Below are 72,089 nucleotides of genomic sequence, written 5' to 3'. Positions count from 1 at the left end.
TAATTAAAATTGTATGTGATAATAAATTACAAAAAAATCCAATGTTATTCCAGTTTCATCCCTTGTAGAACACTAACATGCAGGCATCAGTGTTTTATTATAATATATGCGTAACTATATTTCGGCGATAATGCAAATGTTTCCGGCAGAATAATTTGGCAATACCCACGGAACCAAAAAGGGCAATGGTTTGGAAAAATGCAACTGATGTACCGCTGTAATAGCCAAGACATTTTACGATTGTTATCCAAATGTTTGAGGATATATATATATATATATATATATATATATATATATATATATATATTATACGTATATATTTCCAATAGGGTTTAATTACTTACGGAATAGGGTTAACCGGGTGTACGAATATTAATTAATGTACTTACCCCATATCTTCTTGAATTATAAACACTATCACTATTATTCAAGGGTAATTGCTCCACACGTTCCAAATTATATATATATATATATATATATATATATATATATAATGTTTGTGGCGATTAAGTATGCTTTGGGCGTCAATAGCAGATAATAAAACAATATGCCATGACTTTTTTATCTTTTTGTATACAATATTTCTATTCGCTTGGAATTTTCATAACGGCGAAATTGATGGTAGTCACTAAAACTCATCCATAGTCCTGACCACCGGTCCACCGTTGGTCTACCTATCCAGTAAGCCCAGACAAATCTTTCTGTAAGAAAACATAAAATTAAAATAAATCGAGCTTTGGACCAACTACAAGGAGTTTGTTTCAAGCACTGAAAGGAGGAAGAATTGTGGCAATCGAGTTTACCCTGTCGTCAGAACATAAAAAACGATATAGTGAAGACACATATATTTTTGTAAGCGACCTGATTTTTAGTATATTTTTATACATTTGTAACAAGATTTGTTATAAATTAATATACTTCCACATATATATAATTTGATTGATGAGACATGTACATATATTTATACCTGAATCAAATTGATTAAAAATTTGCTTTGTAACAACAAAGTTGGCAGTTAGATGATGACAACATAATATTATGAAACATTAGACAGTTTTAAATTGGTAATATACGTATAATTACTAATTGAACTATACTATAATAATGTAATTGTACTATACTATATATATGTAATACTATAGAAATTCGAACCGCTGATCTATACTGGCTGCAAGTCACTTCTATCTATCGACAATAAACTTCTAATTTACAAGGTAGTAATAAAACCAATATGGACTTATGGCATAGAATTGTGGGGTCGTGCGAGCAAATCCAACATAGTGCTAATGCAACGTGCTCAGTCGAAAATATTAAGGCAGATACTGATGCTCCGTGGTTCGTGGTTTGATCTTACACGACGATCTTCATATTGAATTTATAAACAGAGTTATACAAATCTACAGTGTCAAACATTTTCATAAACTATGTAGAACATCATGCAAACTCTATAGTCACTCAGCTTCTTGAGAGACCAATTTCAAGAAGACTGAAGAAGAACCTGCCAAAGATAATATGGAGGGCCCTTAGAACTACCACAACTTTATATGAACAGATTAGTACAATCACTTATTGAACTATCAATATAATATTTATCAGATTAATTTATATGTGTGTTTGAAAGTGTGTGTGTGTGTATGTGTGCGAGTGAATGACATAAGCCAAATAGCTCATAGAATTGTCCTGTATTCTGATTGCAATTGGAAAATAATTTAAAAAAAAAAGTATGATGTGGAATGACATTAGAAAGGTTCTCACACAAAAAATTCTGAATTGGAATTACAGTTTCATTTTTTCCACAACTTCATAAAGACGAAATTTAATTTATTTAATTTTACACACAATAATGAAGTTCCAAATTAATATGAAAATACATTTACACATATAGTTGTTGTTCATGTAAATGTATGTATGCAAATCGTCCATGTGATTCCATTCTATTCGGCATAGCGCCGAAATACAAGTGCGGGCTCTCAAATACAAGTGTGTGCCGCTTCCGTGTGCGTTTAACCCCTTTTGATCATATTTGGCCGTGTTAAAGGGTATTTAAACATGACACTGAGCGCAGTATTTGCGAGATCGCATATGTGAGCTTCAAAGCGAAAACGGACAACTAACTACGCGTAGCTTATTTTCAGAATGAACACTGACATTTTGTTATAATAATGACCGTGAGCGAACTGACTGCATACAGTGGATTCTATGTGGATTTGTAGTCTATCCTATTAGCATAGTTGAAAAAATAATATTCATAATGGTGAGACTTTTTGATAAAAGAGCATCCATTAATCACATGAGCGGGGTTTTTAAGGATGCTTGGACCCCCCTCTCCCTTGGTGATGTTTAAAATTACCCTCCCTTCCCTACAAAACATCACGTGTATTTTAGTTACGTGATAAAACTGCAAAATTTTTAGATTTTTTTTAAATGTTTGAATTAAAAAAAAACAGTTAATAAATAAATGCACGTGATATCTTAGTATACCTCTCCCTCCCCCACGTGATATTTTTTGATTTTTGTCAAACTTCCTCCCCTAAGGAACATTTTTTGAGTAAATTTTATATAAACGTAATACTAAATGCATAACGTTAAATATTCTATCAACACTTTTTTCAACGGTTTTAGTTTTTTTAATTGCAATTGACTAAAACATGTAGAGTTTCCAATAGTAGGGCAAAGGATTCCAATTTGACTTTCAAGAACATCACTGTCTAAACCAAATGAACTACATCACAACAAATAACACGTTTCAAACAAACAACTATTGAAGTATGATCAATAAAATTCCCAATTAAATCTTAATTATAGAAACATGTTTATCTATTTTTTCTAAAATTCGTTCCTGTCTCTTTCACCCCACAAGCTGGATGAAAGCGGACAACCATTGGGCAATTAGATACAATGTCTTATTTTAAATTTTAAAGGGATTTTACGAAATAATAGCTAAATTTTTTAACTAATGTGAATTGAATATTTTATGAAATTTACATTTTTTACAAAGATTTTACCATATAACACCTTGAACTGGTATTACATGAATGTATAACTATTAATTTAATTTATCTCTGGTAAAATTGCTTTTTTAACTTAATCGGGCATTTTATTTACTATTTTCTGCAAAAACCGTTGAATACAACTTAAAAATAACAAATGCATCTTATAAAACAAATAAATAACATAAACTTGAAAATTATATTTAGGTATCATAAACTAAATAAGAGAGCTCAAAACTAAAAAAACTACCGACAAACCAAATACTTTTGATATGATAGTCCATTCATGGTCATTTATCTTCTAATAGCTCATTATACATCTTTTGTCTTCTACTTTAAAATAGTAACGTTCAAAAATTCTATATTTTAATTGTTTTTTAGATAATGGTCGTGACCTTTAAGCCCCGCTCTACCCTGTATATATATTAGGACATTTTTTAATTTTCTTGCTCCCAAGGGCTCAAATGGTTCCAAATTGATAAAAAACAATTCTCTGCAAGTTTTAGCTCTTAATATTAAATTTTAGATAGTGGGCAATTCAATCAAACTTCGTATGGAAATAGTATGGAAAAAATTTTGAAAATTTAAAAAAAAAATGTTTTAGGTATAACTTAGCGACAAATGAATGAGTTTCATTCATTCATTTAATCGCTAAATTACATCTAAAAAACATTTTTAAAATTTTTGAAAATTTTTTCATGCTATTTCCATACAAAACTCTGATTGAATTTAGCACTATCTAAAAGACAATATTAAGATCTAAAACTTTCAGAGAATTATTTTTTATCAGCTTGGAACCATTTGAGCCCTTGGGAGCAAGGAAATTCGAAAATGGTCATATTAAGGACCACCTTATAATATATACATACTTTATAACCTTCAATAGTAACTTCTAAGGTGCATTTTATGAAAGAAAACTATTTTATTATTATAATACTATTCTAATTATTCTAGTTTCCAGATTTGCATCGCTCAGCTTTCATTTCTCTATACTAGCTATAAGCACTTAATAGATTTTTTAATTAGCACTGTTTATAATAAGCATAATAGTAATTATAGAACATTCAATTTATATCCTGTCATAAATATAATTAAATTATTGTTACTTTCTATTTCAACTAGTCTTAATATTGTTATGACAATTAGTATGAAATTGGAAAATTAATAAAATTTATTGTCTGTAAATGTTCGTTATATTGTTAGTCAGGTTTATTATTAGTTTCATTGAACATTTTATTCAAATCGCAAGAATATTCCACAAACTTCAGTTTTACCTCCGGAGACATTCAAAGATACAATTCTAAGAAAATGGCGCCAAGTGCTTAATGTAATAGTCTTGGAAAAATTTAGCTTCATGTACTACCGTAGTATTTGCGCATTGTTGTATAGAAGATTGAATTTCCATCTTAATTCCTTTTGACCGGGCTAAGAATTTCACTTAATTATTTTTTCGTCGGGTTTTCTTTGCCCATTAGACTCTAGCGACTGGATTACACTTAAAAGCAGTTTCATCCATCTCGAAGGATTCTCAAACGTAGATAATGGAAATAAATATATTATATATTTATATAAAATTATCCTATCATGTTGTTTGTCGCAAACTTCTCCGAAATGGTGTAACCTATTTTCATTAATTTTTATAATCACTTTCAGGATGTGTTACCCACCCCTAAGATTTTCGTTCCATTTTTTTGTTTATTATTTTCATAATTCGTAATCAAAAAACACATACAAGGATAAATTTTAACCCTTCTACAACAAGCCCCTATTTCGTAATAGTCATTTTTGTAATCTAATAGTTAATATCTAGTCATTGAATGTTTTTCACTAAATTTCTTAAACTTATATTTTAAGCTTAAGCTTTTATTAAAAGCTTGAAATTAACATCAAACACATATTTTCAATTAGGGGTTGCCCACCATTTTTTAGAGTTTTTAATCTAAAACCCCTATTTTGTAATAGTAATTTTAAGAATCGAATAATTTTTCAGCCAAATTTGTTTGATTTTCTTGAGGGAAAGGCTTAAATTTTTGAGCTTAGGTAAAAGCTTCGGAAAAGTTATTGCATAATCGTTATGAAAAAATATAATACACTAAGCCATTCTAAATTAACGATATTTTACCAAATAATTATGTCTTTTTTGTGTAATGGTGTATGTAACTAGTTCTGTAACGTTGTCAAGACGATCAATATCAATATTAATGGCCTTTCCTAGGATTTTTAACTTGAAATAACATTTTAATACACAGAAGTGCGAACTTTATAGACTGCCATGACTTAAAAGTCACATATTTCATTTAGTATAATAAAAGTGTTTAAACAGATCTTTAAAGACTTTTAGAGCCATCAACTCTCCTGATAAAAAATGGAAATAACTTAATCATTATTTATAAGAAATTATTTAATAAGTAAATAGTTATTAAATTATATAATTATCTATAAAATATTGTGAATTTTATATCGAATGGAAAACCAACTACTAAGTTGTTTTTTCCAACATGTCCTTGTAGTATACAATGTCCCTTTTCGGCCGACTATTGTAAATTCATCAAATTTATTGAATGTCCTTTACTGGACAGTTGTAAATAAAAGATATAATAATAAAAAAACAGATCTTTCTCTTTTTTTTCAAAGATATAAAAAAACGATTTTTAGGTACTAAAAATACACGTAATTAATACACTTTGTACTCATTATAAGATACATATCAACAGAATGAATGAAATCAACAGAAAACAATAAATTTGATTAAATTCAACCTCTACCATGCAAATGTTAATAAAATATAACACAATTTAAATGAATATATTTTTAGTTAGTCAAACGTGTTTGATGTCAGTACTTTCCCTAAATCACTTGGAACATAATTCCCTCAAAAATGCCATAGTTTGTAATCGAGAAATCCTTTCATGACTCTTACTCTGATTTAGCACATCCCAGTTAGCTCCATAACATTCGTTCAAAATGCTTTTCCGTGGAAAACTAATTTTCGAGTAATAGTTTTAAAGAAATTGAGAAACTTCTTCAGCATTGCGCGGTGAACAATCTCCGTCCATGGTTCACCTACGCCTCAGTCTTGAAACCGCGCTGGTATTTGTTCCATATGTATTATATCCGAGCCTGGTACATGGAGAATCTGCGAGCAATCTTAAGTCCGTCTACTCCAATGTTCGGAGTCTCTTCATAGTCTTTTTACGCTATTAAACCTTCGTGCTAATTCACTTTTCCCCACTGCGCGATAATTAGGTTTAATCGCGTAAAACGTGACTTGGAATCTTATAAGCGTTTATACATAGCCGGCTGTTTTCTTTCCTACGATTTGCGATAAAATAACATGCTCGCAATTCGAATCTACAATAATGCAATACTGTACAGCAGTTATTTGTTATTCGAACATTTGTATGAGCTTTTTGTACGGAGCTTTTTGTTCTCTCTGATCCGAAGAGATGTTTTGAATAGAACAAATGCCGACAATACAAACTGGTACGGCGTTGAATTTATAATAAACTCACCTGGGCGCATTAAAACAAACAAGCGTTTTGATAGAATTTATAATTATAACTTTGATGGGTTATTTCTGGAATTTAAATCTAGTCATAGAGTATAATTCAATAGGGAATTTATATGATAACGAAAATCGTCGAATAATTTAACATATCATAACAGATATGTCAACAATTAATTTTGATCTAATAAATCTTTAGAATAATATATATTAATATATATTAATATTAATAATAAATATTAATTATAGAGTTATCATAAATATTAATATTAATATTATTACAAGAAGAATTTTCGATGAACTCTTTGTATAGGAGCTATAGGGACTTCAAGTAGTAACGGAATTTTTCAATAGGATCTTGAACAATATTAAAATATTTTTTTATCTCAATTGGTCATGTGAATCATTCTGCATGATATTGACATAGCTACTGTCCCGCAGGCTGACGCTAATATACAGAACTGTGCAGGTCCGTCATTTTTGACTCCCATGAAATTTCGGTTTGAGTTATTATTATCAAATAATTTTAAATTTTATATATGTATCTTAATTTGCTTCAAATTAATCCTTGATCCTGTGTAACCTGTAACAATTTTTGTGCTTGCTGAATTGTTTAAACAGTTATTTTAATTAATATTAAAAAATCCCATCTGGGGTTAGTTGAAACAAAATTTTGGGGCAAATTGTGAATTGTGTTACAGGAGACACATCATTTTTTGTATGAATATTAGTTCATGTGGATTTATAAGAATAGTAGTGACAGGTCACACACCATATTTATTATGTGTCTTAATTATAGTTTACATTGATTTATGAAAAGACTTACTTAGAAGCAAATCAATTTTCTTAAAAATATGTAAAGAATAAATTATCAGACTTCTTATTTTTGTCTTTTATTGTTGCAACTTGCCTCGGTAGGTGTTACAACTAGTCCCAAGCACGGAGTAAGTTGTAACACCACACTTTTTATAGAAGAAGATTGATTCTGAAAAAAAAGAACAATAGTTATGGAATTATTTTTATTTGATTTGATAGAGCAATAGTTAAAGTTCTATCTAGCGTTATTTCGTAGAAATATAATTGATGATTAAATCTCAAGATATATTAATTAAAAAAAAAACTGTTACAACAAGCTTTAAGAGCTCCTCTACTCGTTATAAGATACTTATCAATAAGGGCAGATGTACGAACTGGAGAAGCAATTAGATTACAATTCAACCCTTACGATGCAAATATTAATAAATTTTAACAGAATCCAAATGCATATATTTTTCATGCATGAAAACTTTTAATGTTCAAGTTCATTATATCTTAAAAATAGGTGAAAAATTCTCAGAGTTACTATTGTCGTTTTTATCGTTATTACTTGTACCGGTAGATGTTACAACTAGCCCCAGGGATAAGTGATTAGTTATGAAATAATGAATATTTATGGAATTATTTTTACTTATTTAGCATCTATCTAGCTTTATTTTGTTGAGATAAATTAATGATTAAATCTCAAGATATATTAATTTAAAAAAAAACTGTTACAACAAGCTTTAAGAGCTCCTCTACTCATTATAAGATACTTATCAGCAAGAGCAGATGAACAAACTGGCGAAGCAATTAGATTACAATTCAACCCTTACGTTGCAAATATTAATAAATTACAACCAAATTCAAATATATTTCTCATGCATGAAAACTCTTAATGTTCAAGTTCATTATATCTATAATTTCCGCCTGCTGTAAGCTTAACGAAGCAGCCAAAAATATTGAAATGCGTGAAAAGCAGCAATGTGCAGCGTTAATTTCCTATCCCGGAGGGGAATATATTTATTTCAGAGAACGAATATATCACAAAACGTGCATAATATTGTAGTCTGTTTTGTACTGCATAATGTATGCGCCAGGAATATATAATATGCGAGCTGCAGAATTGATTATTTACGTGTCGGAAACATATCGATGCAAGAGTTATGAGACCAAACTATATAGATGAGCGTTTGTTGTATAGATAGGGAATATCGGGTGAAATAGATATAATTTACACCTACCTTTAATTTGTTTTTTCATAGAATTTTCATGGTAGAACAAGAAATAGAGCATATCAGCATATCAATAGAAGAATCATCTACATCCTTCATTATTAGGGTATTTCATTTATTATCCAAACAATTTGAACAAGAAATTTATTATATATATATATATATATATATATATATATAATATATAATTATATATATATATATATATATATATATAATTTCAAAAATATTTTGATTATCTCATATCTTATTTATTTAATTTATTGAAATATTATTTTATGTATCTATATAACAATAATTTTAAATATTGAATATTTTTTTTATAAATTTGACTAAAATAAATATTAAGTTTTTCGCAATATTATTTATATGTGTTATCTTTGAAAGATCTTATTTTTTTTCTAACTCTATCTGTCTCTAGTAATACATTTTATTTCTAAACACTTATTTATTGTCTCTAATAACTCTCTCTATTACATTATTCATAGTATACACGTATCTCGCTATAATCTCTCTAACTGCTCTCCTGCTACTAAATAAATTATTAGTCTTTTGTTATTATCATCCACTCATAGCTAATCTTATATAGATCCATACTACCACTCATACCAACCAACATTTATACAAAACAGCGTCGCCATCTAGGCACAGCTAACAGTTTTGATACTAATATTTCAATAAACGATTTTAATTTGAAAGGAATATAATAATGGATTAAATGTTCAATAAATCTTTTATTTTTATTTAAAAACACCTTAAAATATCACTTCAATTATGGGAATATTTTCTTGATTTGGGATCAGTTTTAAATTCTTAATTTTTGTCGATTGTAGTAAAATATAACAAAAAATTATTAAGAAAATAAGGCCGTTGAAATTGTTTTTAGAGGATAATTAACTACTCATGAATGTGCATCGAACTGAATGTATGCAATTAATATGTGCTTAATTAAATTATTGAAATTGCCACGCATGACGACAGCACAATAACACACACACCGACACACACACACACATATATATATATATATATATATATATATATATATATTTGTGTTTGTTATCTTACCTTTGCAGACATTATGTGTCTATTATTATTATTATCCCCGGTTTCCCATATGTGTGCCTATAGCTTTGGTGTGTTTACGGGCGCGTAGAATTTTAAATTAAGCCGTTCCACCAACTACGCGAGAAAATGTGCGAAACGTTAAAATAAAACAATTTGAACCTATGACATTTGTAAGTGGCTCTAAAATAAATTGTATGTGATGTTTACCAACTGTTCAGTGGTATTTGTTTCGTCGTCATGTTTCAAACTTTCTCGTGGTTTCCTTTTTAATATTAGAATAATTATTAAGACAATTTTACCTCATTGTAAAAGAACTTTTGGAAGTGAATAATCAAGGATCAGTTACAACAGATGCTCAGCTTTTTTCAAGACATATAAGAATTTTTTACATGAATGTTTGAAGATTTATAATTTTTAATAATAAGCCAAGTTAATAGATTGAAAATTTAAGCAATTTTTAACCCTTTTGCTACAAATGCCGTTCATGTACGACATTCATTCGACTGCCTGAGTATAAGAATGTCGTTCATGGGCGACATATTCTGTGTCGGTCATTGATTCAAGATTTATCACTATGAGAAACAATTAGTTTGTTTAACTCGTTTGTTTGTGTGAGTTAAAAAATTGGTTGTAATATTTGGTTTATTAGATTTTTAGCGTGAATTTTATTTTTTCAACACATTTTTATTGATAGTGATAGAAATTTCATAAAATAAATTGTTGTGGTCCTGGAATTGATCTCGTATTCAAATGATCTTTTAAACTTTCTACCCAGCTCTTGATCTAAAATTACACATTCATTCTGACTTATTTTTACTATTTTAAACAAAACTTTTCTTGACTATAGAAAGATTGTATCATATTGGACAATACCTATTATTAAAAAATAAATAAATAAACGAGACAAATTGCAAGATGATAGCATTTGGAAAAAATATTTCACGTGCAGATGGTAGGCTTTCTGTCCAGCTCTTTAATCTCTCAAATTACACATTTATTCTAATTTATTGTCACTATTTTATATAATTTTTTTTTTGTCTTTAGAAATATTGCTTCAAATAAATTTTTTTGCCTCTTGGATTTGCTAAAAATGCTTTGCATTGTAGTCGCCTCTGCAATGAATTTGGACTGAAGTGTTTTGATCTAAATCTCAAAATGTACACTCAAGCAAATATAGTTAATATCTGGGTTGGCCATTCAAGAAAGTTGCTTATATAACTGACAAATGTTATCAGTTAGGTAGAAAATAAAAATGAATTAAATGTTCAATGAATATATTTTTTATTTAAACATGTCTTAAAATATGATTATTTGAGGGAATATTTTGTTGATTTGAGAATTTCTCATTTTTTATCGATTATGGTAGTGCTTAATGATGTTTCTGATTATTATGGCAGTTCTGTCGATAGTTGTTACACCTGGATTAGTGTTGTAAAAATGAAATTTGTATAATTTGAAGTTAGTAATAATTGTCTGTATAGTTACTGCATCAAATTACATAAAGCCTATTATTAAATTAAAAAACAAAAAACAACTAAACGTGACAAATTGCAACTTTGGAAAAAATGTCTCATGTGCAAATGGTCTTCTACACCATCTCTCTAGCTCTTGCTCTCAAATTACATATTTATTCTGATTTATTTTCATTATTTCATATCAAACACCTCTTGTCCATAACATCATATCATTCATACCACTCCAGCATTAATGAAAAGGCATTACGAAAGCTGCTTCTCTAATTTCATACAGCATATTCTCTTTTCATATGAAACCCGATATAGCAAAATATTACCTTAGTTTTTTACCTCGTTTTAACTATCAGTGATAGTCATACAACCTGCATCAGGTACGTACAAGGCTACTAGCATGTATTAATTTACGACGGGCTGTCATTACAAGACAACCTCCCTGTCGGTTATGTGTCGACAGGCGCACTCGACGCCTCGGCAAAGTCGAACGTAATTTATTTTCGTTTAAGTGTCGACTAATGTCGACGGGAAATTACACTTTTGCACCAGCGAATTCGCGCGCGAATATAATGGATCGAGATCCCATGACACTAAATGGTTTGGGATGTCTACGTCCAATTTGTTTATATTAGCTCAAGTAGACAAGTTACACTCAAAGATGAGATACTGAGGTAATATGATAGATGATAATTGTAGAATTATATTTTGGAATATGGAAACAAATCCATATAATCACATGTAAGACAATAGTCATCTTTTTTAGTTTGGATTCATATTGTGATTCTATAGTAATTGTATCATTATATTGATCGTGTTCCTGAGTTCTATTCTATAACAAGTGGTAATACTTTATATCGTTTATAATTATCTTAATTTGTGACTAGTCTGGTGCATGGCATTGTGCCTTAAGGCAAATTGCTAAAACTTCCTGTACCGTAATTAAAAATCTTGGTACAGATCCCAAAAAAATTTACACAAAATGTGTACACATTATTAAAATCTTGATAAAATATCTGGTAATTTGATGTACATATGTCCAATAAACATTTTTGACCGCCAAATGACTTTTTCTAACTTATTTTCATTGAGAGTCCATAACCGCTGGACCTGCCTTCCCAAAAATTTAATCAGTTCTTCATCTTATCAATACAAGTAAAATGTTTTTTGAATTATTAAAATCGGACGCTGCGTTCTCTTAAAAACTCAGTTACCGTTTTTGGCACTTTTTGCCCCGTATCTTTGGAACGGCTAGACCTGCCTTCGCCAAAAACTAATCAGCACGTCTCTTTATCAATACGAATCGAATGTTTTTTGAATTATTCAAATAGGTTGATCGGTGTTCCCGAGATAGTCGACGAAAATTTGTATCCGCACACACACACACATACATCAATTTTTTCTAAGGTATGTCAAAATATTCAGAAACCTTTGAAACGTAAAGATAAATAAAAGTTTTCATTTTCGATTTAAAGGTACGAAAAGTTTAGTTAGACTTAAAGTTTCGGAAGTTAAAAAGACATGACTACATATAATTTACTCAGTGATCACAAGTTATTTTTTATGTTAAACTAAAAACTAGATTTACTTGAATGACATTTTGACCACAACTAAAAATTCTACTTAATGGAATATTACTTATTTATTTTAGTGGAAATACTATATTTTCTTTCAGAAAAAGAATTGGCAATCCCGGATATATTTTATTGCGATTTTATATTGATTATATTGAGCTATCTCCTTGATATATTTTTCTACAAACTGTACATATACAGGGTGTTCCAGAATTCATTGTCAAATCGAAAGGGGGTGTAGTATTGACTGTTACTGTCCAGAAATTACGTTGTTTTGAAATTATGAGCTTTTAAGTGCAACCTAGAGCTTTAAGCTCTAGGGGCGTTCATTAATCACGTGAGGTTTTTTGGGGTTTAAAAAAATCACGAAAAATCACGTGGGGAAGAGAGGTATATATTAAGATATAACGTATATTTATTTTTTAACTGATTTTTCTAAAAAAAATCAAACATTTTCAAAAAAATTAAAATAACATACAATGTTATCACGTAACTAAAAATAAACGTGATGTTTGGTCGGAGAGGGGGGGTGTAGTTTTGAATATCACCAAGGGGGAGGGGAGGTCGGAAAATACTTAAAAACTCGCTCACGTGATTAATGGACGCCCCCTGTGTGAAGTTGTGGCTATTTTTTGGTCATTGTGGTTAATTTTTATTACTTTTTTTCATTTAAACTATAGAACCGTAACCGTGAATACCATATTTATGACTGCAGTCAAAAATAATGACACACTTGCCTCGAGTTTTCAAGAATTATGACATTTTTTTTAACTCTTGAACTATTAATCCAAAAATTTTAAATTCGGTCAATTTTGTGACGCATTTCTTTAAAAAAAAATGTACTAAAGTGTATTGTCAAGTTTCACCAAAAGTTGATTCATTTACTCTGAATTGTAAAATGGTAAAATACTGGATTGAATTGAATATTATAATAAAAAACGAGTAAAAAAGAAAATAGACGCATAATTCAAATGAATTTGTTTCGTATAAGTTCTTGGTAGATTCCCAATTTCACTGTGAAGTGATGTGAAAATGCTTTCTACGGCTCACTGTGAAATTAATAATGAAGATGATTATATGAATAAGCAGAGAAGGTAAAGAAGGCAACTGTTACCGAAATAAAAAAGTAAATAAAATTAATAAAATAGTGAATAATCTTGACCTAGTTTAGATTGTGCTTATTGAAATAGAATAAATGCCAAATAGAAGAATACCATTTTTATTATAATAAATTGTTTACCATCGGTCATGTATCTTCTTAATAATGATCTATTCATTAGCCGCAATGCAAGTAAGAGAATTTATTCTTCAGAAATGATATTTGAAAAATATCTTTTTTATTATTTTAACACAGTTTATCTATGTACTGTGTCGTAGCATCTCCGACTTCAATTCTACTCGTAGAACAATATCGAATATTTGGATAGTTGTCTCATCCTCACAAACAAACTGATATTTGTGAACTGCTCGGCGAGCAGATACGTGACGATGATTATTTGCGAAACAGGTGACGGCGATAAGTGCTTTTAGCAACTTTCAACACTGTACGTGTAATATTGGAAATCGATTCAGAAACTAGTTTTTTGTTAAACGACTCAAACTTTTTAGAGTAATTAAGTTTTATGCGCTTTTGAAGCAGTAGTTCTTACTATACGAGGTAACAGAAATCATAGATCGATATTGATTTATTCGAATTATTCTTAAAATTTGAATTAATTCAGCTTCAACTGTTTATGATGAAACTTTTGCGTAATTGATTGAGCCAACAGTGCGGATCCCCACATTATTAGTTGTACTCATTATTTATTATCATGATTAAATCTACAATATCGATATAACGCAAACATTGCGATCATAAAACTAAACAAGCTTTATTCCAAAATAGCAATGAATAATTTATATTTCACGATCATCTCCACATGTAAAAGCGACAGGTACTAAATTAATATATTAATACTCACATCCTATGTTAAACCATTGTTTCGGATGATCAATCAGTGATATCCGTAATTTGACTGATTGTGTTTTGTTTGATTTCAGTATTGGCGGTGCTATGCGACGCCCAGGCGCCCGTCGAAATATACCCACAAAATCCAGTGGTCCTGGAGGGTCAAAATCTCACCATGCTCTGCCGTGTGGGGGTGGATGTACACTACTGCAGGTAAAAATGATAAAAAAATATATAATTTGATTTATGTGTTTATCAATCTACTGAAAAGTGCTTTAATATTTTGTTCAAGACTAAACTTCACTTCGTATAGTAAATTCTATTTTTTTTTCTATTTCAACTTTTTTCTCTTTTTTCGTGTGACCTTGGCTTCTAAGATTTCATTGTATTTTGAGTGCTATTTTGAGAAAAAAAATTGTTCAATCTATTTATCATTGAACTTATATACATTATTTTTTATAATTTTTTTTTATATTGCATAGTTTTATTGTCAATCAAAATAATATACATTTAAGACAATTTGCTGCGTGTTAATGAATTTAAGAGATTATCTCCTATGAGATATCACTCTTATTTTTTATTGTTTGGCATTTTATTTAAGATCATATGGCCATTTTTTTTTTTCAATCTTCGTGTGGGATCAATTCTTTTAAATATTTGTTAGGGTGACCTGGTAGTTTTTCGTGGTATTTTTTGCTCCTTTCTTTCATCATATTATTAATAGTTTTTATTTTTAGGTCTTTATGTAGAGTGTCATTTGTAACATACCAGGGTGCGTTCACAATGCATCTTAAAATTGTTGTTTGCGCTACTTGTATTTTCATTATATTTGAAATGCTTGCGTACGCCCATAGCTCAATTCCGTATGTCCAGATTGGGATTATTATTGTTTTATAAAAAAGGAGTTTGTTTTCACAGCACATATTTGAACTCCTGCCAATAGCCAACAGCTCTTTTATATAAATATTTTTATTTTTTATTAACGTCGAATTACAATCAGATCAAGTAATTTTATAAGTCAAAGCTATATTATGAGATCAAATTGTCGTGGTAGAAACTCCACTAAGAACTTTAGTGCGAGATGCTTTTACATCTTTATATAAGACTTTTTTTATTGTTTTTGTTTTAAGTATGGAATACATTTCCAAATTAAGAATTCTAAGCTTTTTGAGTAGTAACATATAAATCTCAGTCAAAATTTCTTCCCAATTGTCTTCCCAAAATTGCAATCATAGCAACAGAATAATAAACAATGTATAATTAATTTTGATCATAAACTATTGCAAAATGATATCATAAAATATTGTCAGTATCCTGATATATAATATTAACCACATAAACCACGATCAATGTATTCGATGATAAATCCAATCCAATAAAATTGGAATCAAAGAGTATTTGGCAGCGAAATATATATGACGGCTAAAGCAGAATGACCACATAATTTGTGGTGAATACCTGCCATACACCGTATGAAGTGCATTCTAGAGTTCAATTAAATAGTTAATAGAAAACACTAAATGTATGTGAATCGGTCATGAGTAATAAAATTACTCACATTATTTAGTGGATAAATCTGCTGGTAAAAGATATATTTAACATTTGCATTTTTGTAATCTATTTGACCTAAAAAACAAAATAGTTCGATTTTTATACCTGGTTGTTGCAGAGAAAAGTGGTAGTAGATGGAAATATCGATAGTAAACTATCTATCGTTAAAATTTTGTTTGAACATTAATTAATTAAAGCAATTTAATTGTAATTTTCGATAACTTTATAATCTCAACTTACAATTCGTGCCTTTCTGTTAAGATTGTATACGGTAGAGCGGGGTTCAAAAGCGGGCAAAAGGGTCCACCACGATTATTTATTTATTATTATTATTATCTGTTATTATTATTTTAAAAACAAGGAAATTATAGAATTTATTAACGATTCTATTTTAAAATAGAAGGCAAAAGATGTAAACTAGCCAAAATCTTATTTCCCACGATAATGGTCGTAAGAATCACCTCCTGTAACCATTCATCAATATTCATAACAAATATATTTTTTTGTTGGTAGTTTTTCTTTTATTTTGAGCTCTTTTATTTAGTTTATAATATCTGAATTTAATTTTAAGTATACGTTATTTAATTGTTTTATACTATAAATATGTTATTTTTAAGTAAAATTCAACAGTTTTTCAAGAAAGCTCTATAAAAGCTCACATTTGGGTGGGGTATAATGGTCGAACTGAACCTTGGCAAAGGTGTAAACAATAAAAAATCGTTAATAAAAAAGTAAATTGAGTTTAAAAAAAAACAATTTTACAGGAAATAAATTAAATAAATAGTTATTCCAATTCTTGCGGTAAATAGTTTGGACAAAATATTAAATCAAAACAAGGTTATATACAATCTTTATAAAAAAATGTACCCGTGAAATTTATATTTTGCATTATTTTGTAACATCTTTTCAAAATTAAAAATAAGATGTTGGATCTATTCGACCAGTTGGCTTTCCTATTTTACTCCGCATATGTGTTGAAAATGTACAGATGATAAATGTTAGAAAAATAGTAAAAAAACACATTTCTATAATTAGTATATGGGATTTTACTGAACATAGTTTGATAGTTCTTTGGTTGATACATGTTATTTGTTGTGATATAGTTCATCTAGTTTAGACAGTATAATTATTTGAAGTCAATTTGGGATCTATATGCTCCATTTTACTCTATATGACCGAATCATCAATTCAATTATTTTAATGCCTTTCGTTTTATTTCTACATAAAAAAATTTATAGTCATTTGCAACTATTGAGTTGTTTATCCAACATGTCATTATAATATACAATGTCCCTATTACGGCTGACAAATGTAAATAAACAAATTTGCTAAATGTCTTTAACTGGACAGTTGTAAATATAGTAGTAAATAAAAAATATTGCAAAAAATGGGAAAAATAAAAATATCGATGAAAATGTAATTAATGTTATGAATCTTATTATATAGACGAAAGTATTACAAGATTTTGAAGCTTTAGTTTAACCACTTTATATATTATATCTACGTTTTGGGCTCCGAGCACATCTTTTAAATCTATCCTACTATAGTTCCGCATTTTGTTCTCTACTAATATTATTGCAACGTGAGAAATTATATCACGCGTCCAAAATTCAATTATTCCGGGGATATGGATATATGTGATACTCACCTGAAAATCACGCTGAAACAATGTCACAGCCGTTATTGCATACTCTACGCTTGCCTTGCACTCACATGTGTTTTAAATTGAATGAACCAGTATTAAAATCAAAATTAAAAGCTTGCAATTAAAGCTTGATAAACAGAAACTTGATTGCACGATGGAATGAAATATGGGTTTTAATTTAATTATTGCAATATTTATATTTATTATTTAAATATTTGTTATGAATTCAGTTTATTACTTGATTTTTATTAATATTTGAATGCAACTAATCTGTATAATTTTTTAGTGAATACATAATACCTTTACCAATTTCCAATTACCAATTTATATAATTTGTAAAAATATTTTTAGAAAAATATTTGCAGATTACTGATAGTGAGAAAAGAAACGGGATTTAAAAAAAATAAATAAGTACTGATTTCTGTAACTTATCGTGCATAGGTTCCTACATATACATTAGAGTGGTCCTTAATATGGACAATTTCGAATTTCCTTGCTACCAAGGGCTCAAATGGTTCTAAATTGATAAAAAACAATTCTCTGAAAGTTCTTAATATTGTCTGTCAGATAGTAATTCAATCTACGTTTTGTATGGAAATAGCATGAAAACAATTTCAAAATTTTTTTAGAGGGTCGAATTCTCAATAAAAAATGGCACGAATTTTCACTTCTAGTTCATTTGTTGCAAAGTTATACCTAAAAAATTTTTTTTTTAATTTTCAAAATTTTCTCCATGCTATATTCATACAAAACTTTGATTGAATTGTGCTCTATCTAAAAGACAATATTAAAAGCTAAAACTTTCAGAAAATTGTTTTTATCAATTTGGAACCATTTGAGCCATTTGGAGCAAGGAAATTCAAAAATGTCCATAGTAAGGACCACCCTAATGTACATATATCGTATATATGTATCTAAACATTCGTATAGAGCAACTGTATTTAACATTTATTTACCAGTAATTGAATTTATATCTAGCAGATTAATAAATTTATTCAGATTAATTATTTGTTTTTCACAATTTGCGTTGCATTATATTGTGATGGTAGTAAAATGTAACAAATATGGTAATACAATACTTTTACTATTATTTGATGAAGATATTTTTGGAATAAAACTTTTATCGCTTTATACATAATAATAAGAATCAGGATTGCTATTTGGATATGCGCCTAAAGCGAGGATAATATGCTGTAAAAACAATTATTTTGCTAAAATGCGCTTTACCTTATTACCTTACTTTGAATATTTATATTGACTTATTAACTTCCCTTATGGTAAGTTATAGTAATTACAAAAAAAAATGAAAATGAACATTTTTGCATATCTTTTGACGTTTCAAAGACTTCTGATGGGACTAGTATTGACGAAATGAAGAACTGATCCTTTGGGAAGCCAGATCCAGTGTTTTCGGAGATCCATAAAAAAGTTTGAAAAATGCCATTTGGCGATCAAAAATGATCATTAGATTAACTTAATTATACATCAAATTATCAGATATCAGTTGTCATCAGGTTTCCGTACCAAGATTTATGTTCAAAGTTCACTCACATAGTTCAAATAAATTTCCTCAACATTTTCGGAAGTGTGGTTCAACCGAAATGAGTGGGTTTCAAAATTCAAAATTTTCGAAAAAATTCAAAATGTTCAAAAAAATTTAGAGTGCGATAGTCATATCATGCACGTTAGTTATAAATATATTGAGAAATATTTCAAAACCATGATGTATCAAATAATTGGAGCTATATTTAGTACAGTGTTCCATGTAAGGGCATGCATACGAAAGTAATTCAAGTGCATGGCGTGTTCTATACAATTCGTGTGTCAGTGCGCAACAACTAGGAATGCCTCCGAAATCACTTCATAATGTATTATTCAAAACGCATTTTCCAGAAGTCTGAGCTGGTGAAAACTACGCTGTAGATATGTTCTCGAAAACGCTGCAGGTTATTGAATTTTAGATCAGGATCTAAAAAATGCCGTGTCCGATGGGATTTATCTGTTTCTCGTAACGTGGGAAAACGAATCGAATGATTTTTCAGCGGGAAAGTTTATAATAAGAAATATAGTTTGAATGAAGTCGGTTTTACACTTTGATATGATATGATAATTTTAGAAAGTTCTTTACGTCTTGGAAGATTGCCTTGAACAATTAGTTTCTTTCTTGCAAATCTAAACAAATATCTTAAAAAAGCTTATCAGCTTTTGAGACGTTTTATATGGCTTCGCTCTAAGGGTAGATAAGTTTTTTCTCTCTTTGGTTAGAACGATGTTCCTGGTTCGACCACGATTTGAGCAGCCAGATGTCAAGCAGAAGGGACATAGGTTTTTACTTAGAAACATAGATAGCCTATTAATAAGTATGTTGCCAAGTGAAAATAGCCCTTACCAGACATTTCTGCTTTAATAATATATCATCACTATTATAGATATTGTAATAATCAAATTGATCACATAGAGATTGGACAACTGTTCGGGTAGCCATCTATAATAAAGCTACTTTGTTAGTAAGCTATTCATTACAACAGCTTATATAATCCTCAAGTTCAAAACAAAAAACTTTTTATTTAATTAATAACATAAATTAACCCTTAACGAAAGAGTGCCGCCATACTCGTGACATTGTAAATATTCTTACATAGGTCTTAAGACGTACCAAGAAGTATTTCAGGCTTTTATTAACTTCCCGTAGGGTAAATTATAGTAATCGTAAAAAAATCAAAAATGAAAATGTTTATATAAATTTACGTTTCAAAAGTTTCTGAACATTTTGGCATATGTGTGTATGTGTGTGTGTGCGGATACAAATTTTTGTCGACGATTTCGGGAAATGGATCAACCGATTTGAATAATTCAAAAAACATTCGATTCGTATCGATAATGAGACGTGCCGATTAGTTTTTGGCATAGGCAGGTCCAGCCGTTCCGACGATACGGGGCAAAAAGTGCCGAAAACGGTAACTCAGCTTTTAAGAGAACGGAGCGTCCGATTTTAATAATTCAATAAAATTTTTTACTTGTATTGAGAAGATGAAGAACTGATTAAATTTTTGGGAAGACAGTTATGGACTCTCAATAAAAATAAGTTAAAAAATGACATTTGGCGGTCAAATATGTTTATTGGACATATGTACATCAAATTCTCAGATATTTTATAGAGATTTCGATAATGTATACACAGTAAATTAATATATATGTATAATTTTAAAATTTCAACTATACTTATATTTTTCTTTCTTCTTCTATTTCTAGAATTACAATACCTGGTCTGAAGAATTCGCTGAATTTGAAGTCCGGACAGCGTGTGGGAGGATATGAGTATTATGGCGCAGGCTTGGAGCAGGGACAGTGCGGCGTCCATATCGGATCGGTGACCGCCAAAGAAGCAGGAGAATTCAAATGTTCGATGGGAACATCGCCCATTGAAAGTGATGCCAGCACGACAATCATCGTAGCACGTGAGTTTGATATTCTGATGACATATTAATAGAGATGAATGGCAATCTACTATACTATGTTTTAAATGCGTATTATATTCAGAATAAAGTGAAAAAAATGAAAAATTGACTCATTCTGAGATAAAATTTTTGGTACTATAGGTATAATATTTTTCAGAAGGTTTTTCAGTTTTAACACTTTTGTTATGAGTGTCACTCAATTGATAGGCACAACGATACATTTTTAGATTTTACCATCATTATTAGTGAAAATGTGTTGATATATTAAAATTTTGCTTCTAATGAACTAAAAATTACAATACAATACAAATTAGAATTACCGATACAGTAGAACTCCAATTATCCGAACTCAAACTATCCGAATCGCCGATTATCCGAATCACTTTCAGAAAAAAAATTGTCCAAAAAAAGTCTAAGTTGCAGTTAAAACAGCTTACATTGACGGAGATGTTTAAAAAACAATGATTTTTATTTCTAAACTTGTACATAAGTACATTTTATTTATGTTTCTTTCATTTAATTCAATAAAAAAAATAGTGCAATATCAAAACGTAACTTTTTTTCTCTCCAATGGCAATTTAAAAAAAAAACTCCGATTATCCGAATATTTGATTATCCGAATGGGTCCCGGTCCCCATTGATTCGGATAATTGGAGTTCTACTGTAGTTACATGTCGTTCATGGACGACATTCGTATACATAGGTAGTCGAGTGGATGTCGTCCATGGACGACATTTAAATCTGAAGGATTGAGCTTTTTCTAAAATTCTATGCAATTTTCTCCATTATTAACTTCAGCTAGTAATATCGCTTTATTGTCTATTTCCAATCATATTGTAATATACGCGGTTATTTTAATTTGTATATAAAATAACTCTGTATATAAAATTAAAGTTTAGTATAAGATGAATGTAATACTGAGAGCTCTGGAAAATGTAGACGAAAATAATAATTTACCGTAAGATATAGTAATCGCAAAAAAATGAAAAGAGGCAGATCTAGCCGTTTCGGAGATACGGAGCAGAAGAGTGAGAAAAATAGGTTTTGAGAGAACGTTGCATTCTATTAGTATGAAAACATTTTGCTGGTGTTGAAGGTGTGTTCATGATTAGTTTTGAGGAAGGCAAGATTCAAAATCTCGAAAAAAATTCAAAACAATAAAATTTAATTTCAAAGTTTCAAAAAAATTTTTTCTTAGAGAATGAGAATGAGAATGATTTGTATTTTATTTTAACTCTATCTAAAGTTCTAAAGCTCCCTCATATACTTGAAATAATTTTAACGTAATTCAGTTTGCATAATTCTAAAAAATATGAAATAAGGCCCATCAAAAGTAGTCTAATATATGAGGTCTTATATTTTGTCTATAAAATTCGAATCATGAATGTTGGTTCAAATTTAGTAGAAAATTATTCTTTTTGTAATATAATTAAAATACGCATTGGAAAGAAGAACCTTTTTCAAAAACTCATGCGAATTAGGGACAAAGTACCTAAATCTGGAACAAATATTGCTTCTAAAAAATAGAGTTTCGGGACTATCTTGGCTAAATCGAGATGTGTGGTTACTTTCGTTATAAAGATTCTTCATAATCAAAATTGAATTTTATTTAAGGATTTCACTATTCACTATTCCATTCATACTTTTGAAGAATACAATATTATATAAGTACAAAAATATGCTTTTCGTCTATCCAGTTTCCTCAAAAAAATATTTATTGTTAGAACTATAGTACAGTAGCATTTGGTGTGGATTTCTCGTCATTTTTTACTTAGCCACTTTGAATATATTAGTTTCTATTGTTTTTGCTTATAAGGAATAACGATCTAGTTTTCAAATATTTTATGATTATTGAGTATTATATTTGAGTTCTAAAAAAATTCAATGCCAATTTTCAAATTTTAGGTTGACATCGATCATTTTAGCCAAAATTTTTAATATAGAATTCTAATAGCTAAATATAGCATAGCTTTATTACATGCTTGCATTAAACAATCCCATATTGACCTTAAAAAATGAGCTTGATATATTAGATTTTTAATTACATTGACATGTACCTCTAAAATATTTTCAACATAGTTGGAATAACTCATTGTTTTTTTATTTTTTTCCTACAATTACTCAAAGTGAATATTTCACAGTACATACACGTCGAGAGAAAGTTAATTAAAAATTCGTCTGAACAAATATTACGTCATTTAATCTGTTTTACACCATTTGTACTCATAATGCATTTAATTTTAATTAAATATGTTTAATTAAATACAAATTTTGACGTTAGGTGAACCATCCCCACCTGAAATGGAAACAAGCCCGGGAACACAGGCTCGCGATACCTTCCGAGCAAACGATATTTTGACAGCCAGGTGCGTTGTCAGAGACGGCAGGCCACCTGCAAACATTTCTTGGTATCTGGGTAAGTTTATTAATATTCTGGGAAGAATATTATTAATATTAGTTTATTAAGAATTACATACAAAAATACTGTACAAGAATAAGAATACTGTATAAGTTATACATCCAATAATAGTTCTGTATACTGAAAGATAAGTCTACGTATTGTTCATGATATAGGGTACACTGGAGCTTAAAGGTTCGCGGGTAAAAAGGCTCAACACTATTATTTCGAAAACACGTCAAATACAGAATCTTTTAACGATACGATTTTAGAGTAGAAGGAGAAAGATGTGTAACTAGTCAACACCTAGGGGTATTCTAGAGTAGAAATTAAAAAAAATCGATTTTTTTTATTTCATATTTTCAAAGTTGAAGTATCTAATATATGAGTACGAGAAGGTTTTTGAAAATTTGAATCATTTTCGGAGATATAGGCATTTTACTGACTCGGTCTCCATACTGGTTTGGCTTCACGCAAAACTTTAAATACGTTTTTCTCAAAACAGACTTTTTCAGTACTGTTGACACGATTTCTCGAATTTTAATCGACCGATTTACTTGAAATGTTCAGAGAGTCTTGTTTATAGACCTATCTATAGCCCGAACTAGGATTATCCCCAAATTCCAATTTTTACTATTTTTAAAAAATTCGAGAAACTCAAAAAATCAGTAAAAAAATATTTTTTTCAAACAGTCGCCAATTTGTAAAAAATTTTTTTTACTCATTGTTCGGGCGATTGCGACATCATTGTAGATTAATAATCTTTTTATTTTTTGCATTTCCGATGGCTAGGAGGGCTGAAATCATGTCAAGACATGATCATCAGCTGCCAGTTTTTACAATTTTTTACTTTTTTTATTTTTTAATTATTGTTTCGTATTTTAATAATATTAATAAACAAGTGGTAAAAAAATGGATAGTGAAGACATTTATTGCTTTCTTTTACGACACTTTAAAAATGACCTAAAATTCATCGCTCTACACTAGAATACCCCCTGAATTCATACTGATGGAGACAATCAAAAGATGAACAGCCTTGTATCAATATTTATAACAAAAGTAATTTTCCTTGTTGGCAGTTCATTTTTACCCCGCCTATGGAGTAAAAAGGGATAGATGACAAATTTGGGAAATATTGTACGAAAGCTTATTTCAATAATTGGGAATTTACTAAGAATTTTACACAACGATGATAATTTTATATCTGTTTTGTATTGTGATGTAGTTTATTTGGTTTAGACAATATACTTTCCATTTATTCTATATAAATCTAAAATATTATTATTATTAATTATTATTATTAAATTTATTTTATTGAAATTTTACAGAATTACTTGTACTATAAACTATTTTTCTTTCCATACGACATATTTTTGCAAATTTGGTGTTTTTTTCGGATGTGTTTTAAATTGAACGGGAAATGAATAGCTTTACGGCGTTTCAGCGTAGAGCGAAATTATTTTCTATTTCATCATGGTTTGCATTTTTATCATTTTTTTATTTCACTGGATATCATAACATAAGTTACATAAATTGAAATACGAAACCGTTTTATTTTGTTCATGTAAAGTTAACTTCAAATTTGAGTTATTGAAGCATTCATTTGTAATATTTAATAAATATCTCTTCATTAAATTTTATTTCATAGTATTTACTCGAACAGTGTAGATAAAGTTTTTTTTATTGATTATTTGTTGACTTTGTATACACGTACATTAGTCTTCATACATTCTATAATTAATCTTTACACTTTTATTTTAGTTGCTTGTATATAATTGTATGGTGCACCATATATCCTATCTTTGTCAATTATATTATAAAATTGATTGGGAGGAAGATTTTTTTTCTTACACTCTCCCTCCATAGTTCTTGTCTACCATTTTCCGATTTTTTGCACTCCATAATGGCGTACTCAGCATCCGCCCTAGTCGCTCCACCCAAGCAATAGCAATTGGGATTAGTTAATTAATGGCAAAGTCGTAAATTATGGTAATACATGTCGGTAAAAATAATTATTATTTGATTTTAATAACGGCTATGTTTCAGCAGAGTTTTGTTTTCTATTTATATCATTACGAGATAATTCATTATAGTTAATTCATTTGCTAATAAAATTTCAGTATCAATTATTTCATTGCTATGATATTTATCTCGCGAACACTGTAGATAATGTATTAATTACTTGCAAAGTCGTAAATTGTGGCAAAACATGCCGTTAAATATAATTATCTTTTGATTTTATTATCTGCTAGATTATTGCCAGTTAGAGTTAATTAATTTTACTATTAAAATGTCAGCATCATTCACTTCATTGCTTTGATTCGAGCCCTTTTAAGAATATGTACTAAGCTTCAGCTATTAGAAGTCATTTTTTATAACATTAGTTTCAACTTTTAGATTTTGATTTAGTCTTAGTATTTGTATTGAATTTCTAAATATTCTATCCTGTGTTAGCTTAACGCTGATATCAATGCTGGTGCATTAGTGATTAACTCCTGCACATATACTATTTGTATTGCTTAGCTGCTTTTAGTTAGAAATTAATCGTTTATTTATCCAAACAGATGATGAACCAATCTACGATGGTCTGTCCGAACCTCAAGTGATCGATACCCCTGATGGCTTGGCTACCAGTGTCCAAAACATCACAAGGCGTTTGCAACCCAATGATGATGGCAGAAGGTTGACTTGTGTTGCCAGGCATTTGGCTTATAGAAAACCAAACCAAGCATCAGTAATTCACCATATCATCAAAGTTCAATGTAAGTAGATGAAATGTCTCAAATCAAAATCATGAATGATGTTTGTATTGAATTTTATTTTGTAATACAAACAAATAAATATATAGGATATGTGTATTTTGGAAATCATTTGTGTGTATATTTTTATCCTCAGATGAACCTCTGCCCAGGGAACGTCCAATTGGCATTTTCGGAGTGACACTCGGCGAGTTAGCATATATCAATGTCACAATTGAAGCAAATCCACGACCAGTATTGGAATGGACCGTCAACGGTGAGAGCATCCCAGAAGGATCAATTGACAGCACACAAAGATTTGAAGTCACATCAGCTCAACCTTTGGTAAATAAATGAATATTTTATACAAAACTAGGACTGAAATATAAAATAGACAGAAAACTTCTTATGGTTACCTTCATATATATTTTATGTTGACCATGTTTATTTTCACAGGGACAAAATCGTTATAATGCCACATTACGTATTTCTGATCTGACTTTGGAAGATACAACGAAGGAATACCGCCTTCGCGCCAGAAATGAAATTGGCATGACTGAATATGAAATCAGAATTAGCTCCAGTGAACCACCAATGGGTAAGAAGGCGTTTTATATTTTATTATATTTTTTTCATGAATAAGAATGCATATACTTCATTTGCTTCATATGTGAACAAGAATCTGAACTATTGTTCGAGTTCCATAAGGTGATGCAACGAACGTTCTACTACCATCTTTTTCTGAAGCCATCCCAATTATTGCTTTTTTCTTTTTATCATGTGATATTAGCAAATTTTACTTCAAGACATATTTGGACCTATATTCTCATGTTGGAATTTTTTAAATAAGTGGGTGCTTTTAAATGTAAACTGTAGTCTTTAATTTGTAATAATTTAATGTCTATATCGTACCAAAAATGTATTTATATTTTCTAGGGCGGGTCGATTTTAAGGTACATAGGCACGTATGATTTTCGGATACTAGGGATCAAAATAAGATACTTTGCTGAAGAAACCGTATCTCTAAAATGAATTCTGGTGCCCCGTGCATTAGTAAAGTATTTTGCGACTTTTTTTGACCCATACAAATCGACCCACTCTAATGTTTTCCCAATTAAATCTTGTCATCCACTTAACTTTATATAATTCGACTGCTGTTTTCTGTACTTACTGTTTCTGAAGAAACTATAAATGTACATCAATTTCTTTCATTGGTTCTTTTGAATATTTTATTAAATAGTATTGATTTGATTCTATTTCAGGCGGAGTTTTGGACCTTGGATCCATAGTTGGCATTGTCGTTGCCTTAGCAATTGTACTAATTGTGGTTATTTTGATCATTTTCGCAAGAGCAACTGGACGCTGGTGTTTCCACGGTAAGTGATTAAGAAAATTAGATTTTTTTAAGTAGAGAAAATTATTAATTTGATTATATATAGATTATTAAAAACTTCATGCCCGAAGCATGTGAAAACATAGTGAAGCTAGACATAGATATTTTTAATTAGCAAAATACATATTAGATGATGCATTATTAATTATAAAATATAATATATAGTTTTGCATGAGACATAAATATTTATTTATATATAAATAAATATATGCATCTATTATGTAATACAATATATGTTTTTTGTTTGTATCATAGTATAAAATTCTAAGTTCAAAATAATTTGTTTCTCTTTATACAAAGAGGAATTAATGCATTCATGCCATGGTTATTTCAAGTCAGTTATTTCCATATGTATAACTGCCCTGAAGTTACCAGAGCCAGCATTTTTTTATGAATATTACGAGAACCAACAAAGTATTGATTTATAGATGAATGAATAGTGTCTATAGTAAATATTAGAATTGTTTATTTTTTACGATTAAAATGATCCAATCTGCATATTTATCCGTACTAATCTCAGGAAATTTGTCCACAAATCATCAGCTTGGGTCATTTTTGTTTTCTTAGTTGGTTAATTTATAATGTTTAGTTAGATACTAGAAAACATTGGTTAAACAAGAGCTAACAACATTTAATTAAACATTCTTCATGCAAAATATGTAACAAATGAGATTTATACGCATTATTAACTTTAATATCTTGCACCCATAAAACCATTAATTATTAATTTGGAATTAGTTTATATTTGGATCACTTTTTTGGCTTATCCGAGGATTTTATCTTAAAATCTACCATCGCTCAAGTTCAGTTAAAGATCTATAACTTTATTAATGAAAAAAATATATGGTAACTAAGTTTTAAATAACAAAAAAAAATGGCTTTGCGGTTATATTAACAAATTGCTCTTAATATCGTTCTAACGTGGGTTAGTTTTTGTTTTGAACTATAAATAATATTAATGCATGTTTTTAAGCTCCTGAATGCTATATACACTTTTGCATGATTTAGCGCAATTTTTGTATAATAATAGTGAATTGCATGATTAAAACTTTGATAAAGCATTTGCATGTTTCTCTTCAAACTTAATCAATAATCCACTAAAATTATACCTGACTTTCAATCATATTAATATTAATTTATATCATAGAACTATTGTTACCATATGTAACGATAATAAACCATATTATGTACAGACAGTATACTTAAACCAATACAATATGTAAAATTATTAGTTAAATTTGTCCAGACTGAAGCCAAATTTCTATTTTTATTCATAAAATTAAATTAAATTTGAAAGGGGTAATTATAAAATTTTTGTATGAAACGTAGCTTAGTAGTAGTAAAGTATTAAAAGTAACTGCTTTGGCTTTCTATAGTAGCTTTCAGTAGTCGACTAAATGTTGTGTAATAATAAGTATTTGCAATGATAATTTTCAACGTTGATTACATTGTAATTGCAAATTAATTGTTTGAATCAGATCATTTTTTTCATCTATGAGACAAAAACACGCAAACACGATTATGTAATACAACAAATCATCCTTTTATTCTACTGATTATATTTTTTATTTCTTATTATTTTCAATAATTTTAATTTATGTTCTAACATTTCATTATTAACTAAAATTGTCATAAAAAATTTACTAATCTTTTTGTAGCCTATAAAAATAAATTCATAGTTGACCTATAATTTTCAATAGTTCTTATACCAGTCAATAAAAATGTAGTGCAATTGACCATTTTTATAAATTATATGTTAAGAGTGATGATTAACAAAGCTGAAATTATTTAATAAAGTTTATTAAATATATACAAAAGTTATATTTATTTTTGGTTTAAAATTCATGTTCTCAAAATAAATAAAACAAGTATTAGGCAATTTTAAGCACCACGTTTTTCGAGCTTGAGAAGAAGTCGCGTTGTATATATTTTATGAAGGGTAATACAGTCGTAAATTTATTTTATATAAAATTAGATTTAAACGGAATAATTATTATTTGTACTGTGAAAGTAATTAATCTCAATAAGATACACACAACATATTTTTTTCACAACATACACCCTTCAAGAGTAAAACTTACTATGAAACATTTTTTCCAAAATCGTGATTTTGATGTTTGATCAAATTGTTGTTAGTTCTATGTATCTCCAATATTTTTTCGTGTCTAACAGGTGGTTCGTTGAATACTGATTTGAGCAAAAACGTCGTCGATGGGATGGACTCGGAGGCCCAAATTAATGTCAACGATAATAGTAACGAGACCGACGAATACACGAAGCAACATGTTGAAGACTATCGCGACCACCACAAGATCTCCAATGGAAAAGATAAAGATGGCAAGAAAACAAATACACCAGTTTAAATACGAATTTTATTACATTATATGTCTATTTAGCTAGTTTTCAAAAAGCATTTCGTTTAATGATCACTAGTTTTGCATTTTCTTCATAAAAAATGTCCAAATGCGCTGTTAACCTAACGCAGATAATTTGATTTTATAGAAAATGAATGCGAAACATAAGGCGAAGTTGAAATTCTAAAATATTTGGGAGGGTGAAATATATTATTATATATTGATATGTATATATATATATATATATATATATATATATATAAACCAGGTGTCCCAGACCTTAAGGTCAGGCCGAAACCGGGTAACAATATTGACCTTAAATGTTCTGGAAAGATTTGGAACAAAATGATCTTACATTGTTTGGAAATTATGAGCTTTTAAAGTAAATTTAGAGCTTTGGTGAAATTCTGACCATTTTTCGGTTATCAAGAGCATTTTTTATTTTTTTTTTTGTTAATTCAAACTTTGTCCGATTTTGTTTATTTAAACCGTAACCGTCAATAACATTTATATAATCACAGTCAAAAATTATAACACACTTGCAGACAGTTTTCGAGAATTTGGACTTTTTGTTCAAATATGATTTTTTTTAAATGGGTCGACTTAGAGGCTCTCCTTTTACAAAATTAACAATTTTAATCAAAATTTAAATTTTTTTAAATGTTAAATAAAAATTAACGATAATAACCAAAAAATGGTCATATTTTTACCAAATTTCGAGATTGCATTTAAAGCTCATAATTTCAAACAACGTGGAATAATTTTTAATTCTAAATTTTTTAGGACAGTTACGGGCAATAATATCACCCCGTTTGGGCTTGATGTTGAGTTCTAGGACACCCTATATATATATATATATATATATATATATATATATATATATATATATATATATATATATATATGTTCTCATAAAAAAGATCTGACTATGAAATACTCGCAGCAGAGGATTGAATTTTAATTAGAATAATTTTATGATATTTTTCCCTTGCTGTGAGAGATTAGTGTACTCAAATAGTTTTAACTTATTCGAATCTACTTAACAATATTACTTTTTGATACTCGCAATACTATATTGAAAAATCGGTATATGGAATTATCAGTTATGATATTGAATTATTCACTCTCTCTTTGCAATAAAATTATTTATCTTCATAATTATTAAATTAAACTACTGTAACAATCGTTTGTAAATTTTTCTATGAATTTTCTGATGATTTTTTTATTATGATATCTTTGTCTATGATGATAACTATTAGTTCTATAAACCGATTCAACCAGAAATAATTTTTTGTACAAATCCACATATTGATTAATTTTTGTGCACGAATGAAATGTTAAGGCGTTGTACATAGAATCTTCTCAAATGTTTGATATTATAGATTAATCGTAAATTAACGATAACAATTTAAATAATAGTAATATTAAAAATAGTATCATAACGTTTATTATAATTATGTAGTTATAAAATGTTTATGATAGAATATATAAATATATTTTTCATTCCTTTTATCATCAACATATGCAGTTTAATCTAAATATACATGTGATATTTCAATAAAGAAATCACTTAGTTTTTTTAACAAATTTTCATGTTTTGAAAATCGTTTAGATTACATCTGCATCATTTGTATATATGAGAAGCGAAAAGCACTTCAAAAATTAATCAAAAAAGAAATATTCGAAGAGTTTTCAATCTTTTATTAGGTATAAACGCAAATTATATTAATAAAATAGAACTATAAGTAAATTGAATATATATACATGCTGTTGAAATTGAAATCTTATATTAATTTATTATACAGTTAAATTATTTCTAAATTATAACTGTTCAAAAATATAGTTGCAACAGGATAGCATGTATGTATATGAAAATTTTCTGAAATGATTATATTTAAATGAATGTTGCATATAATAGAAAGAATAAATATTAGCTATTCAATGTTGATTGTGCGAAAATAATAATGTTTAAAGTTTATGTACTAACCGTAAGACTGCATAATTCAAATTAAAATCTTATTTATAATGACAATTGCATATATTGTATAAAATTTGCACTTCGGTCAAACCAAACAACATTCCATTATTAATAGGAAATCAATGCGGAAGTTATATTTAAAACGGATTTATTAAAATGAATATAATTCAAAAATAAATAATTCATGTTAAAACAGGTCATACTTAACGGTCTCTAAATTCAATAAATACATTTTCTTCTATTGCCGAAAATTTTTAGAAAAAAAATCTGTATCCATATTCAATAGAAGTGAGTTCTATTTACAGATTATAAGAAATTTCTTTTAACAAAATCTAAATGCATATTAACCTTCGTAGGAAATATTTGATTTTTTAATGCAGAGATTTTAAGACTTTTATCAAATCAATGTTAAAGTAAAACCATAATAAATAATAGTACTCTCATATTATCTGTTAATTTATAAAATATTTAACTATCATACTTTTTCGGTAAAGTTTAATTGCAATACCGTTCCAATATTATCCAGCAGCTTCTTCATAATTGTAAAAATTCTATTTGCAATAGCATAAATTAATTATATTAGTTTTAAATTAGGTTTGTTTAAATTTTCAAGTAATCAATTACATTATATACATTAAATTATTTATAACAAACAAAATTAATCTTTTTTGTTCTAGATACTTTATTATTATTGTTTAATCTCATTAATTATTAAGAATAGTCTAGAATTCAGAACTTAATAAAATGATCAATAAATTACTAAGAAAATATTCTTAAAGAATTTTTTGTATATTCGTTTAAAAATTTCACAGCTTTTATATCAATGAAGGTTTTTATAAAATTTATATGAAATATTCTACAAGCACATTCTTAGAATTAACATCAGAAATAATTGATTATATACACACAAACATTATATATATATATATATATATATATATATATATATATAAATTATGTTTGTGTGCATGTTTTCGGATATATAGTATGTCTATTTATAGAAAATTAAGGAGAATAGTATTTAATATTTTTATAAGTAATTTGCTTTGTATTGCCTTAGTAATTATTTACAATATATTATTTGTGATTATTAATTTAATGCGTATTTTTCTAAATAATGTTTTCTTTTCTTAAATGGGCAATAATGGCCAAACTGCTTAATTAAATGTGTTAATAAGTAAGAAATTATTTTTTGTGACCTTATTTCTTTTCAAATATAATATAAAAGTAAAAATAACTATATGTAATCAAGAAGTTAATAATATGTTTAATGATTGTTTATCAAGAATATATTATGACAATGTTAAAAGTTATACTTTATTCAATTTCTCTATTTTTTATATCTGAAGATGAACTATTTATAGTTTGTTTCTACTTTTGTCAATATACATGTTTAAGTATACATCCAAACGCTAATTTGTATAATTATTTTATATATATAAATATATATATATATATACATAACAAATTATACAAATTTTCGTATATAATGTATAACTTTATGTGAGATTTATACACGCACGTGATTATGTATGTATGAATAAAATGAATATAACGAATTCTTAGGAAAAAATGTTTGATCATTTACGTTTTTAACTAATTATAACTTTTAACAATTTCTTTTGGTTAATTTTTGTTCTGATTTATTATTTCGTTATAGGTTCCACTGAAAATACTGATGTGGCCAAAACGAGACATGTCGGAGAAACGTAAGTTATTATTTATATAGTTATTTGTTTGAATATTTATTGATAATTGTTTTAATTGGTATTATTTTTAACGTAAATTACTAATTTATAATTTATAAATGCATATTTTTTTATTAATGAAAAAATTTAAAGAGTATAATTATTAACAATCAAGTTACATGTTTTATGTTATAACACATTTAGTAATCTATATTAAAATTATTAGATTGCACCGTATATTAATACATTTTCGAAAGCATTTTTTAAATAAAATATAAACATACATATTACAATATTTGAATTTAATTCAATTTTGTGCAAAAATTTAAATAGTGTTATTTTGTTCAAATTCTTGCTGATTGCTTATGTTAATATATAGAAATATTCCCGATTATTTAACTACGAAAAATATTATTATCTAATTTTCAAAGTTAAATTTTTATAGTTTTAGAAATATTTCTCTTAATAAAATTAATTATTACTTTTGCAAGGTAAAATAATATTTTACTTGTAACAATATTTTCTCTATTTTTTTGCTCAACTATATATTTTTTCACTAAAATTTTTGCATATATAAAGTATTTATTCACAAGCATGTGACCATAGTTTTATGTTATTGTAATAATACATATTGCGCATCTTAAGAAGATTTCATTCGATATTTTCATTTTTTTGTTATTACCTTACTAATTAAAAATAATTACTAATACGTTATTAACTAAACTGTTGTTGTAATTATTAAACTCACAACCTATGATTTTACTAACATTTGTAACTTTTACTCGAACTTTACTAACTTAACTATACATATTAAAATAATCAATGTCGTGAAAAAGAATTCTTTGCTAATTTTTTGTCTAACTTTGGATTTACTCATGCAGAAATAGATTTTTTTTATCTAAAGTACATTTTTTTTAATATAGTTCAAATTTAGATGCGCAATATGTCTAATTTATTGGTAAATGTGTGATAAATATATTACATACAAGTTTGAATTAAATAAGTAGTGTGCGTACTCATAACATAAGATTACAAGATGATTTTTCGTTGATTTTATTCGCAATAATTAATATGAATTTTGGCAAAATTCTTGAATTATTCACATGAATATTATTGAATTAAATGAGAAACAAAAGTGATAATTACCTTTTTTTCCTTTGTTTTGAGTACGCACTCGGGTTATGTAATAATCATACTAACAATGCATGTTTTTCGTTTGTTCCACATTTCTGGGTGTTCTGCACGTTCCTGCTTTTTTGGTATTCTTATTCTAACCTAATACGATTTGGAACTTAACTATTGAAATTTGGACGTCCATATACAATACGGCAATAGCTCACCTCAAATGATAACATTATTACCGCCTTCGCTTCTGGACCAATCCCTTAGGCCTCAAAGACCAGGCCAAACAAAAAGACCTTTATCTCTTCACCACTCATCTGTGGATGATGGATCAACTGATGATCAGCCATCAACTCCTTCGGATTGGAGAACTATTAATAACAATAGCCCTGGTACGCCGTCTTCGTCGCCAACCTCAGATATAGTGGCAGGACCTGGTTCCAATATCCGAATAATGGGTGGTTCCAATTCGCGCCTAAACGCACGATATGCTACCAAACAACTTCTGATGAGCCATGCTGAGAAACGAATTAATCGGAATAGTTACTCTACGGATATTTATTAAGTTATTTCACAATAAGTGCTTTGATATGTTAAATGAAAACTTCATCTTCTATTTGCTGAAGCAACTTTTAATTTTAGGAATTTGTATTCTACAAATGTTGTTAGAAAAGTGCATAAAATAGATGAAAATGAAAAAGTAAGCCAAAGATTTAGCCAAAATATTACAATTTCAAATATTTTATAAATTCTTTCTGTATCAATTTCTAATTGCGAATTATTAAAATGTCTGAATTGTTATTAATAAACAGATTAGCAGAAACAACGGCGCGCTTAAAGCAACTCTGCCAGGATTTATATAATAATGTAGTTGAAATTGATGTAAATGCAAAATTAGTATGAGTTTCTAAAATTTAGGAAAAATAATCGTAAGATAATAGAAAAACAAATATTCAGTTCAAATCATTTTGGACAAAGCATTTGCGTTTTAAATCAAAATTGAAAATTAATATTATTATTAATCTATTAATTAATTGAAATTATATTTATTTGTTGTGTTTAGCATGTTAATTATTAAATTACATGAGTTGCAATATAATATTGTATTACAGTACAATATCATATCGATTGTCAATATGATTTTGCATTACTGATAGTAAGTATAATTTGTTGAATCCCAATTGTTTAAAAATTTAGTTTAATTATAAGATCATTTCTACCTCCCACAGTGTTATTTATATAAATTAGGATTAAAATGTAAATATATTATTAGTAGCAGCAGGTATTAGAAATTAGTTTCTTTGTAAGTATATTTAAAAATGAGTTTGTGTATTTAAAAAATTTTGGTGCATAGTACTTACATTAACTGTGAATAACAAATATTATTGACAAATGCATCAAAGTGTTTATTGTTACAGTAATAACTTAAATAAATGTATTAAATATTTTGGATTTTTGCATGGGTGTTTTGGCATATGGTGTATCATAATATATTTTACACAGAGCACTTTGCACTATCATCATTTTATTTGATTGGCATGACGAAAGGTAAGATTATTTATAGATTTTTTTTATTTGAATCGTTTATTGATTTATATTAATTTGGTGTTTGGAAAATATGTAATTACATTAACAGATTTTAATATTTATTAATTTTTTACAAATATATGACTTTACCTTTATTCTCACCATTTTTGTTCCAACATTTAAATGTTTGTTCAATTATTATAATATTATGATGGCTGTGAAAATATAAATTTTATGATAGAAAATTATCATTTCAACTAATACCTTAATACTGTTTCAGAAGCGACACTGAAAGTGCAGAAATTTCATCTCATTCCAACAAGCGTCTTTGGGCAAAGAAGCTCGACAGTTTGAAGGAAACTTTCTCGATCAAAGGCAAAAAAGGCGAAGATATTAGTATGCAAAAGCAAACTTCTAAACCATCAGAAATTCCATCTAACGAGCCTGCTGCAGAAGAAGAACAGGCGCCTAAGACGCAGGTTGAAGTAGTATCTGAGGTTGGAACGACGGATGAGGTCGATGCGGCAAAGGTAAATGCCTTTTTTTTTAAAAAAATGTAATTATACAGTGGTCCTCCGAATTACGAGTGTTTCGAGATACGAACTAATCTATTTTTATTTTTATGTCTTATTTTCAGATAACCCAGACAGATAGTGGCATTGTTTACGCGGAATTAGAATTAAAACCAGGGGCTGGACCAACTGTAAGACCAACCGTTAAAGTTGAGAATGATAAGACTGAATATGCAGAAATAGTACACGTGAAACAAGACAAAGACTCTCCAAAGTGAAATCTCGATTAAAATTGTTTCATTTTAATTTGGCTAATTCACGGTAACAAAAAGCTCCTTTAATCCAATTCCTCTCTTTATTAGTATTTAATCCTGGCGATTTGATTTCATATCATTTTACTAATTATATAATCGAATCTTAATTTAATATCACAAAATTTTTCGTGTCGTACTAGACAAAAAATATTCATAATATTGCCATTCAATACGAAATCATCTAAGTACAATCATTATTTAATAAACATGCCATATCTTCATGAAAATTGTAGAATTAATGTTAGTAATTTTATATATATAAAAATCGTAATGTAAGGAAAAAGTATTTGTAGATATTTAAGGGTTTAAGTCAAATATAAAATATAAAAAACATTGAGATTTTGTTAGTATTCACAAATTATTTTAGAACTAAAATATTCAAATTACAATTTAATTATGAATGAATTCAAAGTCTTAAATGTCTATAGATTAATAAAACAAAAGTTTGTTTTGTCCAAAAATATATTAAATAACATTTATTTACAAAATTATGTAATATCACAATTATAAAACAATCTAATATGTAATATTAATTATTAATTCCATGTATATATATCTGAAATTGATTGGCTTAATTTTCTTTCATAAATCAACTTCATGATATCAATCTCATCAAATCAACTTATAATCTCAAATACACTCATAATCCCATTTTTATTATTGAAAAAGTGCTATCAGATGCGAAACAATTTCCATGTGTTGACATGACATGAAAAATTTTACAAAAATATTTTCAAAATCAATCATGAATAAATGAATGGCATTGGTTCATTTCATTTTAAATTGTTTGTGGTTTATTCTCATTTTACCAAGTTAAAAATATTATCATAACCATATATTTTCGGCTTTTATTTGCTTCTGATAAGCATAAATCTTGTTCATTAGAAAAATGTATTATGAATGTAATTCAGCAATTTGCTTTTAACACATTTTAATCTGATTTAATTATATACAATTAGTGAGCATTCGTCACAAAATAAAATTTAATTAGCAGCTAATACGTCATTTATACTTTCAGGATAAAAAACATTTCTTTGAGTATGGCTTGAACGCTGTAATTCTTTTTTAAAATAATTTACTGTCTTTTGCAGACCTTCATGCAGCGAAATCTATTTCAAGAATAAAAATGGTAAGAATATTTATAATAAAACTATAATAAGTTTGTTACCTTTGGTGACCAATTCAAAATTTCACGTGCCCTTGTAATATCAGGTTTTCTACGTTGGGGATCATCTTCCACCGCTGCAGTTTTTAATATTCTGCTACTACCTCCTGCTATATCTTTTATTATTACTGCAAATTCTATTTTGTAAAATTGTATTAGATATTTTTATAAAATGATGAAAAATATCTTATTTTTATGATAATACCTTCAATTGTGTGCTCAATAGGATTACCGATGTTTACAGGTTGTGTATAATTTGAAGCCATCAGAGCCACTAACCCATCCACTAAATCCGTGATGTACTGGAAGGATCTGGTTTGGCTTCCATTACCATATACCTAGATTTTTTTTGTTATTAATATAAAATTTCATATTTATACAATTAATTAACATCTAGTTGGTACTGATTGTGACAATTTTTCAGTAGATTTATTAGAATCAGCAGAACATTTTAAATATAAAAATGGATTATTTTATAAATATATTAAATGCCTAAGTTTACACTCACAGTAATGGGTTCATTTCTTAATGCTTGTAATATAAAATTGGAAACTACTCTCCCATCATTCATATGCATTCGGGGCCCATATGTATTGAAAATTCTTGCCACACGTACATTGACTTTCTCTTGCTTTGCATAAGCATAACTTAAAGTTTCAGCTACACGTTTCCCTTCATCATAGCAAGCTCTGGGACCTGAAGACTTATTAACTTATACACAACTGCAGGTTTTACATTTAAACATATTTACCTATTGGATTGACATGACCCCAATATGTTTCCGGTTGTGGGTGGACTTCAGGATCTCCATACACTTCGGATGTACTTGCTATTAGAACTTTAGCACTGACTCTTTTGGCAAGACCTAACAAACAGATATTAGCATAAAAAATCTTTTACATATAATGCTTTCCAAAAAGGCTGATCGTACCTAACATGTTAATAGTTCCTAAGGTGTTTGTTTTTATAGTTTTAACAGGATTATACATGTAATGAGGAGGACTAGCAGGACTTGCTAAATGATATATTTCATCTACTTCTATGTATAATGGATTTACAATATCGTGATGAATCAACTCAAAATTTTCATGTCCAAGCCAATGCTCTACATTACGTTTGCGACCTGTGAAAAAATTATCTGCGACAATAACTTCATGGCCTTGCATCATAAGAAGATCTACTAAATGAGATCCCACAAAGCCTGCACCTCCAGTGATCTGAAACCCATAATACAACTTATTATATGTTAGTTTGAGGAATAAATAATAAGAGCACTGTAAGATGTCTCACTTACTAAAATTCTCTTTCGAGCTTGATAATTTAAGAACCTGACATCAGGATGTTTTTTCGGCATACGTGCTTCCAACTCTCGCAATTTGCTTTCCAGCTCGAAAATTCGTTTTTTAGCCTCATCCATGTTCTTAACATTGTTATCTACTGCTCCAAATGTTTGGGATTTGTATATGTCATTTTCCTTGGGGTTATCGTAATAATCTATGACTTTCGCCTTTTTCTCAACGACATTTTTTTTATTGATTTCATTGGAGTATGATTCATTGGCAAATGTTTTGTATATACCTAAAACTAAGAGTACTATAACAAAGATGTATTTAACAAAATTGAATGGTTTTAAGAAATTAACCTAAGAGAAGGCCTATAGTTATTATTATGACATTGCGAAGTTTTTTACGACAAATAAACATAATTTATTAATTATCGGCTTCATTTATTCTTGAACATTGTTTTTCAAATTGTGCTTTTTTGGTGTTCACTTCGGTGTCACTCAGACATTTTGACATTGTCATAAATGTCAAATGATAAATGTCAGAAACTCATTGTCAGTGTCACACACATGCCTTACTCTTCTTTTATCTATGTGCCTTACATTAGATTAGAATATAAATATATAATATTCTATAATGTCTATTAACAAAAAAAATTAGTTAAATTAGGTCATTTTGTATTTTGCTCCGAAATATTCGATTTAAACGAATATATGAGCGACGAGTGACTTTTTTTCGGAGTTTGGTAGCCATGGGTGAAACAAACTGACAGGACGGTTTACATCTGAAATCTGTCAGAACTCGTTTATATTTTTTATTACTATTTGCCTTAAAAAGATCAGCATGTTTATAATTGTGCTTTTTTATTTTATAATTTGTGCTAAAATTATGAGACGTGTCAGTGCCGCCAAATCATGTCCTTACAATAAAACCAACAAGCAGAAGGATGAAATATTCAATTATTTGTTGTTCCGAAGAAATTTTGAAGTTAACCAGGTGAAAAAATATTCGATGTAATAGAAAACGCAATTGTGTAAGTATTCCTGGTCAACATAATCTATTTACAGGCAACAAATACATGTTGATACAAATTTAACATCCACACACTAATGTTATAAATTGATTTGATATGATGTGCTAAATAAAATTGATTTTACTTATATTTCTTTACATTCTTTTCTAGATTCGGATTGGTTGCACATCCAGTAGTGGCTTTATATTATTTGTAGGTGATATGACACTCCAACTTCTATACTGGAAATGCTGTATTCGCTGAAAAGTAAGTTCAACCATACTTATTAAGCTCTTAGTTACTAAAAGCTGCTAAAATGTTAAACTTTTAAAATTTACAGGATATTCAACAGGTTTGTCAATGCAGCTAATAAAAGTTCATTAAAACTCTGGAGATTATAATAAAATTTTCGTACTGGAGATGCTGTAGTAGCTGTTAAAAGTAAGTTCAACCCTAGTTACTAAAAATTGTTAAAATGTTTAATTTTCAAAAATTACAGAAGATTTAAAAGTTTGCCAATGCAAACTTTTGAATATTCTGTAAGTTATGAAAACGAAGAATAAAAGTTCATTAAAACATTTCAATTGAGTTTGTGGACTGTTAAGATTTGGTTTAAGTACATGACGCCAATTACTTTATCTTCGAAAGATAATTCAAATACTGTTTAGTATTTGAATGTTCATGATGCTTTAAATTTAATGGAAACATTACTCTTTGACTTATGTATTATATCTTATTTACAAATAATAAGTGAGTTATCAATAATAAGAAATATAACTGTAAGATCTTTATAAGTTAATTCACAATAAGTAACGCAGTATTTAATATATACTATATATAATAGCTGATCACAGCATATCGTTTGATTCTATAAAGAACTTGGATATTAAAACTATCTAATATAATATTTGCCATTTGGTTTGGCATTATGAAATGCTGTTGTTCATATATTTCAATGGGCAAATTTGAAATTATTGTTGATGTGTAAAGATTAACACAGATCACTTGAAACTTTTAAATCCTAGTTTCTTCAGATATTGAGTGAATGATGAATACTTAAACTGTTAATAGTAGCTAGAACTGCCTCGTTATTGCTAGTCTTCCTCTTTAAAATTATTTGTCACTGATATTATAAATCAAGAAATTTAAGCCAACAAAATTCTAATTATTGTATTGATTTTCTCAATACTGCAATTTTGTATTTTTTCAATACAATTTTTTTTTGGCTCTCTGTGGCATAGCGATTAGAACCTTTTATCTATGATTAGAACTAATATATATAAGGTCTTTGAGTCAGAAGTTCTGGGTTTGATACCCGCCTCGGACATTATGATTATTCGGAGTAGTGACGGCGGATTTTGATTGGAAATATAGAAAGCAACATGTTTCCAATTACCTACTCCGGCAGTGGTGTATCAATTAAAAATAACTCAATTTTACCGATATTGTAATATTGAATTCATGAAAGGGATAGGACAATCTTTTCAAATTCCATTTATAAAGCCATTATATAATTAAAGAAGTCTGTGTAATAGCTCATATGGCTTCTTAGGGTTCTAATTACTGTTAAATAAGAATAAAAAACATGAATAAATAAAAAACATGAATAAATAAAAAGCTAGTGGTCGCCAGTATTGTGCTTTAAGGCAACTTTCTGAAACAGTAGGTAATTAAACATTTACGAAATAAAAATAATCAGTCATCTATAAGAAATTGTCAATGAGTAATAACAATTGTTTTAAATATTTTAAAATAATCATTATAGATTCTGTGAATTTCATCGTTGAATTTCATAAATATATAAAAGTCAAATTTTATGGAAATAATATAAGTCAAATATGAATTTGAGCGACGACCTTCGATTATCTATAAGAAAGGAAACAAAGCAAATACTTCTTTTCTTCACACTGTGGTACAAGCAATATGATTTTTGAATCACTCTAATCGGATACGACGTTTTCTTATTCTTTGCACTTTTTGCTCCGTATCTCCGAAACCGCTGGATCTGCATTTACAAAAATGTAAAGGATTGTTCACTCAATCAATACGAATCGAATGTTTGTTTAATCATGCTAATTGGTTGTGCCGTAAAAACTGGTCAATTTTAAGTTTTTTGCTCCGTATCTTCGGAAAGGCTGGACCTATCAAAAACTAATCAGCACATCTCTCTGTCAATACGAATCGAATGTTTTTTCTTGAATCATTCAAATCAGTTGATTCGTGCTTTCGATAACGTGAAAAAAATGCCTTTATCCTTCAATAAAATGGCAATTTATTTTAAAACTTTTGGCAACGTAATTTAATTAATTTGACCATTTAAATATATATATATATATATATATATATATATATATATATCATGCGATTTTGCCCTGTGTCTTTTCTGATGGCCACTCGCAATCTATAAGGTGAGCTTGAGCGTTCCCTTCTTAAAGCTCCTCACGCAACATAAATGTACGCTCTCACACATCCCATACTCTTATTTCGTATGCAACCGTCGAAGATTCAAACTTGTGGACCAAGTTACGTGATTAGTGCAATAATATCAATTGTATCTGTCGAACATAAAGATAAAATTTGTATTTTATTGTGCTTTGCAAGGAGCAGATTAAAAATGGTTAGAAAAAGTTTATTGGATATACTGAATGTGGTATGTACTTCTCATTAAATAATTGAATTATAAAACTATAATTCATCAACTATAAAATTTTGTAAACATTATTTTGTTGTACACATAGTTGGGAAAATATATTTCATAAGTGCATTTTCATTCGTGATAACTTTATACAAATAATAATCCAATAAAAAAATTGCTACAGTAGTGAAAAAAATCATCTAATTCATTTGTTCCAATTTATTGATGTAAACATATCATTTTACTTATATCTACAAATGCATATATATCTTTATATTTTATATGCTCAGACAATTATTTCATTTGCCCCATCACCACAAATATTTTTTATGTTTCGGGGGGAACCATTAGAAAGAACCAACATTTTTGTACATTTATACATGCAAATGTATTTTTTTTACTTTTGTCTACAAATTCTACATATATTTTTATATTTTACATGCTCAAAAAAATTTTTTTTATTTATAAGATTTCGGGAAAATGAGATGATTCTTTCTTCAGGAATCATTAAAACTAAGCAATTTGCATTTTTGTACAATCATTAAAACTAAGCATTTTTTATACATTTGTACATTTTTTTAATTGTTTGAAAAGTAATTCATATTTTATATTTGAATTATTGAAACCTGACATTTTTTCAAAAATAAACACTTGTTCTAATAAATATTGATAACACTTAAATTATATTTTAATACTCGAGCTATAATTATAAATTAATTATTAGTTTTAGTACATTTAAATTAAATATTTAATTATTCTTAATAAGTATGACCCTTATACAGATTTTTTGTTTATTGAATATGGTTTGCGTATGCGTGTTTTTTTTTGATAATTTGTCTTTTGTACACTGAAGAAGAGTCAAACTGGAACTCGAAACTTACGACGGTATTTCTTAAAATTAAATATAACTTAGTTTTTCCTTTCAAGATCTATACCAATTGCGTTTGATAAATTGTGACTTTCAATATAATATTTCATTGTATCAATTTAAACTAAGAAAGATAAATTCTAAAACTTTAACTGTAACACAGAAAAATCATAAAAATATTGTCTTTCACAAACTCATTTAATAATAAATAATTTTGTCTTTACAATATTGTAAATATAGCAATTTCAAGAAAAAATTATATATAAATTTGTCAAATGTATGTATATATGCATGTGTTATATATCTATTCATATTTACCTACGTTGTTAATATATTTCACTCTTTTTTATATTACATGTCTGATATACTTATGAACTATTATAAAATTATTAAAATGAAAAAACCGGAAGTCTTGCGTTATAATTTGCACTTGTAAGTTCTAATAAATGTTAAATTATCAATATGTCATCGATTAAAAACAATATTTGATCACTTTTTTTATAAAAACGAAAAATAATTATACGCAGAAAGCTAAGAGGTCAAAACCTGATTAATGATGCAAATATTTGTAAAACACGTCTTGGCCAACAGGAAACAATCTTCGCACATTAGTACGCAAAAAATAACAGATAAATTTCGTAAAACGGTTCAATTGATAATTACAAGTTTTCAATTTCATAAAATAGATGTTTGCCATTCAATGGCAGTTCTAGAAAGAAAAATCAAATTTCTAATGAAAATAATAAGAAATACAGAAATGGTGAGTGCCATTGAAAATAGATGGTATTAGGGTATCTAACAATTTTTAAATATGTGTGTATGTATTTATATTATTTCGTGTTTACATATATATATATATATATATATATATATATATATATATAATACATATAATACATAAAATAAAAAACTAATAAAAAAATTGGGGAAGGGGAATAGTGGTAATAGAATGAAGGGTAGGAGAATCATTTATTTGTGGTGGTTCTCACACCATGGACCTGCCTTCGGGCAGACTACCATTTATTATTATTATTATATATACATATATATATATATATATATATATATATATATAAAATAATCTCGAACAATAAGTAGCAGATCTCACGTAAAACACATTGATAATTTCAAAGATCTTACATTCAAAGCACGTTTTTTATTATAATTTATTGATGTTGAAAAATGACATACAAATTATAAAGTTTCTTTTTGTGAAATACGGAATAATATCTTACAACAAAATCAATTGTAAAATTTCTTCTTATTATTATTTGCTCATTTCTGTTTATACTGTATTCTCAGAAAAAATGAAACTTTTCAAAACAATTTTTTTATAAATTGGTTATATATGAATAAAATACAATAAGCTATTTGTAAGTGGCATTATATCTTAAGGCAAGTTGCATAAACTTTTCTATACCTATACATAATCAACTTAATCAATAAGAAATCAATATATTAATTAACATCCCGAAGGAGAAGCTTGTTTTTGCCCAAAAATCCAATTTGCTAATTTTATGTTTCCTCGACGTTTCAAGTCATTCTATATCGATTGAGACCATTGGAAAAAGTATGCCCCGTATCTTCGAAACTGCTAGATCTGCATTGGCAAAAACTAATCAGAACTATTCAAATTTTGTCAAGTTTTTTGAATTATTCAAATCCATGTTCCCAAAATCGTCTATGAAAATTTGTATTCACACACACACACACATATCCATTTTTTTGTTAAGGTATGCCAAAGTGATCAGAATCCTTCGAAACGTAAAATATATAAAAAAATTCATTTTAGATCTTTTTGCGATTACTAACTTACCTTACCCTACAGGGATCTGGCAAATAAGATTTTTTCGCGAAAACAAACTTTTCTTTCAGGAAGTTGATAATTTATAAAATAAATTGATTATATCATAATATCAATTAACATTTGACAATTTTGCCATATCATTATTGTCATAACAAACCGATTACAATAAATCAATAAATACGTTTTCGTAATTACTAGATGTCATATTTATAGACAGTTGTAATTACTAAATGAAATAAAAAAAATACGTTTTTGTAATAATTAATTATTCGAAAAGATATCAACAAGACCATTATTTCAGTTTTAATTAATATATAGATAGAAATGTTAACAGCCAGCCAAATTGTTTATGGTAAACAATACGATGTCGATGGCCAAACAGAGATTAAATTCTTACACAAGCTATCAATTATTTTTTGTGCCAGATTTCTTTGATCAATTATAAGTCTCATTGCGTCAATTGTCTGTGTCCGAAGCTATCTCATCCCATCGCACTGGATGTTCGGGTTATGTCTCATTAAACTTACTGCAAATTTCGTTGTGAAATTGTAATTACAATAAAAAATTAAGGAATTTTTGGTTGTTCAATATTGAATTCACAAATATTTTAATGAATTCCTATCAACGAATCCGAATCAATTGAGTAATCATAATGAACGTTTTGAAACAGTAAATCATAAAACAATCGCGCATATAATTCTTGTAAATGTATACCTCTAGCAAACAATTAAATGATAATTGCAAGTTAGATTCAAAAAACTTATAGAACCTCAGTTTCAGACATGTATGAATTAAATCTTAATCATAAAGTTTCGAAATTTGTAAAAATATTCAATTACTATTAACTGTTTCTTGTGCAAAGAAATATAATTGCCGCATTATGAATATGACCATATTTTTTTCTTGATGGTAACTTGTAGTGAATGTGTAACCAAGTTAAAATAACTTGAAATTTTTTTTATTTATTTTTTTAACTTGCCGAAGATTGTTTTTGCTAGAAAATTCTATTGTCTAATTTTTATTAACGTTTTAAGTAATTCTGAATCGTTTGATATGATATTTGAAAAAGTGTATGTGCGTATGTGTATGTGGGGCAATATCATATTTTTCATTTCATTAAATTTTATTTATTTATAATTGGGCCAAATTTTTGTAATCAGAATTTTTGATTGTGAGTACAAACTTTTTTTTTATTTTTCATCTATGGTCTATTTTGCTTTTAAACAGTGTATATAATTCTTCACATTTTTTATAATCCAATTCAATAGGTTGAATTATATTAGTAATATCGCTTCAACCTACCCGACTAAAATTACGAATTTTGATTCACATACACAGTTGTTCCGGTTAAAATTTTATAAAAATAATTCTTGTTGATATATATTGAAATGAATATGGGAAATAACAACATCATTGGGAACAAAAAACCTGAAACCGAAAATAATTCTAGTTGATATATTTCAAATCAATATGGAAAATAAGAACATCATTCGGGACAAAAAACCTGAATCCGAGACATTGCTTCTAAAAAAATTATGAACGCAAGGTGAAAATCCAGGACCTGTGTCATATTATATAATAAAAACCAAATGCAAAATAAACTAGTGGGCAGCATGGCATCGTGCCTTATTGCAAATTGCTGCAACTTCCCGTACAAAAATTAAAAATCTTGGTACGGAGTCAAAAATAATTTACACAAAATGTGTACACATTATTAAAATCTCTATGAAGTATCTGATAATTTGATGTACATATCTCCAATTTATGAACGCCAAATGACATTTTTTAACTTATTTTTATTGAGAGTCCATAACCGCTGGCTTGCCTTCCCAAAAATTTAATCAGTTCTTCATCTTGTCAATATAAGTAAAATGTTTTTTAAAATATTAAAATCGGACGCTCCGTTCTCTTAAAAACCCGTATTTTTGGAACGGCTAGATCTGCCTTCGCCGAAAACTAATCAGCACGTTTCCTTATCAATACGAATCATTGAATCATTCAAATCGGTTGATCGGTGTTACCGAAATCGTCGACGAAAATTTGTATCGGCACACACACATACACACATACATCTATTTTTTGAGGTATGTCAAAATACTCAGAAACCTTTGAAACGTAAAGATATATAAAAGTTTTCATTTTCGATTTTTTTGCGATTACTATAACTTGCCCTACGGGAAGTTAATAAGAACATCATTGGGGACAAAAAACCTGAATCCGAGACATTGCTTCTAACAAAATTATGAAAATTCAGGTGTCACATTATATAATAAAAACCAAATACAAAATAGCCAATGCGACGATGACTTTTTAGAATATTATAAATTATTTGTTTCAATATACAAAGCGGTGCTTAATTGAATAAAATGGTTTGAGATAGGTAAGTTAACTTCGAACACTTAATAAAGTATCTTCTTCGGACGCCTCGGGTTTAAAATTCCTGACACTATAATCGTTAATATCATCTTTAAGAATCAATATCTATAAATGATATTTATGATATTTGCCAATGACATGAGCAAGCAAGTGCCAATACCTAAAGCAGTTTCCCACGCCGCTCTGATATCTGAAGAGTGGTTGCATTCGATTTGCTCGACACTTGTTCTTCGGTAATAGTTGAGCATTATGGATTACTCGCGCCGACGGGCAACGATAGGCCGTGAGGAGCATTGATTTCAAACTTTTTTTTATTTTTTTTTTATTACCTTATAAATTACAATCTGTCTAAATGGAAAGACATTGAGTAATTAGTTTGACAAATAACATTAAATTTTAAAAGGAAAACCCAGTGGTTTACCTTTTATTAGTATACTACATTATATTTAAATTTTGGTATAATAAAGAAAAAAAAAGAAACTCAAATATACACACAATTATAAACAAAGAACATTACACAGACTACATATACACATACATACACACACCTATTTTAAATAATATGGTAAAACAACTTATTCTTGATTAATGTGTTAGATCTATTAATTGTATTCTTTTTAATCTTATATTATGTGTGGTGTTGTAAAGGCTTGCAATCAGATCGTTTGGGTGGTAGCTGATTTCAAACTTAGCGACATTTTTGTTATTTACTATATGTTTTATTGTCTTAATTTTTTTCCATTTACACCAATTATACAAGTTTTTTATTTTACTTCATTTTAGCAATCAGAAACGTAATGATGAGATCTATCAGCTAAACTGTACACTAAACTAGACCTGCCTATGTCAAAAACTAATCAGCACAGCTCCTTATCAATACAAATGTTTTTTAAATTCTCAAATCGGTTGATCCGTGTTTCCGAAATCTTCGACGAAAATTTGTATCAGCACACACACACATACATCCATTTTTCTAAGGTATGCCAAAATATTCAGAAACCTTTGAAACTTTGAAAATATATAGAAATTTTTATTTTCACGGGGTGTTAATAATAAGAATGTATTATCTAAGATGATCCAGTGATATATCTTAGTAATCCAATGGCCATATCCTTTTTAGTCTTCTATTGTTTTGCGGTAGCAGGATGTCTTCCACTATTGGATTTGGGTGGGTCTCTAATTTGTTTCTATGAATTAAGGCACGTTCTTGTATTGTTTTCCGTTAACATTTTTAGGTCTTTGTATATTGCGAAATTGATGACATACCACGGTACTTTAAGAATTGATTTCATTATTAGAATCTTGGTTTGAGTTCTTTCTGTTATCGCAATATTTGATTTTGATCAGTGCCCCATAACTCTAACCATATTGGTTTCATTACACTCTTGTATATTTTTAGATCATACAAGTGTCTTTGTAAACCTGATCATTTTGGATTCTTTGTTGAATAGAAATGAAAACATATTTATTTAGTTAATATTTTGGATTCTTCAATATATTTGTTATAAATTTCAAATTTTTAACATTTCATGGTTATTTCAGTTGAATGACTAAGCTTATCTAACTGCACTGTTTGTCATTTGATCATTTTAGTTTGTTTGTCTATGTATGTTTCATTAAAAAATAAAACATTGCTTAATTAATATTTCTGAGAATTCAAAAAGCTTTTCTTTATTCATTTTCCAATTTCATCATAAAAGATTTTTCTCAAAAGATTTAAAATTTGATATAATAATTATTTCTTTATTTTCCTTCTATAGAATTTGTATTCTTTTCTGATCAATGTTTCATAAATATAAGATCTTATAAGGAGTTTCCACGCAATTTGAGTTTCGAAACCCTGGTGAAGGGACCTCACTTACGAAGCACTGCTGTTTGCCACTTATCATCATCAAGGTGCTAGTTTTGTCACTTACAAACGACAAAGTATAAATAATAAATTTATACTAGAAATAAAATTGATTCTTTTGGTTTACATAATTCTTCTTTAATATATTAATATTTGGAAGAATGGTGTTTAGTAGTGGCAATATTATTTGCTAACCTTAGTCAGCATTAATTCAGTAGTTATTATCATATAGCTTTCTTTGAACTTTTTTAGTTCAAATCATCAACGATGCAATAAATTGATAAGAAAAGTATAGGTTTGATAAATTAACATAATGATTTGTCTCTCAAAATATGTTTAGATTAAACATTGACGTAGCAAGAAGATATCGAAAAGTTCCTATATGATGTAAAAGTTTTATATCACATATAGCTATTTGCTTTAATATCATTTATTTTTTTTTGTATATATTTTTGTCTTTTCTTAGGTTTCTCTTTCTAAGTAAATCATGTATTTTAACTAGCTACCCATAAATCGTAATATTGTTGAAAAATTTTCACATTTTTTTGCATTCAACAGACCATGAACATGAATATGAATAGTCCACGATTGGAATTTAAAAATTAAATAATTATTTGTATAGTAAATAATTAAATTAGGTGTGAAGACCTTCATTGTATACAAGCATAATCGTGCATTTTGATTCATTCATGATCTAATACTGATATATAAAATGCATATTTATAAATTATTGTCCGAGGTCAATATCATCTTAATTCAAACTATATAACTTAATAACAGCCAGAAAAAGATCATTGAACAATTAGGCTATAAATGTTAAAATGCATTGAATAAAAATTCACGGACTTCATTCAAGAATTACACGCATTAGTTTCGCTTGAGATGTTTAGATATATACATATAGATAGATACATCAGCATTTAATTATTCAATCATTGAAAAGTTGTAAAATTTTCTACAATAATATTAATTTTCTAAATATTGCTATTACAGCTGTATTGTATTGTTATTCAAATTTATTTGTAATAATTTATTCAATGATCATTTCAATTTGTAATAAATTTAGTAAAAAAAAATAATATGAAATATTATTTTATTAGTAAGAAAATAATAGTATTTTCAATTTTAAATTACAATGCAATACTAATGTAATAGCATTCATTCATTACATTAGATATCAGATAACAAATTTGAAAGTGATTTGGTACCTTGGATTTGCAATAAAATAAATGTTATTTATGGTAATCTTATAGTAGTTGGAGTACATTCTTCTGTTTTAAGTGAATTCGTAGAGCTGCTCGAACAGTGTCAGACAAATCATAAATTGTTTAGATAAATTGAAGTCTAATGTTGAGGTAATGATAAAAACTGAAATATAGATGTCAATATTCAATTAATACTTTAAACTATCTTAAATTAATGTTGCGAATTGTCACAAAATATGACCGACTGTTTTATCTAATTGGGACAGAAGTAAAAGTAATTTAAAGATACATTTCGTAATAATTTGGCAGATTTTTTTTATTTACATTTATGAATTACAATCTGTCGTTATAAACAACATTCAGTAATTTTAATGGCTTCAAATAAGGAAAAAATGTCGAATGGTCACCCAGTGGTGATCCGATCGAGGTTGGATATGTTTAGCTTATAGATGTAGTCCTGATGTGAAAAAAATTCAAAAAAGCCTACGAGTAATTGTACATATTATAGGATTACTAAAGAATATCAAAAAGGGGCCGTTTTCTTCAGAGCCGATCATTGCCATGGTTTTTTATTAAGTTTTTGGCCATGATATTTGGGTGGTTCTCTATCTCATACTGAACTTTTCAATTTCTTCCTTAACTGTGTTTATGTTCAAATGTGTATGAACCAACTAACCAATTTGGGACATACTTCGGTGCGTTTATAATTTCTTTCAAAATTTTGTTTTGAAATCTTTGAATTATGGCGATGTTGGATTTGCGCGCCGTTCTCCAAAGCTGTATTCCGTACGTCCAAATTGGTTTTCACATGACTTTATACAGAAGAAGTTTGTTTCATGTGCTCAACTGAGATTTTCGATTTAACAACCAGTATAGTTTTCTTCTCGTGATTTTCAGCTGTTGGTGTTTCTTTTGAATGTGATATTTCCGTATATTCAGTTTACAGTGCAACCTTTGGTTAAACAATACAACAGGTGGGCAAGTATTTTTTCTCAGGGTGAAGGTGAATAATTTGGCAGATAATTTATTTCTTGAAAATATCTAGTTTGTGTCAAACCCTCCAGGTTCTATTAGAATCATGATATTGAAACTGGTAAGGAAGACTGGGTACGGTTGTGCCACTTTTTTTGCCGCCAATAATTGTGTTAATATACTAGTTGTTAGCTTGGAGAAAAGTAAATTAAATGGAAATTTGAACACGTATTGTAATTATTTTTTTATTGTTGAACACGTAATTATTTTTTTATTGTTTAAGTGTATGCGCAAATTTAAACTGTTTGCTATTATGTTCAATATATTTTAATTTGGATTTTGTTTTAAAACTATTTAGCTTGATTAACATATGGAAATGTGAATAGCTTTTCAAGCACTTCACCTAAGCCAGCGGCAGTTGCCGTGTTAGGCAAAAGTAAAATAGTCCTTGGATATGCAACGATTGATGATCACGCCTTATGTGTTAATTGTAATGCGGTTACGACTCTTACCGAGTTATTGTCAAACTGCCATTTCAATGGTGGTATTTTAAGAACATCGATAAATCATAACCGAACAAAAATTAAATGCAGCATAGAGAAATATACATATATGTACTGCAATAGATAATGCTCTAAATACAAAATTTTATCTGCATCAACTTATGACATCTGAAACTTACAAAGAAATTACAAATAATCGTTCTACAGAGACCTGACATATATATATATATATATATATATATATATATATATATATATTAATTGTTTAATATGAACAAAACAGCACTCAGATTTGTTTAACACAACTTTATTTTATGATTACAGACGTTTCGAGACCATGGTGTGTCTCATCTTCAGTGTAATTTCAAAAACAGTTACTTATATACTACACATTCTTTAATAATTTATTTAAATTTCATTTAATTTTTGGTATACAAAAAACACCAACTATTCCTTGCAATGCTTGACACCGTACTAAAAAGTAGTAGTTTTTAGTACGGTGTCAAGTATTGCAAGGAATAGTTGGTGTTTTTTGTATACCAAAAATTAAATGAAATTTAAATAAATTATTAAAGAATGTGTAGTATATAAGTAACTGTTTTTGAAATTACACTGAAGATGAGACACACCATGGTCTCGAAACGTCTGTAATCATAAAATAAAGTTGTGTTAAACAAATCTGAATGCTGTTTTGTTCATATTAAACAATTAATATTCGTTCCACTCATATCATAAAATTCTTTTATATATATATATATATATATATATATATATATATACATTAGGATGGTCCTTTATATAGACATTTTCAAATTTCCTTGCTTTCAAGGGCTCAAATGGTTCTAATTTGATAAAAAACAATTCTCTGAAAGTTTTAGCTCCTAATATTGTCTTTTAGATAGAGCGCAATTCAATCAAAGTTTTGTATAGAAATAGCATCAAAAAATTTTCAAAAATTTTGCAGAGCGACGAGTTTTCAATAAAAAATGACACGATCTTTAATTTTTAATTCATTTGTCGCTGTTATACCTAAAAAAATTTTTTTTTTAATTTTAAAAATTTTTTCCATACTATTCAAAAATATTCAATACATTAGATCTTTGTGCCTTCAGCGATATTTCTAAGATCGTTGTAGAATGGTTTGGAAACCTAAATGCATTTACTTAATATTAGAAGGCAAGCCTTACAGAGACATTTCGACTGGGACATTTCAGAAGTCAATGGTCAATGGACAAGATGAATATCGTGACTTTTACTGTCTATCAAAAACTTCGTTTGCTAGTGGCAATCTAAAAAGACATATTGTAATTTTACTACATCAGAATGATAATTTTGTAATATGACAAAAGTTATAATAATACTGCAAAAACGCGATTAATAATTTTTCTTCTCGTTTGAATAATTAGTTTTATTTTGGAGATATTAATTAACTGCCGTAGGGCAAGTTATAGTAATCAAAGCAAAAAAATCGAAAATGAAAATTTTTATATATCTCTACATTTCAAAGGTTTCTGAATATTTTGGCATACCTTAAAAAAAATGTGTGTGTGGGTGCGTGTGTGTATGTGTGTGCGGATACAAATTTTCGTCGACGATTTCGGGAACACCGATCAACCGATTTGAATAATTCAAAAATAATTCGATTCGTATTGATAAGGAGATGTGCTGATTAGTTTTTGGCAAAGGCAGGTTTAGCCGTTCCAAAGATTCAAAAAATCATGAAATATCACGTGAGGGAAGGAGGGATATAGTAAGATATTACGTGTATTTATTTTTCACCACATTTTTTTTTGAATCCAAACATTTAAAAAAATAAAAAATTTTACAGTTTTTTCTCGTTACTAAAAATACACGTGATGTTTGGTGGGGGTGGGGGGTAATTTTGAATATCACCACGTATCACCCGAGGGGGGTCCAAAAATCCTTAAAAAATCGATCACGTGATTAATGGACGCTCTCTTAGCTACTAATTAACTACTATAATTTCATATGATATCAGTGTGAGGGTAATAATAAGAGGACAGTATTTCTTAATTCTGGAAAATTCTAGTTCTTTTATTTTACTGACTTATATATTGATTTTATTTTTGATACTATAGTGTAAATATAATTTAAATTACCTATTTAATTTTGCCTGCGTCAGTAATAATCGTTATAGTAAGTTTGCGCTTATGAGCACCTAGGATGACGAGTACGACCAGCAACTTTGTAATAAAGAATGTTGCTAACATATGCATATTACAATATTGCATGAGTCTTACTATAATAAAAAAACACACAGGTTTCAGACTACATCGTAATACTCATCAAAGGGTAAAAAATTAAATCCTTTCAACGCTTAAATGTTAATGTGAAATATTCTAACAGATAAATTTAAAAGATGTTGGCTTCTGAAGCTTTTCGAACTAAATGATTCTAATTGACAGAATTGTTTACTGCATAACTGAAATAATATATTTTGATAAAAGTTCTAATTCTTCTAATATTCTTCTAATATATTTATAACTTTAAATAAAATTAAAAACACGCCCCTGATTTGTACTATTTTCTGGCTAGACTTTCTTGTTTAAGCCAATTTTATAATCACTTCATTATTCTAACCTGCAATTATCTATCAATCACAAGAAAAATTATCTAAATTGATAAGAATAACAATTATTTTTTGCTTTACTAATTCAGTTTATCAAGAGAAGTTGTAAATTGAATACCATACATGGAAAATGTTAATTATAATTAATTGCCTTGTGCTACCACATATGGTGTATTGCAATGGTAATTATCTATAAAATATTTCGAATTCCGAAAGATAATTAGTTATGAAATTTATGAAGAAAAATGAAAAATTAAAATTATATCCTTAGTTTTGTCACTCTCTTATATCATCTATATCATAATTATATAAATAGATAGATATATTTGTATATATATATATATATATATATATTTCAAAGTAACTAGCAGCCCATTCGTCGAAATAAAAAAGGTATAAAGTATAAAAACTTTTATTTATACGTTTCGACACAAGATGCGTGTCATCATTCAGCAACACAGGACAAAAACACTCAACAAAAATTTATTTTAAAAAATTAAACTTAATAACATATTAGAGAAAAAAACATTTTTTAGAAAAAATTATGAATAACTAAAAGATTTGAAAACTAATTTGACTAAAAGTTATGAAATACATCATTGTGAAGCGAGAAACACGCCCATACCGAGCATCTAGACTCGACTCAATATATATATATATAGTAATTACATTGCTTATAATTTATTCCTACATTGCAAAATTATACTAAATTGACTAAATTATTTCAAGAAATCTGTGGTGGAGCAAAATTATATAATTTTGAGTCTTTTTACTCAGATCTTGCAAAGTTTTAACATTTTTTAGAAAGAAATTTTAAAAAAATTCCTTAATTGTTTTCAAAAATATTAGTTTTATAAAATTTTCATTGTTGTCTGACAATCCATTATAAACAAAATATATAAATAGAAAAGGCGAATCATTAATTGTTGTTTCTGAAGTTGAGCCCAATCAATTATATCGAAAAATAGTCAATCTTGTCAATGAATATCCGTAAACATAATTTTAATGAAGTATTGATATAATTTTTATATTAGTATACAAAAATAGTAGTAGTAAATAATTTTTATATTAGTATATAAATTTTATAGTAGTAGTAATTCATCGATTTTAATATCAAGAACGATATTTTAATAAGTATACCCCATCTTAATATTGGTACTATTGATGCAACAGAGCTTTCGATCGGAAAATGATAAATTTAAGATTATTCGAATATGGATTTGAAACTTATTAAAGCTTCGTACCTACTAATATAAGCTTTTGCTCAATACCTACTATAGTAAATTTGTAATAGAGATTTTTATACCTCTAGTAACTGTCAGCTACTAAGCTTTATGTGTATTTTGAAGGCGTTAGTTATTGCCTTTAAGAGTTATTAAATCCCAAAGAATCTCAGAATCATTAAATCGTAAAGTTCAAACAACATTACATCTTACTTCTTGATCTTATTGAGCCCTATAATGTTCTTGGTAGTTTATTAAACGAATTGAACGCGACTCTCTAATTCCCTTCGAATTGCATAAGGCACTCCTAAGCGACCACAATTAAAATGTTTTTCAGCAATTTATACTTTCATGCCATTTTAATTGTTGCAAGAAATCAGATACAACGAAACATAATACATACATTAATATATATGTATATATGCATGAATTCTCATAAATTTATAGCAGATTGTAGAATAAATCTTAAATGCTAGGATGAAAATAATTATTGTAGTATAGTGGAGCTAGAAGCTATATATATGTAGCATCCTGATAAACATTATTTTTAACTCGAAAATGAAATATGAAATTTTTTATATATCTTTACGTTTCAGAAGTTTCTGAATATTTTGGCATACCTTAGAAAAAATGGATGTATGTGTGTGTGTGCGTGTGTGTATGCGTGTATGTGTGTGCGGATACAAATTTTCGTCGACGATTTCGGGAACACGGATGAAGCAATTTGAATAATTCAAAAAACATTCGATTGGCATTGATAAGGAGGCGTGCTGATTAGTTGTTGGCAAAGGCAGGTCTAGCCGTTCCGAAGATACGGGGCAAAAAGTGCCAAAAACGGTAACTCAGTTTTTGAGAGAACGGAGCGTCCGATTTGAATAATTCAAAGAACATTTTACTTGTATTAACAAGATGAAAAACTGATCAAATTTTCATGAAGGTCTAGCGGTTTCGGAGATCTAGTAAAAAAAGTAAAAAAAATGCCATCTGGCGGTCAAAAATGATCATTAGACATATGCACATCAAATTATCAGATATTTTATAGAGATTTTAACATAAGTTTGAATTTTGTTTACATTCCTATGGGTTCCGTACCAATGTTTATCCGTTAGACGGCGGCGCAGCGGTTCCGCGCTTCGATATTTCGTCTCTATGCAGTTAAAGCAGTACGATTGCTTTGAAAAAGTTCCGAATTTCCAAAATATTCTAAAATAAATTTTTCTTCAAAAAGTTTTTTTTTCAAAAAAAGGAATTTTTTGTCAAATTTATAGTTTCTCAAAAATCTAATTTTTTCGAAGTATTTTTTTTTTTAAATGTTAATCGTTATTTAAAAAAAAAAAATTTTGGTACGGGAAGTTTCAGCAATTTGCCTTAAGGCACGATGTCATGCGCCCCACTAGTTTTTTTTTTCTGCTAAATATGAATGAAATATTTGGCACTTTTCTACTATTTCTAAAGAAATGGCTAGGCCGATCATTTCGCAAAACTAATTAACCCGAGTGCTTTTCGAGTTTTATGGTAAGACTTTTAAACGTCGAGGAAACGTAAAAGTAGCAAATCGATTTTTCTGACGAAAACATAAATTCTCATTGCAGCTTATGGGCAGTTAATTTTTTTTAATAATTTTTGTCAAAAAAAAGAATTGCAGATTGTAATCCGTAATATATACACTTTCATACATCACTTTCATTCATCTTACCAATAAATTAGTTGCATTTTTTGTAGTCACTTATATGCACACATAATTTATATAAAATTATATACAATCGCAATCAGTTGATTTAACTCGATAGTATATTGTTTTACGAAGACATTTATTATTTGTTAACGAACAGCATTTCCTCGAATAATGTATCTTTCGGCAGCAAAACTTTCACGGTGATTTCTTCAACATATGACGCACAGTAAAGGCAATTTTACACTGAAAATATGAGACGAATATATCTCATAAATCGTGGCTACCGTGAAATTAGCGAAATTAACTAGTTGATAATTGAATATTGCAGTTATAAATCACTGGAAAATTAATTACTCGTATTAATTAAAGTAATTTGAAAAGTGACATTTCGAATGATGCTTTTAGTTGACTTTATTGATTTATCAATTGGAAAGCGGATTAGTAAGTGTATCAAACTGAGATTAAGATTTTTATATGTCTGTTGTTGAAAATATTTCTGTTTTTTTATTAGAAGGAAGAATATAGAGTAGTGTGTAATTAAGTGTGAATAACTAGTGGCAGTCATTTTTCAAAGAGATTTTAAACGATAAATAGTTCTTTGTTTAAATAAGTCAATTCTCTTAAAATAAGTAAAGAATAAATTATCAGAAGCATTATTAACTTCCCGTAGGGTAAGTTATAGTAATCGCAAAAAATCGAAAATGAAAATTTGTATATATCTTTACGTTTCAAAGGTTTCTGAATATTTTGGCATACCTGAGAAAAAATGGATGTATGTGTGTGTGTGTGTGTATTTTCTCGACGATTTCGGGAACATCGATCAACCGATTTGAATAATTTAAAAAAACATTCGATTCATATTGATAAGGAGACGCGCTGATTAGTTTTTGGCGAAGGCAGGTCTAGCCGTTCCGAAATTACGGGGCTAAAAGTGCCAAAAACGGTAACTCAGTTTTTAAGAGAACGGAGCGTCCGATTTTAATAATTCAAAAAACATTTTACTTGTATTAATAAGTTGAAGAACTGATTAAATTTTTGGGAAGGCAGGTTCAGCGGTTATGGACTCTCAATAAAAATAAGTTAAAAGAATGTCATTTGATGGTCAAAAATGTTTATTGGACATATGTACATCAAATTATCAGATATTTTATAGATTTTAATAATGTGTTCACATTTTTTGTAAATTTTTTTGGGTTCGGTACCAAGATTATTAATTACGGTACGGGAAGTTCCAGCAATTTCTCTTAAGGCACGATGTCATGCACCCTATTAGTTTATTGGTTGTTACTACTTGCTTCTTTAAATATTACAACTAGCCTCAAACGGGGTAAGATGTAACATCATACTTTTTTTAAAAATTAAATAAAATTGGGAAATATTGACTTGATTCGGTAGAGGAGTAATTACAGAAACTATCCATCATAAAAAGTGAATATCATGATATTTTAATTAAAAAAATCTGTTGCAAGCCTCTAGCTTCTCTAGTAAGTAAAAATGTAATTTCATGTTCATTAATGTATTGTTAATATTGAGTTATCTATTTTTAAAAAAAGTTAAAAATATATTATTGTTGAACATAAATGCAAATAAATACTGTTGTGTACTTCCTAAAAAAAAATATTAACCAATAGTCCTCAAGTTATCTTTCGTTTGCGATCAAACAATGTCATGTTCCATTTATGATTGCACAAGTTTTTACGAACATATATTATTTTTAGTGATTTGTACAAACAATACTGTTTTTATATCTGTTAAACAATGAAAACAAAATTAAAATAAAAAGTTACTCCATTATATGAGGTTGTACATTTTTTTTAATTCTTGTAAATCTGCATCTTCAACACATCACCGAGTTATTCTTTCCAATTCGTTTCGTTCCGAAATCGTTGTCAAATTTTTTGCAATTGCATGACATCTCTTTATATAACATATGCAAATGTCTAGTGTTTAATAAAGAAATCAAGCTTTATTATTTACTATTTATCATCAATATTTGATTGGGAAATCATTAGATTATCGATAATGAATCTGCACAGCATGTCCGTCTATCCCAGAAATATCAATACCATGGTTATTGACTAATGTTAATTTGCTTCATTGTAAATAATATTTATTTATTATTAATTACTTCAATTCAACAAAGTATAAAGTTTTTATATAATTAAATGCTTTTGTCAAAATTATCGCAGTTAATTTGAAACACAATTGCAATATGATGGATGACTTCATTTGAAATTGAGATATGATATAGAAAAATCATTTATATATATATATATATATATATATATATATATATATTAAGGTCTTTAAAATGGTCATTTTCGAATTTCCTTGCTCCCAGGGGCTCTAATGGTTCCAAATTGATAAAAAACAATTCTCTGAAAGTTTTAGCTCTTAATATTAACGTTTAGATAGAGCGCAATTGAATCAAACTTCGTATGAAAAAATTTTTGAAAATTAAAAAAAAAATGTTTTAGGTATAACTTAGCGACAAATGAATGAGTTTTATTCATAAATTACATCTAAAAACATTTTTAAAATTTTTGAAAAATTTTCTATGCTCTTTCTACTGTTCATAAAGGACCTTAGTTTTAATATCTTTTCAGAGATAATTATTAAAATTAATAAGAAGTACTCAATAATTATTATGTCATAAAAAGTTGAACTTTTTGAAAAGTTTCTCGAGTTATACGAAATCGATACGGTTAGATATAACATCCTCTTTTTTATAAATCTTAATTTTCATTAATTATCTTAGTGTTTATAACATTTGCTTTTGAATTTTTCTATTATATCCAAATAATTCATGATTTTTTTAAAAAACTTTACTTAAAAAAAAAAATTCATTATTGTGAAGAAATGATTTTACAAAAGTGCGAAAAGTTTGCTTTTTTTCCTTGCATATACATTTTATGTTTTATATAGTTATATTATGAACTTGAAATGAAATTAATTTATTTTATAGAATTCTAGGAGTTTGGTATATATTTTAAAGGTCAGTGACCAAAAACTATTACTCGCTAATTAATTCAGTTATATCAAATACTTCTCTGAAATATTTATTAACTTATCTCTGAGATTCGAAATGTTATCATATCTAAAAAATTAACTATAAAAATATATATTTTTGCTTTTACCTGTAAAAAAAGGCAAGGCTATGTATAAACATTCAACATTCTAATTTGCACTATGTTTAAACACTTTATTTTAATCTATAATTCGCCTAATTTCTGTCCTTCATCTATTTGAATAGATTAAATCATCCAGAATGTTAATATTCCAAATATTATTAAATTAGCATCTCATCTCGATCGATTTTCTAAAGAAGTATGCTAAGGGTCACGCGTTCAGAAATAATACATGAGGGTCGAGGTCAAAATCGTCAAATTAAAACGTTCACTTATATAATAGTTTATTTTGTATTTAATTTGTGGCGATCAGGAAATTATAATCACCAATTTCAACATTCGCACATAAATCAATTTTGAAGTTGATGCATGTCCGCACTTTTCATGTTAATAGAAATAGAAATTGTAGGCAAATATTAAATAGACATATTCAGTAGAATCAATTTGTTTTATTGTTAGTACACGCACGATAATATTTTTTATCGTTTTATCAGCGAATTTAAATTGTACGTAAAGTAATTATAGATCGATGTGAGATAAATAACTAACAAGATGGTACATAAAATATGTTTCGTTATGAGGACAAGAATGCAATACCGCATTTAACTTCAAAACTTATTTACTTAAATTTTCAGTATGTAGAAACATCTGGTGTTCCGGGTTTTTCTTAAAAGCAATATTTGTCCTGGATTGTCCCGGATATTTGCTCTTACTTGGTAATAAAATTACAACTCCCTATCAAATATCTGAAAATATTATGTACAACTAGTATGCTTTTATGAAAAAGGTGGCACCTCAAATTCATAATTTTAAACTTTATTTTCAAGTTTACGAAAATTCACAAAATTTTATAATAAGGTTGATAGCTGAAAACAGTAATCAAGTTTAGTTTTTAGTGCTGACAGATACAAGATTATATCGTGCTCTTTATGCTTATATCAAATCTAATAATATAAAATTATAAGAGAAATATACATAAAACAATGATATACATATACGTAAGACTAGACTTTAAGAGGTAGTGATATTATGTAATTTAGTATATGGCTAATGTACTAGCTTATAAAGCCAATAAATCATATATATAAAAGTTTTTAGTAAGTAATTCTGATTTTGAAAAAAAAATTACTCATTTAAAAGAGACGGTTTTTTATTACATTCTTAAATACTATTTGATATTTTAACATCATTAAATTATTAAGCTCTTTAGAAATTCTTTATTCCAACTGTATTTATATATATATATATATATATATATATATGTGTGTGTGTGTGTGTATATATACTAGATGACCCGACAGACGTCCTGTACCTACGTCTACATTTTAAGTTCCAAATTTTTTAATATCCCTATCCTATCCTTTTTAATATTCTACTTAATGTCCTTCCATTAATGGTCTTAGTTGATCAATACAAGGAATTCAGACAGAATAAATATATAATATTTATCTACGGTAAAGAACAATATCACCTTTGTTATTTCCAACCAATATAATTGCTTTAATTTATATAATAGTCTATAATTTTTATAATCGCGTACCCTATATTAGTTGTTTTTGGCAATTACAATTTCTAAATTACATTTTTCTTACTAATAATTCAATAAACATTATAACTTTAGTTAAAATCTTAGGTGAATTAATTTGTAAAACCTAGTCCAAATGGCACTATTCAATCTAAGATCATGAACTTGCTAAATATTTCATATTCAATGCCAAACAAATGAATTTTTGACACATGAAACAAAAATCTAAATATTTTTTTTAATAAGTAGAAATATTCTTTTGTATTTAAATAATTTAGTAAAAGCAAAATACAACATGCATTATACGCAATTTTTGACGTATTGTGCTATTTATTAAACTAAATTATAAATTTTCTAGTGTCAAACGTATGTTGTATATCTTATATTGTTTTAATTTCTGGCACATCTCAGCTGGTTTTTGGCAATAATATTATAGATATTACATTTTTCTTATTTATAGTCATGTATATGGATATTATATACTAATATTGTCTAGGCTACCTTAAACTAAATTCAAATTTCAAGTTATTTTTGGCAGATGACAGTTCTTATGTGTCGAAATGTTGTCAATGTCAAACAATATGTTGTTTTTGCAATTTTTTTCATTTATTTCTACAGTATTACTATAGTTTTATAATTGCCTATATCTTAAAAATTTCCCTCGACAAACTCTAAAAAGATTTAGTAAAATCCGTTTAGGAGGAGTACCAATTTATACATCATTAGAGAAGAATTTTATATATAAGATATAATATATATATATATATATATATATATATATATATATATATATTATGCTTTGTAAACTAATGAATGTCTCTGTACTTCTAAATTTAAAAAATGTAAATTCTACTTCTAATATATATTAATTTATTGCATATTATAACCGACTAATAGCTGTTCATACATCCAAACATTTATTCATCATTGCGCCATGTGCTTATGATAATATTGAATCTCCAATAATAAAAATATTAAGAGTAGTAAGTTATTGTTCACGTGGGATCGTGACTCCCCTTGTCAACTGTTAAATCCACATTATCGTGATCATTTTCTTAAGATAAATACCAGGGACGTCTCAGAGAGGAAGGAAAGCCTTGAACATAGGATGGCTATGGATTCCCTCTGAAGAGGTGTGACTACTAGTTTATTATTACAGTCTTTATCAAAGACAATAAAATACGTGTGTCATGGCGGTAATAATGATGATGAGTTTAAATAGAAATTATAGAGATTTATTTGATACTGAACTTCAAGACCCCAAGTTGAATTTCTGTAGTCAGTTCCATAGACATAAGCTGCACCAATAGCTAAATTAATTGAATATCATGATAATTGAAAATTAACTGTTAGCTCTAACTAGTTAACTTCCCGTAGGGTAAGTTATTGTAATGGGCCGAAAATCGAAATTGAAAATTTTTACATTTCTCGACGTTTTGAAAGTTTCTGAACATTTTGGCATACCTCAGAAAAAATGGATGTGTGTGTATGTGTGTGTATGTATGTATGGATACAAATTTCCAGTCACGTTTTCGGGTGCACGGATCAACCGATTTGAATGGTTCAAAAAACATTCGATTTCTATTGATAGGAAAAAGAGCTGATTAGTTTTTGGCAAAGGCAGGTCCAGCCGTTTCGGAGATACGGAGCAAAGAGTGCAGAAAGTAGAAATCGAGTTTTTGAGAAAACGGAGCATCCGATTTGAATGATCTAAAAAAACATTCAATTAGTAATGATTGGGAGAAGTGTTTATTAGTTTTTGGCAAAGGCAGGCCCAGCTATTTCGAAAATACGAAGCTAAATATGTAAAAAATGGCAGTTTTTGAGGGAACTAAGCGTCCAATTTGAATGATTCAAAGAACTTTCTGCTTGTCTTAACAAAATAATTGATTTTGGAAAAAAAAACTTGTTTCAATTTTTTTTTTCCAAAAAAAGTTTTTTTTGTATATCGAAAATAATTCAGATTTTATTTTTAATTCTGACTATAGTTCTAATATACTTTAAACAAATAATTTCAACTTTGCAATTCAGTTTATATAATTCTTATGAATATTAAACAATGTTACAATATTTATAATAATCTATTTGAAAACGTTCAGTATTCCTCGAACATTCCGTTACGGTACGGGAAGTTCCAGCAATTTGCCTTAAGGCACAATGCCACCCACCCCACTAGTTTATTAAATTTCAATTGACTTGATAATTACAAACTGTTTGAAACTATTCCTAATTTAATTGTATTAGTGTTTTTTCCTGGTCGGTAGTAGAATTTGAATGAAAACTCTCGGACACCCGCACAATAAATCGATAGCACTACTTTTGTATGTACCATCATAATATAAACGATTTTAAATTCAAAATAATATTATAATTCTACTTTATATGCGAGGTTGAGACAAACGTCGAAGCAGATCTTTACTACTTGAGACCATCATTTGTAATAATTGCACAATAAAACGAACAGCAAATACGTTCTATATGCAGGTAGAGCACATAACGCATTGCGAAAATATTATTTCGTCACAGCACCACTTGAAATTGGTACCTCGAGATACCTTCCACAGGTTTATCGAGAAAATATTAAAGTACCTACACAATATTTTTTTAATCGAAAATGATTTTTTTCGCATATCTTCACGTTTCAGAGGTTTCTAAACATTTTGGCATACCCCAGAAAAAATTGACGTATGTGTGTTTGTTTCGTGGTTCGCATATTTGTTAACGTTTTTGGGCGTGCGGATCAGCCGATTTGAATAGTTCAAAAAACATTCGATTTTTATTGATAGGGAGATGTGCTGATTAATTTTTGGCAAAGGCAAGTCTAGTCGTTATGGAGATACGGAGCGAAGAGTGCAGAAAATAGAAATCGAGTTTTTGAGAGAACGGAGCATCCGATTTGAATGATCTAAAAAACATTCAATTTATAACGATTGGGAGAAGTGGTGATTAGTTTTTAGCAAAGGCAGATCGAGCAATTTCGAAGATACAGAGCTAAATGTGCAAAAAATGGCAGTTTTTGAGAGAAATAAGCATCCGAATTGAATGATTCAAAAAAATTTCTGCTTGTGTTCACAAAACAATTTTTTTTGAAAAAAATGTATTTTCAAAAAAAAAAATTTCTATATCGAAAATAATTCAGATTTTAATTTTAGTTCTGGTTAAGTCTTAAAGCTCACTTATATACTTTAAATAAATAATTTTGACTTTATGATTCAGTTTATATAATTCTTACAAAGTTTTAACAATGGTACAGTATTTATGATAATCTATTTGAAAACATTTAAATTTCCTCGAACATTTCGTTACGGTACGGGAAGTTCCAGCAATTTGCTTCGAGACACGATGCCATACACCACTAGTTAAATATTTATATCAAAATACAAACACGTAATGTTATTAATTAAACTAAACCACATATTGTGTTATTTTATAAGATTCCTGAACGATAATCAACAATACCTTCTACACATTGACGGTTTAGGTAGCCAACTTTTATGAACAAAATTCCACAATTCTGAAATTTGCACGATAAAAAATTCATCGATTTTTAGTTGAACTCGTTAAAAATTCCTTTATGATGTTGTAGACTTTACTCGACAAAATCTTTATCCATTTCATCTCTTGTGCATATTATATAAATCACTTTTAAAAAAGTCGATAAATCTCAAGTATATGTAAATCTATAAAAATTTAAATATTGCACATGAAATCTAGGCTTGGATGGAGATTGATTAGATTTTATAATGGAGAATTAATGACTAATATTATGTTTAATTTTTATCTGTTTACTAACAGCATTTTATAGTTATGAACCGAATTTTTAATCTGCTACTAAATATTCTATAAATAAATTTATTTGGTCACCTTTTATGAATAAAATAGAAAAAAATCACTTATTATTATCAAGGTAAAAGGTGAATTCTTTCTTTTTAAAATACTCAAATAAGTCTTTAGTTGTATAATAAATAAAAATTATAGCTCTTTGCAAATATAGCCTATGTTTTTTCTCAAGAATCTTTTCCAAAGAAACCAAAGCTCCGAAGTGAATTCTAATAGCTTTTTCTCCATATATTAAAATATCAACTTACAAGAATACCATGTTTACTATTTTGAGAATTTCATGAATCTCCGCATGGTTATAGAGTTAATAAAGAAAACGCATACCTTAAAATATTATAGGCTTTCATATATATAGGCGAAATTTGTGTGCAAAATTTTGTACAACTGTGCCCAACAGAACATTGTTTCTTTAATTTCATGTATATTTCTATTCTATAATAATTTATTTGTTTGTTTTATTTTAGGATTTCATCATCTTGACTGCGATATTACTAAATATTTCGTCTTGTGTTGCTCATTATCAATCGGGGCTTCTTCACACATCAGTCATAGCAAGTGGTCATTTCAACAATAGACCTCACAGGCTGGGTTCACCGTACACCTTGGTTGAAAGAAGATTTGGCTCACCAACGGCGATCAGTAAAAGCCAAATACAGCCAAGGATACATCATGTTAATCCAGCTAAATCTTTGCAAGGTTATCCTAGATTGCATTCGCCAGATCTTTCGTTGGAAGATCGGGTTATAAGCAAATTGTTAGGTCAATATAAAAAAATTAAATATTGAAAATATGAACTGAAAAATGTGTATGAATTTTTGTTCTTCATTATTCTTTCCTTGGAATAGGTACGCACGTGGCTATTCTTCGCCAAGAAGAACGTCTTTGGCCACACGGAGTATTTATACCACCCACAAATGCTAAGAGAATGGGATATGGACCAAATGAAATAGAAAATACCGATTATGAAGTTTGGCGTAAGTACAAAAACAACTATGCAATAAAATGTAGAGACATGTTATGTTAGTGCATTATACAAAATTATTTGATTATTATATCCAATTTGATTACTACAGGAGAATACGATCCATTTCTCCTGACTGGTTTTGAAGCTTTGGCAGCAGTACAGAGGTTAACAGCAAAAGGAGAACTATTTTTTGGAGAAATTCCTCACGACCGACAATTGCGTTGGTTAAACTTTTTGCGAAAATGTAACAGATTAGCAGGTCATATAAGAGCGAGTGAAAGACCTGGATTCCCTTACTACAGAATATAAAATTAAGGTATACCGTAAGTTCCTTTCCTTTTTAATATGAAATACTTACTTAAGATGTCCCGCGAGGCCTTTTAAGTTGTCTACAAATAACCCTTATTATCTCGCTGACAAATTAGCTTTAATTTGAAAAAGAGCTTCTTAAAAATTAAGCCATTTCAAGTCTTTTGGCTTTGTTGCAACAAATAAATTACATTAAGCATTATTGACGTTAACTAAGTACGTTTTCTATGCACACTTCTATCTAAATTACGTGTTTAGTCTCTTGTGCCATCTTTAGAAATAAATCCTTTTCATGTAACAAAATTTACTTATAGGTATCTCTATAGAGATTACAATTCATGTAGTAGAGAAGCATCTGTGAGAAACTAATTATCATATTTCATCATATTTAAAGTTAAAAATTAAAAAAAATCGGATAGATCCAAAACAGATGGCTAATTAACCTAATATTTTTTTCACAAGTGCCAAATACAGGTACTTGAAGTATGGAGACAAAAAAAATTTTGGTACACCCTATAATTTTTGATTATAGAAGTCCATATAAAGACAATCTTGCATATAAATCTGTTTTTGACCTTTATTTAATTTAACATTATGTAAATCGCTCAGATTAAAAAATCTCATAAGACATGACTTGCAAGAACAAAATAATTGTAATTATATTTATATGAAGTATTAATGAGCCTGTTGAAATTCTGATGACACTGCAAAATGATACTAAAATGCATTTTAACCAGTATTTCTTTTTAGATTGAGTAAGATACTTCTATATAATTAGGATAAATGTAAAAAGTTACCATTAGCCAATTAAAAAAATTAATTATTTTTAAGAATCTTTATTTTTTATATAGATTATTTATAATTTTTTTATCAAAGAAAATTGTTTTAATAGACAATTGATACATTTATAAAAATATAATTTCAGGCACATTAATATGACAATTTTTCATTGATTTTTTGCTATTTCAGAAATATCTAATATTAACAGTCTGAAAATATGTTTTCTGAACTTATCTACTGGCATCACAGCTTATAAACTAATACCATATCAATTATGCCTATGACTGATAAAACAAAACATTTATATGCTGTGTTTTCAAAACATAATTTCGATACATGATTTAACAACACAAATACTGCTCACACTTTTACAAATTTATATCATCAATTTTTAAATTAATGAAATTTTTTAGTTACTCTTTATTTACAGAGTACTTTGAATCATTTTCATCATATAGACGTTTTATAAACATTAGAGTATTGATTTGGATATCTTAAAGTAAATATGATTGCGAGTGGTATTTGGGTCCCTTCAAAGATCTTAATGATAACTTAGCTTCAACAAGAGTATTATACTAAAATATCATCAGTAAAATTTATATGAAAACCATAAAAACGATATTTTTAACAAAATATAATATACAATTTAAACACGTAACTTAATTATGATATGAGAAAAAAATTGGTCATTTTATATAAAGTGGTGCTTGCAATAAGAGCGTAGCTAAAGAAAGTCCATAAATAATATAATTGTTCAACTGCACTTTTGAAGATGAATTACAAAGATCACCTTGACAAAAACACATATATACCTTTTTATAATTCCAAACCGTGTAAGCACACCTATCTTCTCCATCATCGGGTCCTCGTTGCAGACACATTCTTTGGGTTGCTTTGCCATATTCTGTAAAAAAAGTAATGCAGATTATTTGTATACTTACAAAAGACTTCAAAATCTTGCAAGTTTAATAATCAATACAAATATTATATGAGCCAACCAAGCTTACATTATATGAGTAAATTGGTTTTAACCTGATAGAACTTTAAAAACATCTTGTTTTATTAATTACTTATTAATTAAAAATACTCAAACTCGGGCATAACTGAGATAGTCATTTACCATCATCTTTGAAGCTGTTTCCACCTTCAAGAATTTTTCCACACCACCCGGAGGCACAAGGCACTGCTTCTACACCTTTTTCATCTTCGACTTGAGTGGCATTAAATGTAAAAGGATCTCTACAAGAGCCTAAATCTCCCCTGGATCGACATCGAAAGCAACGTTTAATAAGAGCTGAAAATAAATTATAAAATAATTTATCTACCAAATCAAATACAAAGGTTCAATTATTATAAAATATAAATCAACAAAGGAACAATAGAATTTTGGGGAAGTAAAAATTTGTTAGAAGATGTGCATTTGGTTTTGGACTTTTGAATATAAAACAAATTATAAATGCTTGAGAAACAAAATTTTTAGCATTTATATTTAAGCATTTTAAAACATAATACAATAAAAGAATAATAGAAGCTTGGGGAAATTGAAATGTGTTAGAAGAAGTGCATTTGGTTTTGTACTTCTAAATATGTATAAAACAAATTATAAATGCTTGAGAAACAAAAATTTAAGCATTATAAAACATAAATAAATAAAAGAATAATAGAAGCTTGTGGAAATTAAAATGTGTTAGAAGAAGTGCATTTGGTTGTGGACTTTTAAACATGTATAAAATAAGTTATAAATGCTTGAGAAACAAAAATTTAAACATTGTAATAGCTTTAAATATTTTTTTCTTTGCAATAATGCAAGTGAAAAAATGTCTGTAATAAATTTAAAAAAATGAGTATTTAAGTAAATAAATAATTTATCAAAGAGTTTTATTTAAAAATAAATTATTATTGAATGCAACTCATATATGTATGAGCATGAGATCCTCAAATATTTAATATAAAAAAAAGTTAAATTTAACAAAATTAGTAGTTTATTCATATTGTGATTGCTAGTGGGCATTTATAAATAATTAAATAAAGAAATAAATATAATAGTTCAAGAAACACACTTAAATTTAATGTTCTAAAGCTGTAATGCTGTATGAACTACTATATATTATTTTTTAAATTAAAGTTTTGACAGTTTTGTAAGTGAATGTAATAACTTTTTTATTCTGAAATAAATAAGAATAAAAATAAATATGACACTTTAAAGAATACTTTTACATATTAAAAAATCCTGGAATTTTGTATAATTTGTGATGTGATCACATAACATCGAAATGTCACGGAGATTTCGTCGGGCATAAGCTACAAACCTGAACTTTCATAAACTTTTAAATTGCAATTCTAAGTAAATAGTAATTAATAAATTATACAACTGCGCTTATATTTATAATATTTTATTGTTTAAACACCGAATAACCATTAAAAATTCTCTAAAAGTAATTCATTTAACATCGCCTCAATCATAATTCTCTATACTGCATAAAAATATTTTAATTACCTTCCGAATATCCGAAAGCACAAATAAAAATTCCTATTGATATAAATATATTATTTATATGCATTTTACAATATATTTTGTATATATATTTTTATACCAGCTGTTAAGTCTTAAAGAAAGAAAGCACAACATATAAGAATGCGAAGCGCATGACATTTGACGTATGACAGAAAGGTGCGCTTCTTGAATTGTGCAAGTGTTTATGTTTATTTATTTTCATTTCTTTAATTTTTGTGTATGTTTCGTTTAAATCAAAACGGGTGGATAGGTACATAAATTGAATCTGTAATTTTATATTGACGCAAAATATAAAAAAAAAAACAAATTATTAAATTTTTTCATTATTAATTTGTTTAGGGCCTTTCATGTGAAAGGCTGCAATTTGCCTTTCATGTGAAAAATAAATTCAAGGATTCATATAAAGATTCAATAATACAAAATTTACAGAGTGCTTTTATATACACCACTGTTCAAAAACTATTCAAAAATTTATATTTAATAAAGGGTAAGATCCAACGAGACAATTAATTCGATATTTGAAATTATACATCTAAATATTCTTATTTGATTCTCATTTGATTCTTATTTGATATAACAGTCATTGTTATGTAATCAAATAAACTA

At 28.0% G+C, this 72,089-nt stretch overlaps 3 protein-coding genes across 4 annotated transcripts in view; 1 reads left to right on the top strand and 2 right to left on the bottom strand.

Annotated features, from left to right (window-relative positions):
- Positions 1 to 13,665: 13,665 nt before the first annotated feature.
- LOC113371053 (fasciclin-3-like) lies at positions 13,666 to 37,223 on the top strand. Its single transcript, XM_026611700.1, has 12 exons — positions 13,666 to 13,727; positions 13,914 to 13,924; positions 14,674 to 14,794; positions 21,030 to 21,235; positions 23,517 to 23,651; positions 26,198 to 26,395; positions 26,529 to 26,716; positions 26,828 to 26,969; positions 27,634 to 27,747; positions 33,757 to 33,805; positions 36,714 to 36,963; positions 37,071 to 37,223. The coding sequence occupies exons 1-12, from the start codon at positions 13,666 to 13,668 to the stop codon at positions 37,221 to 37,223; spliced, it is 1,629 nt and encodes a 542-aa protein (XP_026467485.1).
- Positions 37,224 to 38,110: 887 nt separating this feature from the next.
- Positions 38,111 to 40,213, bottom strand: LOC113369800 (UDP-glucuronic acid decarboxylase 1-like). 2 transcript variants are annotated; one of them, XM_026610372.1, is made up of 8 exons: positions 40,067 to 40,213; positions 39,719 to 40,002; positions 39,356 to 39,641; positions 39,176 to 39,289; positions 38,933 to 39,120; positions 38,630 to 38,762; positions 38,428 to 38,561; positions 38,111 to 38,368 (listed from the first exon to the last, which is right to left on the bottom strand). In XM_026610372.1, the coding sequence occupies exons 1-8, from the start codon at positions 40,125 to 40,127 to the stop codon at positions 38,243 to 38,245; spliced, it is 1,326 nt and encodes a 441-aa protein (XP_026466157.1). In that variant the 5' UTR covers positions 40,128 to 40,213; the 3' UTR covers positions 38,111 to 38,242. The 2 variants fall into 2 exon arrangements, with proteins under 2 accessions (XP_026466157.1, XP_026466156.1); XM_026610371.1 differs by having other exon boundaries at positions 38,112 to 38,368; positions 39,719 to 40,008.
- Positions 40,214 to 69,654: 29,441 nt separating this feature from the next.
- The window catches only part of LOC113371052, a 3,928-nt gene continuing 1,493 nt past the window's right edge, over positions 69,655 to 72,089 (bottom strand). The window contains exons 2-3 of the mRNA XM_026611699.1: positions 70,089 to 70,262; positions 69,655 to 69,872 (exon numbers count right to left, since the gene is read on the bottom strand). Coding sequence (XP_026467484.1) covers positions 69,655 to 69,872; positions 70,089 to 70,262 — 392 coding nt within the window. The remainder of the gene's footprint in view (positions 69,873 to 70,088; positions 70,263 to 72,089) is intronic.

This window comes from Ctenocephalides felis, unplaced genomic scaffold, assembly GCF_003426905.1.
Source record: "Ctenocephalides felis isolate EL2017-DRISC unplaced genomic scaffold, ASM342690v1 CF-g0.4_SCAFFOLD_01492, whole genome shotgun sequence".
NCBI classification, from domain to species: domain Eukaryota; kingdom Metazoa; phylum Arthropoda; class Insecta; order Siphonaptera; family Pulicidae; genus Ctenocephalides; species Ctenocephalides felis.
Note: the sequence above shows the minus strand (reverse complement) of the source record. Positions and strands in the feature narration are given on the sequence as shown.

What these genes read in the sequence shown, in the direction of transcription:
- LOC113371053 (XM_026611700.1), top strand. Translation starts at nt 13,666, where the DNA reads ATGCTTTCTACGGCTCACTGTGAAATTAATAATGAAGATGATTATATG. An exon ending in CACGACAATCATCGTAGCAC is followed by an intron (nt 21,236 to 23,516) that starts GTGAGTTTGATA and finishes TTTTGACGTTAG; the next exon opens with GTGAACCATCCCCACCTGAA. An exon ending in ACGAGACATGTCGGAGAAAC is followed by an intron (nt 33,806 to 36,713) that starts GTAAGTTATTAT and finishes ATACTGTTTCAG; the next exon opens with AAGCGACACTGAAAGTGCAG.
- LOC113369800 (XM_026610371.1), bottom strand. Translation starts at nt 40,127, where the DNA reads ATGTTTATTTGTCGTAAAAAACTTCGCAATGTCATAATAATAACTATA. An exon ending in AAGCTCGAAAGAGAATTTTA is followed by an intron (nt 39,642 to 39,718) that starts GTAAGTGAGACA and finishes TATGGGTTTCAG; the next exon opens with ATCACTGGAGGTGCAGGCTT. An exon ending in TATTGAGCACACAATTGAAG is followed by an intron (nt 38,562 to 38,629) that starts GTATTATCATAA and finishes TTTACAAAATAG; the next exon opens with AATTTGCAGTAATAATAAAA.